Source organism: Zingiber officinale, chromosome 9B, assembly GCF_018446385.1.
Source record: "Zingiber officinale cultivar Zhangliang chromosome 9B, Zo_v1.1, whole genome shotgun sequence".
NCBI classification, from domain to species: Eukaryota; Viridiplantae; Streptophyta; class Magnoliopsida; order Zingiberales; family Zingiberaceae; genus Zingiber; species Zingiber officinale.
In genome coordinates, this window is record NC_056003.1 from 53,259,595 (window position 1) to 53,331,683 (window position 72,089).

Consider the following 72,089-nt stretch of genomic DNA (forward strand, 5'->3'; position numbering starts at 1 on the left):
TAAGGAATATGAGTGTATTTTTGTATTATTAGGTCATTAAACAAAGTGTGTGATTCAAGTCCATGCTGCTTCATTAGTATAGTGATGATATGTTGCCAGATATTGGGATGAATCTCTATGCATGGTCTATGCTTCCTCTAAATGAAATTATTCTGAGATAGAAAGAACAAAGAAAAGGTAAGTTGTAAGTCTAGTATTAATATTGGGAGTGTAAATTTTGAAAATGCGTCGAATTGGAAAACATTTGCAACTAAACCATAAGATAAGGGACATTATTTTGTAAATAGGTATTGTGATTTCTGTGTGTTCGACAAGAATGGGAAATTGCAGAATGTATTCTTATCCAAGTAAGAGTATGAATATACAATATTGTTGCTTGTCACCTTTCCTGACAGAATGTGGTTTTCTTTTCTTTTACATGGTCAGGAACAAGGATGCGAGAGCATTGACAATGTGTTCTCATGCTTGGTAGGGGTTGGAATTAGAAAGCTGCATTTGATTGGAGATGGGTTGACATCAAACATGTTAAACATATGATTCAATGTTACAACTTTCTATATTTCTCATTGCTAACATCTAATAGAATTACAAAAGACCAACCTACTTGATCAAACCTAATATACTGTGAAGTTGCTTATTTTATCACAGATTCTATATTAGTAAGACACGGTTAGAGTTAGCTATTGATATTATGTATTAATTATGTTTGTGTTGTAATGTTGTGGGTGTAGTTTAGCTTGTAGGAATAGTGATTTTAGTTTATTAGATCATGGAGTTTTTGTGGAAATTGACATTGAGTAATTTTGCTCTGTTATTTTGTAATTTAGTTGATGGGTGCATGAATTAATTGTTCTATTTCTGATTACAGATACTGGCATATCTTTTGATTTCCTCATCATCCTCGGCCACTGCTCGAACTGATGACTGGGTGTCCAACTGGGGAAGTGATGCATTTCCTAATATTGCTACTGGTTCTGTCGCCGTATCATTCCTGGCTTTCCTTGTGTTTGCTCTCAGCGCCCTAATTTCTGCCCATAAACTCTTTAGCCGGAACCTCTGATCTACTTTGGCAACGAAGAAGGATTCGTGTGTCTTTCCTTTTTCACTTCTATAGTTATGAAGGATTGGATAATGGCAGTGAGGGCTTGATGTTGGAAGTATTACAAGCATCCTTGTTGTTGTTGTTTCAGCTTCCTGCTATGTAAAGAAACAATGCTTAGTTAACGAGTTGATCATTTGGTTTTCGATTGATGGTATTGTATAGATATAAGCAATAGCTGAGAGCTGTTTGCAACTTGAGACCATGCTTTAACTTGTGAATATATCGTCCAAAGAGAATCTGTTCACAGATGAGAAAATAGGTGGATTGTTTTAGCTATTTAGCCCATCACTTATTTCTAATTGTTCACTTATTTTAATCGAACTAACCTTAATTATCAAAATAATGTCAAAAAATTCTATAATATTCCTATAAAGACTCATCTAATATCATCTTGGTTCAAATAATTCACAGTTCTTATTCATTCGGAGTTAGATCTCTCATTTCAAAATCACATTTGCCTATGCCTCTTTACTCTTTGAGAGGTTGAAAATAAAAATTTCGAGTTGCATCTCTCATTTCAAAATCACATTTGCCTATGCCTCTTTACTCTTTGAGAGGTTGAAAATAAAAATTTTCATTCAGTCCGAGTTACATCTCTCATTTCAAAATCACATTCTCCTATGCCTCTCTGCTCTTTGAGAGGTTGAAAATAAAAATTGAGAAAAGATTTTCGTGTGGATCTTTTTTTTACCATTGATAATTAATAACTACTTAAAGATATATTAGGATATAATGAAAGATTGTAGTGGTGGAGTTGGACAATTTGATTCCTCTAACTATAAGATTGAAATGGTTGGATTGGCTCATCCTCTAGGCCTTTGGTATGGTAGTAAGAGGTAGGGTATATTTTTAAGTAATTAATTTTCAATTCTCACGTAGGGCACAATTATGATGATTGAACTATTAGTAGGGATGATCATGGATCGGGTTGGTTCGGTTATTGCGGTAAAAATTATCCGACCCTACTAGATCAGATAATGTAATATCAGGACCTACATCCGGCCCTATATCCGGCAGTTCTTATGTATCAGATATCCAACGGATTGTCAGTTATTTGGATATCCGATCATATATCCAATAAAATATAAAATATAAATATAAGTACAATAAAAAAATAAAATATTTTAAAATGATAATAGACATTACTCATTATACGTTATAGCAGCTAATCAAAAATAGCTACGATAACATGTAGCAGCTTATCGACAGTAGCTGCTACAACGTATAGCAGCTTATCAATAGTAGTTGCTATAAGTAGGGGTGATCGCGGATCGGGTTGGTTCGGTTATTGGTATAAAAAATTATCCGGCCATACTAGATCAGATAATGCAATATCAGAACCCTACATTCAACCCTATATCAGGCGGATTATTTTTTTTTCGGTTCGGTTCAAGTCGATATAAACGGATTGGTCGATTTGACGGGTTATCTGCTCACCCCTAACTATTAGTAATGTTGGGTTTCTATATCAGGAGTCACTATATTTATTGAATTTATTTGGTTAGTCAAATGTGGGATCTAGCTCTCCATCTTGAAATTAGTCTGCTCTTAAGAACAAGATACTCAGTTATAAAAAATATATTAGATCCTTTTAGATCCCAAGTATATATTTATATTTGTGTTTATACTAATTGAACAAAAACCATCCAACACATGAGTCTAACCTGATTAGAGTTAATACTCAAGTTGGCTCATAATAAAAATTTAAATGAGATAAATATTCTGAAGGTTGATTTTTTAAAAAAATCAATACCAATACTTTTTTAATCCTAGTATTTAATTCTTACTATTCGACTAATTCTAGAGATAAATGGTTCAACCCCCATATCAACCACTAGATAAATTCAGGAAACATAAATGAGTCATGGCATGGCGACCTAACATCACTAGTAATTCGAGCACTACAAGCGTGTGATATGTCTTGTGAAAAAATTGGACCTTCATTGCATTGTTATCTCACCCTATCACTTACCATCACACCATATACCGGGAGCTATCAATACCAACCTTTACTTTCTCAATCATATTGAACAAGTGGCGGTGACAAGAATCAAAGTTGGCAACAAAGACTCGTACCTATAATGATCGGGGTGCCATTAGGTAGTTCTAACCATAGTCGTAAGTGCCATAACTAATTTTGAAACCATTTCAACGCCATCCCTAAAGAAGATTGTGAAGAAAGGATCAAGTGCAAGACTTGTTAAAAAAAACAAAAAAAAAAACTTGTAAAAATTCTAGCAGAATGAAAGGACGGATAGATATAATGATCGGCTCTAACCCAGCCCCGCTTAAGATCCTTAATTGTTCTTCTTTAATAGTCTAATTAAAGAAGTATAATTACATATATATATATATATATATATATATATATATATATATATATATTTTATTATACCCACTACAAGAAACCCCTTTCACACTCAAGTCCAATCCACCTCTAATTTATCCATTCTTGCGCAACTGCTTTACTCACCATATAAAATCTCATGCCATTTATATCGATTAACTCTATCAACTTTAAATATTCCATGAGATATTAGAATATTTTTAACTTTTGGTATTTGAAGTAATTGTCGTAATCATATACATTTAATAGACTTGTCAAGAAACACAGGTAACTTATCAAGAAAAGAATAATTAGTTTCCATATTAGAAATGCTATTTCTACTCGTTGCTCATTTTTACGGAACACATAATAAAGTTTTTCATATATTTGATATTGCATCTAATAATAATAAATTAATAATGATGCTATATTAAATAACTTAAAATAAAATTTTAATTATTATACTAGATCAATTTTTAAGTGTGCCAGAATTATATTTCTAATTTATTCGATAGGCGAAATGAAACTCAACCTATCTCACCTATCTCTTCTCATGTTAAAAATAGTTTTACAATTTAAACACCTGTTAACAATTTATATGGAAGATAGTTTAGCAAACCCAATAGAAGATCATGATTAATTATATATCAAGAACATATGTAATCTTTTAAATTTATTTATTCTGGAATAAATAGATTTTCTACTTTATGTACTTGAACTTCACCTTGATGATTATTTTTTATATAATTTAATACAAAGGACTGTGTTAAGATAAAATATTCTTTATGATTTATTTATTTATATTTTATCATGAGATTGATAATATTAAAATACTTGAGATGAGTTTATGTTTGCTCCAATTCTTTATACAACCTATGAGGTATTTAAAAATTATAGATATAATAACTTATTAGAGTTATGTAAAAAGAATCTAAAAATATTATTATTTTTAATGTTGTTTGTGTAATCATTGATATAGATCTTAGAATTAAATATTATGTTTTTAATATTATAATTGAATAATATAAAGTTTTAAAATTAAAATTTTATAATTTTAAAGAATAAAATATATTCCAGGGTATGGGATTGAAGAATTAAAAGAAATTCAAGACCAAAAATATTGGGCCAAAGTCAAAAGCACTTGTTTTTTATTAGAATCATAAAAAAAGTACTCCCTTTTCATTTAGAATCAAAACAAGGTCCATTTTACCTTCCACGATTTTTTCCTCTCGAAACGATCTTTATTTTTAGTGCTACAATAAAAGCTATAGTAACTATGTAATTATAATAGCTACGATGTCATAACTATATATGATAATAAAAAGGGGTCTATTAAGTACAAGTTAAAGATAGAGAGAACAGATAATATAGAGATCAAAGTTAAGACGGTCAACGCCGGAGAATCAACGGACTCGTCAAAGGTGGGTCAAGCGGAGGTCTACTGTAGTTGTCGATCGAGCTTGAAGTGTTCGATCAGCAAATAGCTTCGTCGAGTAGAACGCCCGTACAACCAAAAGCACTACAATAAAAACATCAGATGCTCATCACAAAGTGGAGGAATGCTAAGGCGACCAGAGCACTGGTCCGGTCGGGCAAAAACAATCAACTGAGCTAAGGGATTATGGAGAAGATCGACTGAGGTCGACCGGGTGGGGATCCCGGTAGAGCGGCTCCCCCGCTCAGCTAAACAGTGAGACTTCTTTTATATCTCTTAATATCCCTTTTAGAGATAATGTCGCTAACAACGAGGCATGATCAACAGGCGAATCGTACGACAAAAACTTCTATTGTCTCATCAAGGATTTACATGTCATGTTAAGGTATGACGTTAGAGACACTTTCTTGACAGGTCCTTTCATAGGACGGTAAGGGAAGCGTGCTCATGCCTTGAGGCGTGTGCACGTCGCCCAACTGGGGTGCTATATAAAGGGGGGTCCATGCACCGACGGAAGTACGTGTTATTCACTGTTCACACCTGTGTTTACTGTTGCTTCGCTTTCTTCCATTTTTCCGATGATTGACTTGAGCATCGGAGGGTCAATGCCAGGGACCCCTTCCTTGACCCAACATTAATGTTTCTTGTGTTGCAAAGCAGAGCGAGGTCTACACGCAGTCAACCCAAAAGGCACATCCCCAGCCAGCATTCTTCATGATTTTCGGACAGGATCATATTGGCGTCGTTTGTTGGAACGTAGCTTGCATCCGAGATGTGGAGATGGAGGATGATGGATGACTCATGACAATGACACTGATGAAGGAGGAATTAGATATGCTGATACAAGCCCAAATAGTAAAAATGATGGAGCAACAACAGCAACAAGCGCTAGCCGAGCGCTGGTTACATGAGCCCGTGACATCAGCAACGGGGCAGCAAGCCGGATATAGAGATCGAGCGGAACATGTATCCGTACTGGGGAAGAATAAGAAGTCGGCCAATACATATGGGGGCACGCCCAATGCACCTATCCCCTTTCATCGCATGTTGTTCCAGACTCCGTCAGATGAACAGTGTCGAGCGGACAGGGAACATGGATCCTCCTCAAACGACCTGCCCATTCGGGATGCACGGAAAGTGAAAGCACTAAGAAATGATGATTCACCCGAACGGATCAATCAATAGTTCTCTCAGGGGATCCTGGACGACCCCCCTACCTCGACATTACACCCCATTGATAATCGGGGAATACAATAGAGTGAGTGATCCGGATGACCATCTGTCCAAGTTTGATAACGTGGCTATACTCCATCAATACACCGACGGAGTGATGTGCCGAGTTTTCCTCACCACTCTTTCAGGATCAGCGCAACTCTGGTTTAGACCCCTGCCAATTAGATCAATTCACAGCTTCAAAGATTTCCAAGCGGCATGCTTGTACCACTTTGCCAGCAGTAGCCGCTACCAGAAAATAAGTGTCAATCTATTCGTGTTGAAGAAGGGGCCCAAGGAGGCACTGAGAGCCTACATCAAGTGGTTCAACCAGGTGGCCATGTATATTCCATCAGTCTCCTCAGAGATATTGGTAAATGTCTTCTCTGAGGTGCTTACCGAAGGAGAATTCTTCGCTCCCTCATCCAAAAGTCACCAAAAGACTTCGACCACTTGCTCAGGCGTGTCATCGAATACATAAACATGGAAGCCCAAGCTGCATGAAGGAAGGAAGTGCCTGCTGAGCATACTGCTCCCCCAAAATGGCGGTCGACCACCAATCATCAACCACCGAAAGGCCCCCGATCAGGAGTAGCATAGCTGCACGGGAGCCAAGAACACATGTCGTGCAACATTTGTTAGATTTTGAGGGATGTCCTAAGGCAATCTCCTTACGATTTTTACTAAATATAGATTCATTATTTGAGTACATATTATATGTTTGATTGTTTTAGACTCATTTACTGAATGCCCGCAATATAATTCATAGCATGAGAGAAATTGTGATTGGATCACAACTAGTGATTGTCTCTACATGTGAAATTATGAATGTATTGGAATTTCCCTAGTCATCGAATTGATGCATTCAGATATCATCAATTTTGTAAGACTAGCACGGATTATACTCCCTGGTTTGCCAAGTAGCTGTTTTCTCACTGGCTAGAGACATTGAGATATCGTAAGTCAAACGTGGATGCTAGTTATGGTAACTAGTTCATTGGAGTGACTCGCTGTAAGATTTCATATGGTTATCTATATATATGGATATATTTGTGAAGCTCTTACTGTAGTTTGAGTGTAAGTTTCCTTCGACTTGAGGTATACAGGTCATCTTAATTATGGAGACTTATACTTTGACATCTTAAACAAGCACCTCATTGAGGTGTGGACCCTGGATGATTGGGTATAAGTCGAAATGCCCGAAGATATTTGGATAGCCCACAGAGGATTCACCGCTCCTTGTGAGGAGACATATACCCTATAGTCACTTATTAGGATTATTACTCAAAGTCTTTGGTAAAAACATCACATGTTAAGACTGCGTGACTCTTAAACACTTGTATGAGTAATTTAAATTCGTAGAACAAGGAAGTATTATTTGGGCTAGGTGTGACGTAGTTAGTCTAGTGGGGACAGACACATAGACCATGTCCTGGACTAAGTGAGTATAAGACGAATGAAAGGAACAAGACATGACTCACTGTAGTTGTTGAAGGGTTTAGAATTAGTTCTAAGATCAACTATGATTTTTCGGCTAATTGGAGATCATGATGTACTACTATGTGCTACTCATGATCGTCTATAATTAAGTAGTTAATGTTGGACCCCGTGGTAGTTTTGATGTGATCAACCAAGTTGGTTAGGTCTTGCATTTTGTCTGAACCCTGTGTCTGAGTGTGCAGGAACTTAGGAGCGAAGGAAGTCGAGCGGAAGATGCAGCTAGCGAGAAGGACGGCACGGGAAGGGAGCCGACGGGCTTGGTGCGTCTGAAGGACGAGAGAGCTGCGGAAGAGTACTCCGGTGGAGCGAGAAGAACGTGCGCGGCGTTCGAGGGACGAGAAGCTGGACGGAAGTCTGCTCGAGGAGAAGGCCAGGAACTGGGTTCGGGTGAGCCCTATTCCGGATGGCCGCAATCACCCAAGGAGCCGAACCGGAGCAAGTCAATTGGAAGTTGACTTGTCAACGGTTCGGTCGACCGAACCTATTGATCGGTCGACCGAACCCTTCCTTAACCGAAGCCAACCGCAGCAGACACGTTGAATGCCACGTCAGAAGCTGACCGTTGGTGAAGCTTATCGGTCAACTGAACCTCCTGATCGGTCGACCGAACCGAAGTTAATCTAGAGACTTAGTCGAGCAAGATGATCGGGCCAACTCAGTTGGAAGACCGTTGGCCGATCGGTCAACCGAACATAAGGATCGGTCGACTGAACAAAAGCTCATCCTCAGAGACTGCACCTGGACAGAAGACTGGGCAGGTACACCAGGTTCGGTCGACCGAACCTGGGGATCGGTCGACCAATCCCTCTCGAGTCAAACCTGATCCCGAAGGTTCAGGTTAACTGATAAGCTCTAGAACCTCTATATAAAGGGGGTCTCGGGTAGCTATTCTGGAAAAAGAATACGAACGAAATTCAACTCTTGTACTATCTAGTTAAGCAATAGTTCTGTACTCTTCAAAGTGTAAAAGGCTTCTCCGCCTTTAGAGAAGGAGTTTCTTACTGAGCCTTTCATCGCCCTGGATTAACAACCCTCTTGGTTGTAACCAGGTTGAAATAGTTGAGTCTTCCTTTTCTGTTCATACTTTAGTTTTGTTTAATCTTGTAGCTATTGCATCTATTTGAGTTTAAATTGGTTGAGGAGGGTTTAGTTTTTACTTGCAGGCAATTCACCCCCCTCTTGCCAGTCCCCGCTGCACCAACAGTTAATTATGGACAGCCAAGATAAATCAAGAACCTATTGGGTCACATGTACTAACGAGTTCCTAAAAGACGTAAAACAAGTTAAAGAATAAAATTTTTAGATCAAGAGATAAATATCTGGTTGGAACATGCATAAGATAAATATAGAAATATTTGTCATAATATAAGCATGGATGAGTTACATCTCTTATGGTAGAGTTGAACCATATTTGGTTTAATCATGAATTAGTCATGAACTAACTTTGTTTAGTTGCAAACTAAACCAAGGGGTTAATGGGCTAATTTTTAGTTAAGAGATAATGGGTTGGATTTGGATTTTCTAATCCAACTCATTAAAGAGGATTATATATAGATATAATTGGGAGAGAATTAGATAACAAGTTTCATTATTTGGTTGATTAGTTTTTATAAACCCAATCCTCCTCTCCCTCTCCTCTTTCTCCAGTCGCCAACAAGAGGGTGCTCCCTCTTGTTGTCGTGACCACCGCAAGGAAGAATTTCTTCCTTGTGTGCTTCCTTCTTCTTCCTCTTGATTTTTCTTCTTTGCTTGTGGCTAGTAACTTCAGAAGAAGAGACTTGTATTCAAGGAGTTATTTTGAGGAGCTCGGCATGGATACGAATAGAGACAAGGTTCGACAACATCGCTATGGTTGATGTCCTTCTCGTTATAGGTCATCCGTAAGGTATACTTAGCGTAAATTTACTTCCCGTAAAATTTTAATTATGCGATCATGTTTGGCATATTGTATCCTTGTATGCGTGTAATGTGTGTGATGTAATAATTAGGAATTATTATTGTTTTATTTTCTATTGCGCATGTTTACGAAACGTGTTCTAGCACGCACCTGCATCGAACATATCCTAATAGCATGTAGTGGCAGGTCGACCCAAAGCTGAAAAAGGCAAGACTTGGACACCGTTGTTTTACTCGTTCCATCAATTGGCGACGCATAACACTCGGGATTGCTACGACTTGAGGCATATTTCCAGCTAACCGACTCCTTCGGGATATCGTCATGGCTCGCCAACTCCCGATCGACGACATCGACGTCGACCGGAAAGGTGAAGAGAAGAAGAGAGATTGGTGAGCGAACAACGCCATTGTCAACCTCAACAGAGAAATAACATAAGTCCTGCTCAAGCTTCAGCTGAGTGGAATAGACCCTCAGCTCGGGAGGAGGGAAACCGAAGCAACGCCGCTTGGGGTGAAATTGGAATGATCGTCGATGGGCTAACTGACGGTGATTCCAACCGAGCAAGGAAGTCACATGTCCGACGATTGGAGATACATACTGTAGCATGCAGCAAAGAGAAGGCCGAGGGACCAGAGATCAATTTCAGCCCTCGAGACCTATAGGGAGTGGAGATCCCTCACGATGATGCTTTGATCATCTGGGCGGTAATAGTTAACTATAGTATTCACCGAACTTTTATTGATATAGGTAGCTCGGTGAATATAATCTTTAAATAGACATTCGACTAGCTACAAATCGATCGGAGCAAGTTACAGCCCATGACAACCCCACTATATGGCTTCACAAGCAATGAAGTGTTGTCAATTGGTCAGGTTTGGTTGGTCATATCGCTCAGAGAGGAGCCTCTGAAGAGGACTAGGACCACAAATTTCGTCATGGTAGATGCGTCATCTGCCTACAATGTTATATTAGGCCGACCGACCCTTAATGAGTTCCGAACTTTGGCATCCACTTTCTGGCAGAAGATCAAGTTTCCAATAGACAATGAGATGGGCAAAGTTAAAGACGACCAATTGGTTGCTCGGCGATGCTACGTCAAGATGGTCAAATCCGAGGCAAGGGCCGCTCGGAAGATCTCGCGTTTGGAAGTGAACACCATCATGGAAGAACCTCCCACGTTGGTCTATAAGGAAAAGTAGGAGGTTCAGATCCATCACAGCCGATCGGAAGCCATTATATTTGTCGCTGCCAACCTGATAGATGAGAAGAAGGTAGAGCTAGTCGTTTGCCTTAGGCGAAACCATGATGTGTTTGCTTGGTTGACACACAAGCTCTTGGGTATCTCGCCAAACGTAGCTCAACACGAGCTTCACATCCGACCGGACTCTCGGCCGGTGAAACAGAGGAAGAGAGACTTCAGCTTAGAGTAAATCAGATTATTCGAGCGGAGATAGAAAAGTTACTAGAAGCTGGACACACCCGTGAGGTACAATTTTCGAGCTGGTTGGCCAACGTCGTGTTAGCCTCCAAGCTGGGCAACAAGTGGTGAGTCTGTATCGGCTTTCACGATCTAAACAAGGTCTACTCGAAGGACTTCTATCCCTTGCCCCGGATAGACCAAATGGTAGACTCCATGACGGGTTGCAAGCTGATCTACATTCTCGAAGCATACCAAAGTTATCACTAAGTGCCGCTCACCCAAGAAGATCAAGAGAAGGTCAGCTTCATCACGACTGATGGGACTTACTGCTACAATGTCATGTCATTCAGACTGAAGAACGCCGACACCACTTATCAAAGATTGATGAACAAGGTATTCTGACGATGGATCGGCCGTAACATAGAGATATATGTTGATAACATCTTGATAAAATCTCTCCGAATAGCTGACCTCTGTGCAGATATCGAAGAAATCTACCGAACTTTGAGAGCATATGGAATCAAGCTGAATTCAAGCAAGTACCTATTCAGAGCGAGGAGTGGCCACTTCCTGGGCTATATCATCACCAAACGGAGGATCGAGATGAATTCGAGTAAGGTGAAGGTATTGCAGGACATGCCCCCGCCCTGTAACTTGAAGGAAACCCAACGGCTGACCGGACGGATTACCGCATTATCAAGATTCATCTAGAAATCATCTGACCGGAGTCACCCGTTCTTCAAGGTACTACGTCGTGTGATAAAATTTTAGTGGGACGTGGAGTGTGATAAGGCACTAGAGGAGCTTAAGGAGTACCTCACCTCCCTACTTGTATTAGCAAAACCTAACGTCGGCGTGCCACTCTGGATTTATTTTTCATTCACAGACTATGTGGTTGGGTCGATGTTGGTGCAGCAGAATGGCTCTAAGCAATAGCTAGTATATTTTCTAAGTCATATATTAAAAGATGCAGAATTCCGCTACACTAGTCTTAAAAAATTAGCGTACGCGCTAGTACTCGCCACTCGGAGACTTCATCCGTATTTTCTCTCACATCCGATCATGTGATAACCAACAATGAACTGGAAAGAGTTCTCCTTAACCCAGAAACATTTGGACGGTTGATCAAAGGGACCACCAAGTTGAGCAAGTTTGACATATAATACCAACCGCGGATGGCGATCAAGGCTTAGGACTTAGCTAATTTTGTCACCGAGGTCCAGAATGCCGAGCCCAACGCAGCCTGGAAGATATATGTAGATGATTCATCCACTTGGCAAGGTAGAGGGATCAACGTCCTCTTGATATCGTCGTGGGAGGACAAGATGCAATTGTCCGTACAGTTAGGTTATCGGGCTGCAAATAATAAGGTCGAGTATAAGACCCTGATAGCCGGCTCACAGCTAGCTCGTCATGTAAGAGCCATAAGAATCCTCATCCACTCGGATTCTTAGTTAGTGATGTAGTAGCTATTGGGCACGTTCAAAATAAGTAATACTTGGCTCAAGCTATACGTCGAATCTTTTGAGAAATTAAAGGCAAGTTTCCAAGAAGTGGTTATACAAAAGATTCCTCGGTCGGATAACCAGGTCGCTAACGAGCTGGCCAAGTCAGCTAGTTTGTTATCGTGAATCATCATTGATAAGCCGATCGAACAAGTCTCACTGGTGGTACACATCGATAGGACGACTGGAATAGACTTCCCGAGCGACTGGAGGACGCCACTGATAGAGTTCCTCCGATTGGGCGTCACACAAGCCGATCAGGAGGAAACTCATTTATTGAAAAAGAAGGTCAGACGATTTACTCTGATTGGTGACCAGCTATATAAAAGAGCTTTCTCAAGGTCGCTACTCAAGTGCATCGAATTAGAGGACATTAAGTACATTTTATAGGAGGTTCATCAAGACTCCTGCGGTAGTCATCTGGGCGGTAGATCACTAGCCCAAAAGATCTTGTTGGCGGACTACTTCTGGCCCACATTGCAAGATGACGCAGCTCGGATGATGGCCACTTGCTTGTCATGTCAGAGGTATCATAACAACCCACACTATCCCACCGAAGAGATGAAAGCATCCACGGTGTTGTGTTTATTCGACTAGTGGGGCATGGACATCGTTGGATCATTTCCCATGGCGATTGATCAGTGAAGATTTCTACTCGTCATAGTAGATCATTTTTCAAAGTGGGTGGAGGCCGAGCCTCTAGTCAAGATAACCGAGCATATGGTTATCAAATTTATATAGAAAAATATCTTGCATCGGTTTAGCATCTCTCTTTGATTCGTCTTGGATAACAGAAGACAATTCGTAGGGCAGAGGCTTAAGAAGTGGTGTGAAGGCTATGTCATTGCACAGGTTTTTACCTCAGTGGCTTACCCCTAGAATAACGGCCAGGTGGAAGTCACTAACAGGGAAATCCTCATAGGATTATGGGCTTGACTCGACCACACTAAAGGCAGCTGGGCCGATGAACTTCCCAGTGTTTTGTGGGCCCATCGCACCATACAAAGGGAGGTGACTAACATAACCCTGCTCCATTTGATGTTCGGGGGTGAAACAGTGGTCCAATGGAAGTCAAAATAGAGTCCGACCTTGTGCAACTCTACGACGATGGAAATGTCGAACAGAGACTTATGGAGCTCGACTTGGTAGATGAAGTACGGGATAAGGCCGCTGTCCGGCTCATGGCGTACAACAACGTATGAAGCAAAACTACAACTGCAGGGTAATCTCGAGATCATTCTAGGTCGGTGACTTGGTATGGAAAAGAGTGAAGCTGATCGATGATATCACCAAATTAGAAGCCCCATGGGGAGGACCCTAGAAAGTCATCCAGAAGCTCTGCTCGGGAGCTTACTATCTATAAGATGAAGACGGAAGAAAGCTCGAGCGGCCCTAGAACGCAAACCACCTCCAGCCCTACAGGGCCGAGTGATAGGTGCATGGTTAAATTTAGATACACTTGTATAAACATACATCCTGTGATTACAGGAGAATAATAAATAAAAATCACAAGTGTCCCAGACTCTTATGTTGATCGACCAAGTTAAAAGTCGAGCAGCGACTATAAACCCTTGTCTACATCCTCAACAGTCGAGCGACGACTATAAACCCTTGTCTACGTAATCAAAAGTCGAGCGACAACTATAAACTCATGTCTATGCCCTCAACAGCTGAATGACGACTATAAATCCTTGAGTCTACGTCATCAAAAGTTGAGCAGCGACATAAATCTCTGTCTACGCAACCAAAAGTTGAGCGGCGACTATAAACCCTTGTCTACACAACCAAAAGTCGAGCGGGGACTATAGACCCTTGTCTACACCATCAAAAGTCGAGCGGCGACTATAAACCCTTTTGTACGCAATCAAAAGTCGAACGACGACTATCCCTTGTCTACATCCTCAACAGTCGAGTGACGACTATAAACTTTTGTTTACGCAATGAAAAGTCGAGTGACGACTATAAACCGTTGTCTATTCCCTCAACTGCTGACTGACGACTATAAACCCTTAAGTCTACATGATTAAAAATCAAGCGACGACTATAAACCCTTGTCTACACCCTCAACTGCTGAACGGTAGCTATAAACCCTTGAGTCTACGTCATCAAAAGTTGAGTGGTGACTATAAACCCTTGTCTACACCCTCAACAGTCAAGCGACGACTATAAACTCTTGAGTCAAAGAATATCAACAATCGAGCGGTGACTATAAACCCTTGTTTATGAATTTAACAGTCATGCAGCATATATAAAACCTGTTGAACATCATAAAAACACAAGTGGTGGACGCTCACAATCCGACCGAGGGTAACATATAAGGGTGAAAGAGCTTCGCATGAAAGCGTGTGAAGGGGAAGACGCTCAATCCGAACGAGTCAATCACCAATGCTTGTCATCTATAGCGATGCGTTGCTCGACCGCTGCTTGGGAGTTTCAAAATATGACACAAGTTAACAACGTTAAATAGAGCGCGATAAATTGCCCAAGCAGAGACACAATGAATCATACTCAGAAAACCTCAGGAAAGAAATTCTATACGCAGCCGAGCGGGAGGAAAATGACTCAGATAGACTTAAGCAATTATGGCGAGATACCCTATTAGCCGAATGAGAAAACATTCATTCATACGGCGAAATTTTTACAAAGACTCAAAAGGAAGGCAAAAGAATGACAAGGAAGTAGGAAAAAAGCTAATCCAGATCTAAACAGCTTCTTCAGGGAGCGAAGCCATGAGCTCGCCCTTTCGAACGGATTCAGTGAAAATGTCGACAGATAAGTGTTAGTATTAGCCATAGTACCAATTATGAGATGATTGTAAAGGGCTCCTTTTGTATCATATTTCATTATTAATAAAGACAAAGTTGGTTATTATATTTATTTCAATTCAGTGCTGAATGAATAAGTATAATAATGTTCTAGAGTAGGAGGTTCTAATCTATAACATATCAATTAGTTGAATTGATAGTGAGATATTATAGATATACATAGAACACTACTTTTAACTATTCCTAGTCAAACATTAATATACAAGGACAATATTAATGCGTTGAGACTAGCATGTAGGTTAACGGATGACTTAATCTTACAAGTCATGGACATGAGATATTAGGTTGACACATGAGTATATATTAGAGAATATATACTGAATGATCCGTCATGAGAATGTTTCATGGATCATTATATGAGTGCTATAAATATTCTCATGTGACTATTAGTATGAATAGTCCTTAAACCTGAAGTCACTACGACTCCCTACATAAGGAGTTGTATACTTTGGTATCGACAAACGTCACCCGTAAAATGTTGAATCATAAAGTCGATCACTGGGTATACAATAAGTTATATAGAGGGATGTGACTGATGTAGATGAGATATATTCCTTCCATATAATGGAAGTGATATCTGTGGGCCCCTTGACTAGTAGGACACAAGAATGCATGACCATGCTTAAATGAGTCAATATGCGATATTGAGCTTATTTGATTGAGTGTGTCTACTTAGAGATCAAGAAACACAAAGATTGATAAGAGGATGACACAGTCTATGCCTCATTAATTAATCTAGATATTAAGGATAGAAGGATTGAGTTATACAAGATAATAGTCACGAAAAGGTTAAGTCGGATCTCAACATTCTCGTAACTTGGATAACAATGATGCCTTGCTAGATACCACTCATTGCTTATGTATCTAAATATTGATTTGGATACATTACCAATGTTATGAGAATCTATTGGATCACACACAAAGAATAAGTCAATGGAGATAGATTCATATGATGAATCATTGAATTAAATCTAATTCAAATTAGACTCATTGAATTAGACTCAATTGGATCCAACTATTGGATTGAGTCCAATTTGAATTAGACTCATGGAGTCAATTGGATTGATGATTAATGAGTTGGACTCATTAAGTGATTTCATGAATTTGAATTCATGAAGAAAGAGGAGTGTACAACTTGAATTACTCATGCATTGGATGAAGAGTGAATAATTTGAATTGTTCATGCATTGGATGCATTGAATTCATTGGATGAAAATAAATATTAATATCAATTAAGGCAATTGACATTAAACATGAGGTAATTTCATGAATTTATAAAAAGGGATTTTTGGATTCATTTCATGATGAGTTTTTGGTGTTCTTGCTCTTCTTCCTCCTCCTCTCTTCCACTTGGCCGAAATTCCCAAGAAGGATTGCTAGCACAACCTTTAGTTGTTTCATTCTCCACTTTATGAGTTTATGAGACAAACTAGGTTTGTTCATGTGGATACTATAGAGGCGCGACCACTTAATCGTGCTAAGATCCGCATCTAAAGAAATGTTATATTGTCGAGATTGTGAAGGACACGCAACAAAGGTATAACTCCCTCTCATGTAAATCTTAGTATATGGTTTCCTTTCGCATGGATCTTCTGGAGGAATTAGATGTTTTCCTTACACTAAGTGGTCGTCGTCCTTCAGTTGTTGGACGGTGCTTGCTATGCCCAAGCCAAATAGCGATAGAATCCGATCGGAGAAGAGTTGGTTGAAGCCCTCCGAACGAAGGTATTTGGCCTGGAAGTCCTCAATCCGGGTGGGCTCATCCTCCTTATATTTGGCTAGTTGGACCTTGGACTCCTCCAGCTTAGCTTGCAGAGACTTTAGCTCGGCTTCTTGATTGGCGATTTTCTACTACTTCGCCGATCGGGCCAATTGCTCTTAGGCCAGAGTTGTCTCTGTCTCCTTAAGTTTCTTGTCCAAAGCCCGAGCCTCCAAGTTTTTCTTCTCTCGGTCCTCTATTGCACGAAGTTTGTGGGTGTCGGTTGATCAAACCTTGGAGTCAAAATCCTTGGCTTACTTGTGGAGCCGCTCGAGCTGTTGGGCTTGCTCTTGGCTCTTGTTATTCTCTGCTGACAAAGCCCGCTCGGATCCCACCAGATGTTCGAAAGTCTTCTCTAGATCCTCCTTTAGCCGAGCAACTTCAGTGGAGAGTGCTTCAGCGGCAGCTCGGGATGCGCTTGCTCCGCCAGTCGACGACCGCAACAACTTGCTGTCATGCTCGAGGAACACCAGTCTTTGGCACAATACCAAGCTCTCCACCCAGTTCTGCACAGGGTATAAGTCAGAGCGACCTCTAACAAGAGGATAACTATATTTAGAAAATGTACCATGGTGGATTTCTATGTAAAATTGTCAGCTAACTCTTCGGGTGGGATTGTCAATGCCCTACACTGAGTGTCCACCCAAGTTTGAGCCAAGGGGCCTTGAATGTGGATCGTGTGCTTAGGCGCCCGGGGTCTGTCGTCCTTGAGGGAGTGCCAGGTGTCAGTGGATAGGCGGATCAGAGCAGAGATGTGTCGTCGACCGACCAGATCATGGGGCTTTGAAGTTGTTTGGCCTCGGGAGTTGGACTTTGAGAGACGGATATAGGAGACTGGGTCTCTAGAGTCTAGACTGACAGGTGGGGAAAGAAGGATACTAGCTGTGCAAAAAGGGGGCTGGTCGGAAGTTCCAAAATTGATGGTGTCTGATTGGATGATGGGGCGTTGGTAAAATGGTCGTCCTCTCAGGAACGGCAGAAGACGAGCTCTTGCCCCATTTGGAAGGAGGTCGGGTGGTAGGCACTACCATCGGCGCAAGTGTCGAGGTGCTCGAGCGGGAAGTCCCCTTTGAGCGGAGTCTTTTCCTCCGTTGTCTGTGAATCAGCGACTCGCTCGAACCTGCTGAGTCGGTCAGCTGCGACTCAGAAGGTACGACCACTAAGACCATGGTGGACTGCTCAGACAGAAGCTCGCCAGTGGTAGTGACTGCACTACTCCCGGCCGCTCGGCTCGGCTCGCCTCACCAATTTGATCCGCCGAGCTGTCGACTGGCGTAAGCCCACGGTTTTCTACGGCAACACCCCGAGTGTTGATCTCGGCGGTAGAGAGCTTTCTCTTGCTGCTCGACAAGGACTTTAACATGACTTCAGCTGCAAAAACGAAAGTGAAATCAGTTAGACTATAAGGCGATAGAGGAAGAAATAGTTTACTTAATGAGCCAAGCAGCCTTGAGCGAAGGGTACTCAATCCAAAGACATATAGAATGTCTTCATGTAGCAGCTTGTGTATGTGATATTTCTGACCGGCTAGATGAGCGGCCGCCTTTAGGTAGGTCGGCTCCCAGTGATACTTGCGCAGAGCGGGAGGCCTCATCAGTTCCATCTGCCAGCCGATCGGGAATGATGGTTGCTCGGGAAGGTGAACAAAAAAGTAATGCTCCTTCCAGTGTTTGTTGGAAAAAGGCATCTTGTCAAAGAACACCGAGCCCACTCGGGCCTATAACAAAAGGGTCCCCGCCTCGGAAAGTCTGGGGTAATAAAAATAATGGAGGACACGAGGGATGAGCGGGATGCCATAAAAATGGAATAAGATTACTATCCCACATAGAAGCCTAAAGGAGTTCGACACTAATTGGGATAAGGGAATATGGAAGTATCTACAAATAACACAGAAGAAGGGGTGGATCGGGAAGCGTATACCTGCCAAAAATTGGTCCTTAAAAATAGTTAGACAATCATCCGGCTGTGTATGTGGTCGGGCATGGGCTGTGGGGATGATTATTTGATGGTCATCAGGGATATGGTAAGATATTTACATTTGCAATATCTCATTGTCGTTAAAGTCAGACTCGATGGATGTATACCATAGTCTATTGACTAGTGGGGGAGGAGGAGAAGTGATGGCCATGGATAAAAGCAAGAAAAAGAACCAGAAGGTCGACAAAAATCAAGAAATAGATGGAGGGGGAGAAAGAGCTTACTGTGGAATATCAATGGCGAAAAATGATGAAGGAGGATGACGAAGAGCTTGCACGATGGAAAAGAGAAGCTGTGTAGGAGAAACACGACGACGAAGAGGGTTTATAAACCTGGGAGAAGGCCGCTCTGGGCCATCCGATCAAGGGTTACGCAAAACAAGGCCGAGATCTGATAGTTAAACTCAAAGCAGTGCTTGTCAAATCAGCAACGGATATACGCCTGTCACATCAAGCATGCAGCAGCAGAGATCGGGACACGTGACGACCAACAACGGGGAAATATTAATGGGTTTTAATTAAAAGGCATGGGTGGCATGCTCAACCATAATGGCCAGAGATTTGCACAGTTTCCCAGAAATTGAGAGGGCGTCAACTACCACTACCAGGTGCTCGTCTGAGAAAGTGATGAGATGTGAAAACTTGCTAAGTGTCGCTGCTAACCACCTCGATCAACACAAAGCTTTGACCAAGAAATAGTTGATCGACATAGGGCTCTACCCCCAATTCAGCAAGAAGCAGCCGAGAGGCGACCCTAAACCTATGTTAGTGAGTGATGCCCGAGAAGTGTATCTAAGCCCAAAATGTCTGATCGGCCATGAAGGCCACTAAAGACATTACTTGTCCAGTCAGTCGGACTTATAGCCTCTTTCAACTAGACTTGAGGGAAGACTTGTGATGTGGTGATAAAAGGGGGCCCACCAAGTGCAGGTTAAAGACAGAGATAGCAGCTAACGTGGAGGTTAAAGTTAAGGCGGTCAACGTCAGAGAACCAACGGGCTCGCCAAAGGTGGCCCGAGCGGAGGTCTACTACAGTTGTCGATCGGGCTTGAAGTGTCCGATCGACAAGTAGCTTGGCCGAGCAGAATGCCTGTACAGCCAAGAGCATTACGACAAGAACTGTTAGTATTAGCCCTAGTACCAATTATGAGATGATTGACAATAGCACTTTTTGTATCATATTTTACTTATAATAAAAAGTAAAGTTGGTTATTATATTTACTTAAGTTCAATGTTAAATGAATAAGTATAATAATGTCCTAGGGTAGTAGGTTCTATTTTACAACATATCAATTAGTTGAATTGATAGTGGGATATTGTGGATATATAAAATACTACTCTTAACTATTCCTAGTCAAGTATTAATATACAAAGATAATATTAATGTGTTGAGACTAACATATAGGTCAACGGATGACTTAATCTCACAAGTCATGGATATGAGATATCAGGTTGACACATGAGTATATATTAGAGAATGTGTATTGAATGATCCTCCATGAGAATGTTTTATGGATCGTTATATGAGTGTCATAAACATTCTCATGTGACTATTAGTATGAATAGTCCTTAGACCTGAAGTCACTATGATTCCCTATATAAGGAGTTGTATATTTTGGTATCGATAAACATCACCTATAACAGGGTAGACCATAAAGTTGATCATTGGTATATAATAAGTTATGCGGAGGGATGTGAATGATGTAGATAAGATCAATCCCTTCCATATGACGGAAGCGATATCTGTGGACCCCCCTTGATTAGTAGGGCATAAGAATGCATGACCATGTTTAAATGAGTCAATATGCTATATTAAGCTTATTTGATTGAGTGTGTCTACTTAGAGATTAAGAAACACAAAGATTGATAAGAGAATGACACGGTGTATGTCTCATTTATCAATCTAGATATCAAGGATAGAAAGATTGAGACATACAAGTTAATAGACACAGAAAGGTTAAGTCGGATCTCGACATCTCGCGAATTGGGTAGCATAATGTCTTGCTAGATGCCACTCATTACTTATGTATCTAAAATAGTTTTAGAGACATTGCCAACGTTACGAGAACCTATTGGGTTATACACAAAGAACAAGTCAATGAAGATGGATTCATATGATGGATCATTGGATTAAGTCTAATTCAAATTGGACTCATTGAGTTAGACTCAATTGGATCCAACTATTGGATTGAGTCCAATTCGAATTAGACTCATTGAGTTAATTAGATTGATGATTAATAAGTTAGACTCATTAAGTGATTTGATGAATTTGAATTCATGAAGAAAGAGGAGTGTACAATTTGAATTGCTCATGCATTGGATGAAGACAAATATTAATGTCAATTAAGGCAATTGACATTAAGGCTATTTTTCATGAATGAGTACAAAAGGGGTTTTTGATTCATTTTCATGAAGTGGATGTGTTCTTACTCTTATTCCTCCTCCTCTCTTCACTTGGCCTAAACCTCTAAAGGGTTGCTAGCACAACCTTTGGTTGTTTCTTTTCTCCACTTCTTGAGTTTGTGAGACGGACGAGGAAGACTTGTTCGTATGGATACCGAAAGAAGTGCGAATATTTGATCGCACTGAGATCCTAGCTGCCGGGAGTTCGTGTGTTATGCAACAAAGATTACTCTCTTTTAACAAAACTTAGTATATGGTTTCCTCCGCATGAATCTTCTAGAAAGGAACTTATTTTTTCCCTATGCTTTTCGGCATATTTAGCACTATAGTTCCTTACAAGAACATCATGTTGGTGCAGGGAGCACCAGACGATCAAACCTAAATTTTAATTATGGCAAAAGATCCAAAGTTATGGTAACTTGTTATCTAACAAGTGTGATTAAGCTTGTAGGAAAGTCCTAAGTATTCTTAGGCAAAAGTCCTAGTGGATTCTAGGCAGGTGAAAAACCCTAGAGGGAGGTAACCCTAGCTTCTAGTCTTGGCGGGTCAAACACTTCAGGTGAAATCTTAAAGTTAGGGACTCTAGGTGAAAATCCTAGTGGTCGCAGACCAGGTGGAAGTCTGGACGGGTCGTGGAACAGACGTTCAACATGAAGACCTGATGTCTCAGACGCTGAGTAAAAGTCCAGATGGTATGGCAAAAGGTAAACTCTCCTAAGAGCAGTAGGTGAGGACACGTTCTCTGAAGAGGGAACAGTAGGCGTCGATTCGACCTAGAGTTTTAGCGAAACTCAAAGTTAGAACCGAACAGTCGGAGACTGTCAAATTCATATTCTATATACTGTTTATTGCCTAAACTAACTTTATATTGCAGAAAATAAAGAGGATGAAAAAAGTTGGTCCGGGCGCCCGGGATACCTGGCCGGGAGCTTTCGCCACGGGTAAGGCGCCTAGGCAGGTAGGTGCCTTCACGGTCCAGGTGCCCGAAGCTGGTCCGAGCGCCTGGAACGCCAAAATTTCATCTCTTCACCACGTTGGAGCACGCTGATTGGACAACCCTATGTCACGGTCCAAGTGCTCGGAAGGGATCCAGCCGCCCAAAACAGCCTATAAAAGCAGCATTCGACCATCACCTAAAACACATCATTTTGAACGACTTTCACTCTTGTGCGCTGCTTAGATAAAGTCTCTACGATGGCCAAAAGCTCCGACGATGACTATACTGAAGATTTCATCCTACAAAGTCGTCGGTATTCATTGGTTTTCTAATTACTTGTAATTATTTAAAAGTGTACTTGTATTCTTTGTGATTGATTAAGTAATTTCCCAACGAAAGCACTCTCACATGTGAGCCTAGGAGAAGGAGTCGTCACGGGCTCCGAACCAAGTAAATCTTAGCGTGTTAGCATTGCTCTTTGATGTGCGTAAATATTATGATGGTTTATGTATGTTTCTACGCACATTCAATTGCTTTATACATTTATATTCTTTGTATGATCGCCTCTTTTATCATGTACTCATCATATATACTCTTTTGTATGGATATCTGCTCGTTGTTTGGTTTTGTGTTGACAGGGACAACTTTTGGAGCGAAAACAACGTTTGTCAATGCATCGGAGGGAGCTAGAGAACACAGCCGTGCAAACCTTGCACGGCCGTGTGGCCACACAGAAGAGGAGAAGTGCACGGTCGTGCAACCCTTGCACGACCGTGCGGCCAACCTAAAGGCGGATCAGAACACGGTCGTGCGACCCTGCACGGTCGTGCCCCCCATGACCGAGACAAAGCAGCACACGGTTGTGCAACCCTGCATGGTTGTGTCCCTAGAAGCTGAGTCCCAGCATCACACGACTGTGCCAATTGGCACGGTCGTGTAGTGTATCCAGAGCCAAGAAATGGCATGGTCGTGCCATCCTTGCACGGTCGTGCCACCGTACCGCACCCTAGCCTATAAAAGGGGGTTTAACATCTTTTTCCGGGGGAGAGCCGGGAAGCGAGCCATCAAGAGGAGAATCACTCTGGTGTCATGTCACGCCGTCCAAGACATCGATCCAGCGACCTTTCATCACCACATCAACTCCAGAAGCAAAGGATTGGATCCGAAGATCACTCATCGTCGTGGATAAGCATACTTCTTCTTTCTCTCTTTGTTTTTGAGGATTGTATGTTTAGATTTACTATGTCTTCGGGTTTTTCTCCGGCGTCTATAGAGTAGAGTCCTTGTTCTAGGATGAGGGAGTAATTGTGGATTGGATTTGATGTAAGACTCATGTTACGCTTATATTCATTGGATGATTTCGCTTGCTTTGTTTCGACTACTCGATCTCTTTGTCGTGTTGATTGGTTGTGTAAGAATTGCCAACCTCGTAGAGGGAATGCCTTAGATCGTACACCCAAGGGGCCCTAGTGACAGGGGTAACCCATTCATGGGCATCTAGGATATTCCCTTGAAAGGAGAGGCGACTCCTCCATAAGGGAGTAAGAGACCAAACTAAGCTTCTTAATTCTATCCTTGATAACATCAATAAGAGTCGTGTCCTTATGATCTACCGAGGCACCCTAGTGATAGGGGTTAACCGTAACAGGATTTCAAAGGGATCGTCTTTGTTTGGTGCTCAAGGATAGTTGCTTTAGCTTCCGGCAAATGCATGCTGATGGACAATGAGTATAGGATAGTATAAGACACATCAATACCACCACAATGAAATCGAACTCCTAGAACTCTTCATTAACCAGGTTGATTTCTTCTCGTTGCTAGTTCTCATTCCCCTCTTTCTAATATCTTTTCTTAGATTACTTACAACCATCGATAATGTAGGTAATCCTAAGTGTGCCATCACTAGTGCTTATAACCAGTCCTTGTGGGTTCGACAATCTTTTATATTACTGATGACGAATCCGTGCAATTGCAGAATCATAACAAGTTTTTGGCGTCGCTGTCGGGAACTGCGTCTATAACATTGGTGATAGTCATACTAGATTAGACTAGACTTTGTTTTCTTTTTCTTTATCTTTCATTTAGTTTGCATTTAGAGATAAATAATTTTACTCTTGTTTTTCTTTACTTTCTACATTTTTTATTAAAAACACCAAAAATAATATTATTTTATTTTTTCTTCTTTACTATAGTTCATATTTTATTTTTGCATGCGAAGAGCTAATTTTTCAGGAAAGCTCTTACCATTTGATCCGGAGATTGATAGGACTTTCCTGAGGAGAAGAAACCTGCAGAAGACATTTCAAGCAGCACAAGAATCTTCAGAGATGGCTGATAAATTGTTGAAGGATTATGCAGCACCTTATGCACGAGGGGTTCGGTCTAGCATCACTCGACCGCCAATCGAAGCTAACAACTTTGAAATCAAGCATGTAGTAATTCACATGGTTCAGCAGAATCAATTCGGAGGAGGACCGCATGATGATCCAAACCACCACTTGGAGCTTTTCTACGAGATCTGCGACACCATGAAAGTGAACGGAGTCCCTCCAGAATTAGTAAGGTTATTGCTCTTCGAATTCTCCCTGAAAGAAAGAGCTAAGCAATGACTAAATTCACTTCCAGCGAATAACATTACATCCTGAGAGCAGTGTGAGCAGAAATTCCTGGACAAATTCTATCCACCAAGCAAAACTGCTCATGTAAGGAATCTGATTGCAAGCTTCAAGTAGGTAGACTTAGAATCATTATTTGAAGCCTAAGATAGATTCAAAAGTATACTGAGACAGTGCCCCCATCATGGCCTTGAGAAATGACTGGTTCTACACACCTTCTACAATAGAATCAATTATCACACGAAGGTATCCCTCGATTCTGCAGCAGGAGGAGCACTGATGAACAAGAGCCTTGATGAAGCCGAAGAGATCATAGAGAATGTGACATAGAATCATCATAAGTGGGCATCAGAAAGATCTGGTGGTTCTTTCTCAGGGAACCCAATAAAAGCGTCAGGGAAATTCGACGTAGATGCAATAACTCTCATGTCTGCAAAGCTGGACGCTCTGACCAAGAAGCTTGAGGCCATGGGGAACAACAACAACATGGTCAATGCGATAGTTTGTGTTTGTGAAACTTGCGGAAGTATGGATTATGCTCAAGATACTTGCCCCTTAGGGCCAATACAAGTACAGATAAACCTACTTGAGCAGTGTGATGCAATAATCAGCTACAACCAAAGCCAAAATAATCCGTACTCTAATACATACAATCCAGGTTGGAGGAATCACCCAAACTTCTCATACCGGAACAATCAGGATCAAGGGCCAGCAAAACAAAGCTATCAACCTGGACAATAGAGCTACTCATCTGGGCAACAAAACTACTCATCTGGACAACAAACTTTTCAACAGCAACCTTCACAATTGTCCAGAATTGAAAAGATGCTTGAAGAAGCTCTCTCAGAGCAAAAGGAGATGAAGAGTGAGATCAAGCTGTTAACTCAAAGAATAGAAAATTCTGAGAAGCATCAAAAGATGCAAGACAGCTAGATAGCCCAGATAGCTCAATCCATCTCAAGAGCACAGGGAACATTTCCAGGGAAGCCAGATATAAATCCAGTGGAACATTACAACCGCATTGAGCTGAGGAGCAGACGTACTATGGGAGACCCCCAAATCATTACTCAGAAGGAACCTGATTCAGAGGAGGAGCCCTCTCCCCTAATGCCCAATTAGACTTAAAACAAGGATGGAGAGGAGGCTACTAAAAAGGTTGGAGAAACTCTTCAAGTTCCCCCACAGAGTCAGACAATTCCTTTCCCTCGGAAGTTGATAACCTACCAGAAGGATGAAGAGTTCAACCGATTCCTGAAGAAGATCAATGAGATTTGCATAGAAGTGCCACTGATAGATGCACTGCACAAATGCTGAAGTTCGTAAAGTTCTTAAAGAGTATTTTATCTAACAGGAGGCAGAAGAGCGACTTCGAGACTGTAGCATTAACAGAGAATTGCAGCGCTCTCCTTATGGCAAATTCTCCACCAAAGCTTCAGGATCTAGGAAGTTTCTCCATACCGTGCAAAATTGGTTCTGAACTCATACCGAGAGCTTTCTACGACTTGGGGGCCAGCATTAGCTTGCTTCCGTACTCTTTATGTAAGAACCTGGGCCTCCAGAACATTAAACTGATCACTGTAGCACTGCAATTAGCTGACCATTCATGCAGATACCTAATGGGAATAGTGGAAGATGTGCTAGTAGAAGTGGGTGGATGTATTGTTCTCACAGATTTCATTATCTTGGACATGGATGAAGACCCCAAGATACCGATCATTCTTGGAAGACCATTCTTTGCCACAGTTGGAGCCATTATTGATGTAAAAGTCACAGGTTATCCTTGGAGATTGGAAAAGAAAAGATTGAGTTTGATTTATTTGATTCCTCTATCTGCAATCCCTCTTCTCAAGGCAATTCTAGCAAGATCAACATACACAAAGTCGAGGAGTGCAGTTTCCATGAGAGTTCCCCTCCAGCGAGTAATAAGAAATACATTTGTCCTACACGAGCGAAACTGAAGGCGCAGACTGGAGCATTAATCCTAGGAGGAGAGTCATGCTTCCACGGATTTAGTCCACATTAACTGAAATGGGGTCGAGCTAAAGACCTAAAACAAGCGCTTCTTGGGAGGCAACCCAAGGTTTTTTTTTTCTTTTTCGTTGTAGTTCGTTGTTCTAGTTTTGGTGAGTTTAGTCGAGCATTTCTTTTATTATTTCTTTATTTTTGGATATTCATTTTCAGGATGTATAGAGCCTCCACGAGCTGGTTGTGAACATTTCATGGGCGTGGAGGCGTCAGAGGAACCGAAAGAGCGAAAGGTGAGTCACTGTGAGCTTAAAGGAGTCGACCGTGTGATCCCACACGGTCGTACGAAGCCAACAGGAGGATGAAGGCCACAGGTCGTGTGACCTTGCACGGACGTGTGGCCTATGCAGAGAGGACACAGGCCGTGCCACACGGCACGGTCGTGTGAGACTGCCAGAGAAGGAGATGACTTGAGCCGTGCCAATTGGCACGACCGTGAGACTTGTCCAGAGAAGAGGAAGGGTTGGGCCGTGCTAATTGGCACGACCGTGCGACCTTGGCCGAAGGGAGAATAGAGGAGGTCGTGCCAATCGGCATGGTCGTGCAGAGCCCCACCTAACTCGGCCATGTCTATAAGACACGGTTGTGCCCCTGGCCGTGTACGTCGCCCATTTCTCTAAAAACTCTATTTCCATCTTCTTCTCTCCCAAAAGCCTTCTCCTCCCTACTACACATCATCAAACCCTAATTTCCCATCTCTAGAGCTCATTTTTGCTTAGATCTACCTCTAGATCTGATACTTCTTCAGGCCACAAATCTAAAAAGAGAGGAGAAACTTCCTTATTTTTCCTTCCTCCTCCTCCTCTTCCACCCTCAAGACCCATTTCCACAAGAAACTCCTCAAAACCTTGCACTATGTCGCAAATCTTGAAGAGACTTTGTCGAAGAAGCGGTGGATCTAGTGAAGGAGATGCACCGGGAGGCGACAAAGGCAAAGGGAAGACTTCTACTTCAAAATGCAAAGGAAAAGGGTGGCACGCGATGAAGGTAACGAAAACGAGTTCAATATTATTTTTAGAAATCATGAACAAAAAGCTAGATATGATATCCTTGTCGCTAGGAAAATTACATTCACTAAATATATGGATCCCATTACTATGGACATGCTAGGAATTAGGGATGATATAGATTGGATGATAAGATCTTTAGATTGGAATGATATTATGTATGCTCATGCACCGACTTACCCTCGCCTAGTCCTTGAATTTTTGAGCTCGATTGATGTTTTGATAAGCTCTTCTGAGGATGACTACGCAGGGGTCATAACTTTTAGGATGATGAATAAAGAAGTTCGGTGGACTTTTAGTGATTTCAATAACTGTTTTATTTTACCCATTGGTGGTGCCCGAGGATTTGATGATGAAATAAGATGGAATGAATTTTGGACGTTGATAATCGGATCAAAAGACCCTTATGAACCCTCTAGAGCCAAGGCATCTCACATGCAAAACCTGACTTTTAGATACCTTCACTGAGTGATGAGCAAAACAATCTTTGGTCGAGGAGAGAGTTATGGGGTGGTTAGAAAGATAGAACTCTATTCTCTTTGAGCGATATTGAATAAAGTTGATTTTGATTCCAGATTTCATTTTTTGCAAACTTTGTTGAGGGAAGCTAAGGCATCTTCGGGGATGATAGTGTTTGGTGGATTGATCACCCAAGTAGCATTTAATCTGGGTCGTGCGCTTGATGGATTAGAGGTGATTCATGGTAATGACAAGATCGATATCGATTCTTGTCTTGCTATGAAGATGATTTGTCGGGATGAGAATGAGTTTGCTTTTCCTAGGACCAATGGTTTTCCATTACCCCTTCCTTGCCCCAAGCGTACTTCAGTTCGGTACCCCACGAATTGGGTGATTACTGATTTACACCCGAGACTGTATCCTTCATTGTAGAAGACACCGAGTATGACCAAGAGCCCTCGTCATCAGGATTCTTGCAGCCTTCCGGACATCCGAAACCTCCTAGGCACTCTTTTGCATATGGCACGGGATCCTCTAGGTTTGATTTTTCTGATTTCCGTGCCTTTTTAGACTCCTTTCATGAGAAGCATAATACCCAACAACGATTGTTGGAGTGTCGCTTCAAGTTATCTAACGATCAGTTTAGGGAGGTACAGGATCATTTTCAGTCCACTAGGGACTTCTATAGTCAGGGGATAGGGTTTGTTCAGGACTATGACGTTGATCAGGAAAGAATGAGAAATTTTATGGGTGATATGGATATCACTAGACAACAAGTAGATGCCCTATATCAATATCATCAACACTTGGTCATCTTCCTGGTATGCCTAGATTTCCCCCTGACACACATCGGAGACCCCCTTTTCCCCCACCCCCGCCACCGTATTGATTTCATCGGGACAATGAAAAATCTAAGTTTGGGGGGTGTTGTGTCCGTCTGCATAACCTGAGTCGAGTTTTCGAGTTTTCTTTTCTTTTTGCATTTCCTTTCTGCTTTGTATATTTTTATTTTTAGTCTGTTTTGTTTATCTGCATTTTTCTAGTTTCATATTTTTATTTACACTTTGCTTTGTTTATTCACATTTCTAATTTTTGAGAACATCAAACCTTTTACTTTTTCTACTACTTGTCCGATAGCAAAATGACTAACATTTTTCTTAGTTTATGAGTCTTTAAGATAGTGTTAGTATGTTTGGTGTATCTCCTTTCTCTATCTCTAGTAGCATGAAATAAGCTAAGTATTGTACGGAGTTTGGTATAAGTTTTGGCCTAACCTTAAGGATCTTATTCACACTACACCTAAGTACTTAAACTTGAATAGTAGAAATATTTTTGGAATAGTTATGATTTATCCAAATTGTCTAGTACTTGTGTTCCCATGGAGATTTCTTATTTACATTTTGGTTACTGGATGACCTCGGATCATGGAAGCTCATTTGGAAAAATCTAAATCCCAACATATGCATCCCGCATGTGTGATTAGTGCTACACAACACCAAAAAAAAAAAATAATAATAAGGGATAAAAAAATAGTTGTTGTGAGTGGGAACTAACAATTCACCCCTTTAAGACCGAGTTAGATTACTGGAGAAATGAATGTTATGTTTCTCTTGATTCCGAGAAGTATCCTTTGAGACCCTGTGTAACTTAAGAAAAATGAACCAAGTGTGTGGCAGGTAAGTGTTTATCACCGAGAACATTAGGAACTTAATTGTATGACGACTTAACTAGGACAAAAAATTGAAACTTGAAGAGTTTGAGCTACTGATTGCACCGAGTACAAAGAACTTATGCTTAGGCCATACTTAGCTCTGTCATGCTTGTCAATGAAATTAGTTGATAGAGTTAGGCAAATGCACTAAGGATTATGAAACTCTGTCATGCGCTCATGAACATAGTTCGTAGCGTTTTGCTTGAGGACAAGCAAAGGTTCAAGTCTGAGAGTGTGATGTGCGTAAATATTATGATGGTTTATGTATGTTTCTACGCACATTCACTTGCTTTATAGGTACATATTCTTTGTATGATCACCTCTTTTATCATGTACTCATCATATATACTCTTTTGTACGGATATCTACTCATTGTTTGATTTTGTGTTGACAAGGACAACTTTCGGAGCGAAAACAGTGTTTGTCGACGCACAGGAGCGAGCCAGAGAACACGGCCGTGCAAACCTTGCACGACCGTGTGGCCACATAGAAGAGGAGAAGTACACGGCCGTGCGACCCTTGCACAGCCGTGCGACCAACCCAGAGGCGGATCAGAACATGGCCGTGCAACCCTGCACGGTCGTGCCCCCCATGACTGAGACCAAGCAGCACACGACCGTGCAACCCTGCACGGTCGTGTCCCCAGAAGTCGAGTCCCAGCATCACATGGCCGTGCCAATTGGCACGGCCGTGCAATGCATCTAGAGCCAAGAAATGGCACGATCGTGCCATCCTTGCATGCCCATGCCGCCGCACCACACCCTAGCCTATAAAAGGGGGTTTAACGTCTTTTTCTGGGGGGGAGCCGGGAAGCGAGCCGTCAAGAGGAGAATCACTCTAGCGTCATTCTACGCCGTCCAGGACATCGATCCAGCGACCTTTCATCATAACATCAACTCCAGAAGTAAAGGATTGAATCCGAAGATCACTTATCGTCATGGATAAGCATACTTCTTCTTTCTCTCTTTGTTTTTGATGATTGTATGCTTAGATTCACTATGTCTTCGAGTTTTTCTCCTGCGTCTATGGAGTAGAGTCCTTGTTCTATGATGAGGGAGTAATTGTGGATTGGATTTGATGTAAGACTCATGTTACGCTTATTTTCATTGGATGATTTCGCTTGCTTTGTTTCGACTACTCGATCTCTTTGTCGTGTTGATTGATTATGTAGGAATTATCAACCTCGTAGAGGAAATGCCTTAGATCATACACATGAGGGGTCCTAGTGACAGGGGTAACCCGTTCACGGATATCTAGGATATTCCCTTGAAAGAAGAGGCGACTCCTCCACAAGGAAGTAAGAGACCAAACTAAGCTTCTTAATTCTATCCTTGATAACATCAATAAGAGTCGTGTTCTTGTGATCTACTGAGGTGCCCTAGTGACAGGGGTTAACCGTAATAGGATTTCATAGGGATCGTCTTTGTTTGGTGCTCAAGGATAGTTGCTTTAGCTTCCTACAAATGCATGCTGATGAACAATGAGTATAGGATAGTATAAGACACATCAATACCACCACAATGAAACCGAACTCCTAGAACTCTTCATTAACCAGGTTGATTTCTTCACGTTGCTAGTTCTCATTCCCCGCTTTTTAATATCTTTTCTTAGATTACTTACAACTATCGATAGTGTAGCTAATCCTAAGTGTTCCATCACTAGTGCTTATAACCAGTCCTTGTGGGTTCGACAATCTTTTATATTACTGATGACGAATCCGTGCACTTGTGGAATCATAACACTCTTTATTTTTGTATTTATTTTGCTGCTTACTTTTAGTTGTTTTTAAATAAACGTGAAAGCCACGAGCGCTATTCAACCCCCCCCCCCCCCCCCCATCTAGCGCATCGATCCTACACATCAGATGCTCATCACGATGCGGAGGAACACTAAGGTGACTAGAGCGCTGGTCCGGTCGAGCGGAAATAATCAACTGAGCTAAGGGATTATGGAGAAGATCGGTTGAGGTCAACTAGGCGGGGATCCCCGGTCTAGCGGCTCCCTTACTCGGCCAAACAGTGGGCCCCCTTTTATATCTCTTAATATCCCTTTGGGAGATAATGCCACTGACAACGAGTTATGGTCAACAGGTGGATCGTACGACGGAATCTTCTACTGTCTCATCAGGAATTTGCATGCCCTGTTAAGGTATGACGTCAGAGACACTTTCCTGACAGGTCCTTTCATGGGACAATTAGGAAAGCATTCCCGCACCTTGAGGCGAGTGTACGTCGCCCAACTGGGGTGCTGTATAAAGGGGGTCTATGCACCGACGGAGGTATGTGTTATTCGCTATTCACGCCTGTGCCTACTATTGCTTCATTTTCTTCTATTTTTCCGGTGATTGACTTGAGCGTCGGAGGGCTAATGTCGGGGATCCCTTCCCTGCCACGGTATTGATGTTTCTTGTATTACAGAGCGGAGCGAGATCTACACATAGTCAACCTAGAAGCCACATCCCCAGCCAGCCTTCTTAACGATTTTCATACCAGATCAGCTACTATAATTATATATCAACTACGATCATAACTACTATAATTATAACAACTATATTACATAGTTATATTGGATCGAGATGCATATGAGAGGTGGAGGGGATGAATCATGTGGTTTTAAAAAACTTTTTCTTTTCTTTTAAAATTAAAGTAAGTAATTGTAGCAAAAATAAAAATAGAAACATAAAAGGATAAGAACACAATTGGTTTTACTTAGTTTAGAGTCTTTGGCGACTCCTACAATAAGACCCAGGTCCCGTGGACCTATCGATGGATAATCCACTAATAACTTTTTCTAGAACCGCTAGAAGAAGGGACCGAGTACAAAAAAAGAATAGGACAAAGTGTAACATGCTACACTTTTCCTTTTTGCAATAATTAAGTACAATACTGAAACTCGTTACCCAACACTTTCGAATATGATCGGATCACGCTCGGTGTTGGACGACTTCTCATTGGTAGTCAGATACAGTACCATTGTAGCGGAGCAACAGCAGGAAGCCAGAACAGTCGAAACTTCAAATGGATGCATAGAAACTTGTAAGAGAGTTGATGTTGAAGGCTTGGTTAAGCATCACTTTTATAGAGTGTGGAAGACACCTTCCATAGCATTAAAAGCGTCTCCAATGTGTAAAATTTAATCCCAAATAGCTCGCTCCTTATTGTCGATAAAATCTGATTTTATCCATTGGAAGACTCCTTTCATAGCACGGAAGACGTCTTCCATGAACAATGCCGAAGGCGTCTTCCGTTGCATGGAAGGCGCCTCAAGTACTATTCACTCGAGGCGATTTTTGCTCCTTTTGTTCTACAAAAAGTGTTAGTCCAACAAAAATATTTAACTTGCAAAACAAGATTAGGACAATAATAATATGATTAATTTATGACTTGGACTCTATTCTCCAGACTAGGATCTAGTCAGGGTTTCATTTTAGGTTTTCGAAATGGACCTAAATTGGACTGACACCTACTGTCCTTTCAACCGGGATGTATCCTCACTTAATCACTCTCCTCCAGTGACTTATCTTCACTTACTAAGTGTGGAGTTACTTTCTCGATGTCCAATCTAACCCACCAGGTCTTCCTACCAGAATCGCACATCCGAACTTCGCCAACCAGGAATCGAACATCCTGATTTCTTACCGGAATCACACATCCTGACTTCCTTATGCTAAAATCCCATATTTGGACTTCGCCAATCAGGAATCACACATCCCAACTGGACTTCCTGCTTGGTGTCAAGTCCTATTGACTCGTCAAGTTAGTCAACCCTGCACACTTGATAACGAGGTTAGATCAACAATAAATCTAACTTTAATCTATTTATCATTTATCAAAACTCAAGTTTAATTATTGATGCCAAATGCACCAATAAATTATAATAACTATGATTCCATAGTATCATAATATAATATTGATTAGTGTTGACCATAAATAAATTGTCTATATTATAGCTGCTATAACATAATATTAATATTAACCATAAATAAAATGCCCACATTATAACACTTATGAACCATAGTTATTACAATATAATGTTATTAGTATTGATCATAATTGAAGTGCTACTATAACATAATATTGATCAAAGATGTAGTGTTATATTATAATAACTATGAACTATATCTACTACAATGCAATATCTTTCTATTTAATTAAAAATCTAGATATTTTAATAATTAATTTGGGTGAAACTCAGAATTAAATTATGTTAATATTTTTTACACTAAAAATAATTTTAAGATTTATTAAAATTTTCTCTAGTTATTTTTTATATAAAAATATACATTACTATGATTCTCTTTATTTCCATATTTTAAGATTGAAAAGAATTTACAGTAAATTTTGTTGGCCAGAATCTGGCCAGCTAGAAATTTGTATCCCCCAATTATAATACATGCATGTGCATGCATGTAATTAATATACACATCTGATATTACTAAAATGCCTCTATATATATATATACATATATACATTTTAACTGGCCAAATTCTGACAATTTAACACTACCCAAAAAATTATTCTACTCGATTTCAAGTGGGCTAAAAAAATACTCAAAAAATAATGTAAACAGATATTTTTAAATGTGTCAGTCCATTATGTGCTAATAGGTAAACGGAGAAAAGATATTCAATTCATTCTTTTTCTCGTCGGCACCTCCAAGTAAACAGACATAAATCCATCCCACTTCGTCGGCTCGATGGCTTACGAGATGCCACGGTTTCATCATCCGCCAGCCACTGGCAGGCGCCAGTGCCTGAAGTCGGCCACACAGATCCCCTTTCTCCTCCTCCTCCTCCTCCTCCTCCTCCATGTCTGCCTTCCTCGCCGCCACGTTACCTGCCTCTTCCGTGGGGGATTTCTCCAAGTTTAGTGCCTTCGACAGGAGCATTCGTCCGAACGGTCGGTCACGCTTCCGCTTTCAGTGCGATTTTTCTCGGATTCTCGGAGTTTGACTCCTTATTTCAGGAAACAAATGCGGACTGTCTAGAAGAGCTTTCGTTTCTGGAGGAATCGCCTTCTCAGTTTGCTGTTCCTTTCTGACTGCGGATACTGTTCAAGGTTCGCTCTCTCTTCCTATTTTTTAACATTGGTCTAGACAATCCATAAGTTTCTTGTTTGTTAAATTGACCATAAATAATTTATATAAAACAATCCGCAAATAAAGATGAAAACTTGTCCAACAACATCCATATCAAAGACCTTGGAAATTGATTAGCCCCATGAGATACTGAAAGATGTTACCTTCTTGGATTTGATCAGAGCTTTTGGCGATGCTAATAGTCATGGTCTTAGCATTTTGCTTGCCTTTGCTTTCAGCTTTCAACAATCTTTCTTAACATGCACTTGTTTCTTGTAGTAGTAGCACTTGATTGTCAAGTTTCGCATAATGTTGTGCCCTCTTGTGAATAAACCGTTAGCTTGATTCTTTCCATATTGTGATTTCCAATTTTGTTCTTTTGACAACAAAGCTGGAGAGACAACATCCAAATCTATGGTCTCTTTCCCGTAGGTTTGTGCAGGAATTATAAGAGGTAAGCAAAGATCTTGATAACAACAATGCTTTGTCTCCATCTTCAATTTTGGCATTAATATTGAGAAGCTAGCTTAATAATTTTTTATTGTTATTCAATGCTAATAAACAGAAGTAGCTTCCTTCATCACCAAGGTGTACAATTTTCTCTTTAAATAGAACCTGTTGTTAGTTTGTCCAAAGTTAAGCAGCAGACTTCTCCTTAGCAACATTATAAAGAACTTAATCAGCAAGGCAGGAGGGGATCAAAATATTCAGATTTGCATCTTTTGGATTTTTTTTTAATTAGTTATCCGTTAATTAAGTTTAGTTTGTTTTTTTTCCTTAATTATATTTAATTTTGTCCTAAATCTTAAGGAACTAAGTATTGTTAGGTAATTTATCCTAAATCTTAGGAAATAAGTTTAGTTGTTTATTTTTTTCATTTAGATTTTTTTGAGAGTTTTAAGAGCTATATAAACCTATGTTTAGATGATATTTAGGACAAATTATTTTGATATTGAATCAATTAGTTTCGCTTAAGCCACGTGACTGCTACATCGCTTTTATTCAAGGTTCTAAAATTCGCTAGGCGCTAGTCGGGCGGCAGACCAGTGCCTAGCGCCTAGGCGGGGACTAGGCGCCGCTAGGCGGATTCCTCGGTATCCCTTGTTTTATGTGGACTATGGACAATGTTATATGTAAATCTAAATGTTGTCTTAAATAATTTCATAGCAATGAAAATCTAACTATGTATGCTGAAATAAATACATACTTTCCAATACCAAAAAATGGACATGCAGTAAGTTATCATAATCATATAGTAAATAGTAGAACATTGGAAAATAGTAGCAATAGTTCAATTCAAAATTACAATGCATTGTGAACTAGTAACCACTAAGCAAAATATAATTGGTAAATAACATAAATCATGTCTTAACAAAATGAATTCAAAATTACACAACTAATAATATCTCATAGACTCATATTTATTCTGCTTCTTCTTCTCCATAATTTTCAATAACTTGTTCTTCATCGGACACAAACTCAATATCATTATTGTGATCCTTGTCTTCTTCTTCGGATTCAAAATCATCTTCATGGAGTTCTCTCACTCTGGAGCTTCTTCGGGGTTGTAGATTTTCATCTGCTCCACTTGCTTCATCAACCATTTGCCAAGTGAGCCCGGAACCTAGTTCAACTTCATCATCTTCCCCACCATCCACAATCCAACCTTGTGCATTTGAAGCATCTTTTGCAAGAAGGACATCAACATTTCTTTCTTTTTCTCTTTTTTGTTTGTTCAACAATCTAGCATTAAACTGGACAAATACTAGATTGTTCAACCTGTTGGCATCCAACCTATTTCTTTTCTTTGTGTGAATCTAAAAAAACAGAGAAAGTAAATACTATAGTTAGTACCTGAATATACAGTATAGACATTAAAAATTATAACTAATTTAATTAAAGAGTAGACTGAAAGTTTAAAACTTACTCCTTCAAATGTACTCCAATTTCTTTCACACTCAGATGAACTTGTAGTTAATGAAAGTATCCTCAATGCCACCCTTAGCAAGTTAGGTGTGTGAGCACCGTATGTACTCCACCATGCACATGGATCAAATGTATCATCATTTTTTTCACATGCTTTTACTGCCAATGTTTTTCCAAATAACCCAGTCTTATTTCTATATTTTGAAAATTCCTTGTTAATAATTGTATCTTGTAAATCTAACTCATTGGCATGCAAAGTGTCCATGCATTCAAAAATCCCCATCGCGACCTCCTCATAAAGAGCAATCGAACTATCTTTGTAGTAAAAATAAGGATTCAGCAAAAAACGGTGGTACGTAATGATGTATCAAGTCTATCCTTCATTTTGACTCAATAATGACTATGATAGGCTGATAATTTGATTCCACGTTATTCAGAGCCACCTTGATATCTTCTTTAGCTTGAAGAAGCTCCCCATATAGAAACCCCATCGATGGCTTTCTATCTCCATCTACCAATCGAAGAATTCTTACCAAAGGAGCAAATATTTTCAAACAAAGCGTTACACCATTCCAAAAACTCATGCTCATCACTGTAGAGTAAGCCAATTTTCCTTTGTTTGTTTTTGACCATTTACATTTCTCCCGCATATCACTTGTAAACATGGCCCTTAAACTAGCTTTTTTTTCAATCAAACTTTGCAATGTGAGGAAATTTGATGCAAACCTGGTAACTCCTGGTCGGACTATGTCTCTCTTCTTCGTGAAACTTCTCATCAATGATAAAGTCTTATGGTGAGCATAGATGAAAATGGTTGCATCGATCACTTATATCGTGGAAGTTTGCCAATACTTTCAAGCATAAGATTAATAGTGTGAGTTGCACATGAACTCCAAAAGATCCTGGGTCGTTTTTCTCTCATCAATTTAGCTGCAGCCATATTGTTGGTGGCATTGTCTGTAACAATCTGAACAATATTCTGAGCTCCTACTTGTTCAACACACTTGTCAACATACTCAAAAATAAGTTCAGTTGTATGTGCCTCTTCTGAAGATTCCTTAGACTCTAAAAATGTAGTACCCTCCTTGCAATTAACACACAAATTTAAGATGCTTCTTCTTTTTCTATCACTCCATGCATCTGTCATGATCGAGCATCCATTCTTTGCCCATTCTTCTTCATGTTTCTTCAGCAATTGTTTTGTTCTTTCAACTTCGGCTTTCAATAGTGGCTCCCTAAGTTGATATTGAGTTGGAGGCTTGAATCCTGGTCCAAATTGACCCACTGCCTCCATTAGTTGCTTAAAGCTATCATTATCAACAGCATTGAATGAGATTCCATTTTCATAAACCCATCTCCCAACATATTGTTGAACTTGTTGAGTTCTCTCTTTGAAAAGAGCCTCATTTATATTTTTTTGCCGAAGCACTTTACTTCCACTAGAGCCTGCATTTTCTGGAGCAATTGCCGATGCATATCTATCCATGGGGCCAAGTGGAAGAGGTTTTTTAACTCCATCCATCCCTTCAATTTCAAGACCTTCTTCTTCATCTACGGAAATAGCCACCTCTGCTCTACAACTTTGTTCTTCCATTATTTTGTTCTTCTTTCTGTTCCTCCCTTCTAAAATAGCCTGTTTGCACTTATTTTTGTCTTCTTCAGATGCTTTTCGACAACCCGATACATTTCCAGGTATATTTCTAATGTGCTCCTTTATCCTATACACTCCTCCTGACATTGCTTTTCCACATAACTTACATTTAATTTTGTCGAGGTTCTTAGGATCAATCAATATTCCAAACTCCCATCCGATGTCATTTGATTTTCTTCTAAGAATTCCAGATTCGGGTTGAGTGACAGATGCTGTCGAAGATGGATTGCTTGCCATTGATAACAGATAATCTGAAGGAAAAAAAAAATCATATATAACAAGACATAATATGATAATAAAATTTAATTATACTATACCATACAAATATACAATACAAAATAATGAAAATATGAAATATAACATTAAGTCATTAACAAGTCTGAGAATATTTTTTTATATATCTTAATCTAATTAATAAAATTTATTAGATATTTGTTTAAATAAATTTAATTTTAAATATATTTTATTTTTTATATTATTAAATCTGTTATATACTTATATATAAATTAATAATATTTATTAGAATTTTTAAAATTTTAAATTAATTTTCATATTTTTAAAACTGATTTATATAAATTAATAATATTTATTAGAATTTTAAAAATTTTAATATAATTTTAATAATTAATATTTATAAATCCGATTAATATACATTTATAATATATAAAATTTCTAAATATGATTTATATAAATTAATAATATTTATTAAAAATTTTAAAATTTTAATATAATTTTAATATGTATAAATCCGATTAATATAAATTTATAATATATAAAATTTATAATTTATAAATAATTAAATATGATTTATTAATTTATTAATATGTATTATATGTTTTTTAATTTTAAATATTTTTATATTTTTAAATCTGATAAAGTGATAAATGGTTATTAGAATTTTATATATAATTTTATATATTTAAATTTGTTTTATATAAATTAATAATATTTATTATAAAAAAGATAAATTTTAAATATATTTATTTGGGATCTTAATTTTATTAGGGTTTATGAACTCAACCTTATTATTAAAATTATCCCCGTTAGGAGTTAGAAATTGTTTTAATTTATTAAATCTAAAAAAAAAAAAAAAAAAGCTAAAACCGCGTCTCTTTCGCGACTCGCGCGACGGCGCGGACGGCGGACGACACGGGCTACCACCGGCGGCTCGCGGGAGGGCTCCGGCGCTGCCGGAAGCTTCGCCGGACGAGTTCGATGCGTCCGGCGAAGTCCGGCGTTGCTTCCAGCGGCGCCGGTAGCGTCGCGCGGAAAGCTTTTGGCACAGCCAGAAGCATCGCGACTTAGAGCAACGCCGGACTTCGCCGGACGCGTCCGGCGCTTCCGGCGAAGCTTCCGGCAGCGTCTGACACCTGCGATGCATCCGGTGTTGCCGCTACGAAGATTTGAGAAACAAAAAACTGGCGATGAAACAAAAATGAACGGAAAGTCGGAAACAAAAACTTACCAGAAGCAACGCGATCAGGGAGCGATCAGGGTTCAGGGAAGACGAACAGCCGGGGCGATGAAACAAACGAACGCCTACAAACGCCTGGCAAATACCTACAAATCGGATTTATAATGCCTTAAAAAGCTTGGCCCGCCGAGCCCGCCGAACCCGCCGAAGCCCGCGGAGGACCGCCGAGGACCGCCTAGGCGGCCCAGCCGCCTAGGGCTTCCGCCTCGCTGGTTTCCGGCGCGGCATCCTGCCGCACAGCGCCTAGGCGGCCGCCTAGGGCGCAATTTCGAACACTGCTTTTATTCTTTTCTTCCCGCTCTTGTTTTCTGGAGAAGGTTTTTAAACCTAGCTTAGCTACTTCTTATTTCGTTATGTCTCTCTCGTTTTCTCGTTAATTACTCTGAAACTTCACACCCCAAAATAATCTATATTCTGCTTGGCATCAGTTGGTATCAGAGTTCATTAAGATCCAATGGACGGTCATTGTGGACGTGGTTGCAACAGGTAGGTTCTTAATGAGAAAGCCCAGCACCATGATGGTAACATCTAGGATGTAATGATGATTGAGGATTTACAGAAGCAAGTTGTAGAATTTACCCAATATTTGACAACACGAGATTTTGAAGATCGTCAGATCTTTGATCGTAACTCCGAGTCTACTTTTGAGAATCTATATCACCATCGAACTACGTACTGGAAACACTGTGGTAAAGAGGAACGATATGGGGACTTTGGTTTCTGAGTTGATCTTTTTATTTTTTTGTCACATTACAAGCGGAAGGCTTCATTAATTGGATCAACGAAGTAGAGAGGATTTTCGAGTACAAGGAAGTACTTATCACGTCAAAGTAAAATTGGTCATTATCAAGTTTATAGGCCGAGCTTCAGCATGCTGGGTGCAACTTCGGCGATCACGAGAGAGACAAGGTAAATCCAAAATCACCGATTGGAAAAAATTAAAAAAACTATTGAGACCCCACTTTCTTCCATATGGCTACGCGTAAACGTTATTTCAATGACTCCATATATTGAGGCAAGGGGCTAGAACCGTCGATGACTATATGGAGAAATTCTACCAGCTTATTACTAGGAACGATTTATCTGAGATCGAGGAGCAGATGACAGCGAGATATTTAGGGGGATTACGACAACCCTTACAAGATTCTCTGAGCTTCCACTCACTCTGGACTATTTCATAGGCTTATCAGCGAGTCTTGATGGTTGAAAAATAGTTAAAACGAAGACCAACAAATAGGAACGATCAAAACAATCGAGTTGTTCACCCTCACGAATTGCGCCCTTCCCAACAGCCAGTGTTGTAATTGATGGCAGGCGATGGCGGGGTGGTCAGTGACTGCCTACCGCCTACGCAGTGCCTAGGCGGTTGAATATTTTTTACTTTTTTTATACATAATATTATAAATAATCATTATTCTTTATAATATTTCCTTTTAATCAAATATATTAATTAAAACTTAAATATTTAATCTTAATATTTAAAAATAAAAAATAAAAAAATAATTATATATATAATTAATAAGATAATTTTATTAGGTTTTAATTAAGTCTATTTAAATTATCTCAATTATAGTTATGATTAAAATTGTTAATATAAAGTAATTTAATTAAACCCTAACTTACAACTTACTCGCGTACTTTGTTTGAGCAAGGAGTTTGACTCATTGTCGGGACTACGCGATGAGTTCGGACTCGTCATTGGGTTGAGCAACGTGTCAAGACCTATCGTTGGGCCCGAGCGACGCTTCCGGGCCGTCGCCAAGCTCGGGTGACGCGTCCGGGCTTGCACGACGCATTTGGACATGTCGCAGGGCCTAGACGCCACGTTCGGGCTCGCGCGATGCATCCGAACTCATCGTCGGGCCTAAGCCATGCATTTGGACATGTTGAGGCGGCGAAACGACAACAGCTGCGACTCCAAGCGTGGCGGTGGTGGAAGAAGGCAAGTTACCACCTAAAGCACTGTCTCAGCCTAAGGCGGTGCGGCCCGCCTCCCGCCTAAGCGGTGCCTAGGCGGCCGCCTCGATAGCCATTCAGAACACTGCCAACAACCACCACAAGGTAATCCTAAGACCTCTATCAAGTGTTTTCAATATGGTGAACGGGGGCATCGAGCTTCAAATTGTAAAAGATCCCTAAATCATAAAAACAAAACCGGTTGAGGAAGACATGGAGGATGAACCCGAATAGATTGATGAGCTGATTTACAACGACGATATCGATTACGAGATTCTTTATAGAGATGGTCATGAGACTCTTGTCGTATGCAAGAGCCTATTGACCCAAGGAAGAATCGGAAGATGAATGGCTGAGAACTAGCATCTTTCACACAACTTGCACAGTTACAGGCAAAGTTTGCAAGATGATTATTGATAGTGGAAGCTATGAAAATATTGTATTTGAAGAAGCTGTGCAAAAGCTATAGTTGAAGACAGATCATCATCCAAAACCCTATAAGTTGTCATGACTGAGCAAAGGGAGCGAGTAATGCCTTTTAACTTTTTCTATTAGCAACAAATATTACAATCGAGCATGATGTGATGTTGTGCCAATGAACGCATGCCATATATTGTTGGGACAACCTTGGCAATATGATCGTAACGTTACCATGATGGACGAAAGAACACCTACACCCTTTGCATCAAAGGGAGAAACATCGTATTGTCCAGATTTTTGAACAAGATGAAGCACGGAGACATGGTCTATGTTTTGCTTCCTTATGAAAGCAATGTAATAGACCTAGACTTGGATCTAGCAGCAACTCCTATCCGACTTTGATGATTTGATGGCCAAAGACCTTCCTCCCAGACTTGCCCCTATGAGAGACATTCAACACCAAATTGACCTCGTTCCGAGTCAAGCTTACCTAACCGACCAGCATACCGTCTTAGCCTTAACGATGCCAAAGAACTACAAGGACAAGTTGTGGAGCTATTGAGACGAGGCTATATTCGTAAGAGTATAAGCCCTTATGCAGTCCCTCCCCTACTCGTGCCAAAGAAAGATGATTCGTGGCGTATGTGTGTTGATAGCTGAGCCATCAACAAAATCATAGTGAAGTATAGATTTTCGATTCCTCGCTTAGATGACATGTTGGATCAACTTTTCGGTTCTAAGATCTGCTCCCAGATTGATCTTAGGAGTGGATATCATCAGATTCGAATCAAGCCTGGAGATGAATGGAAGACCCCCTTCAAGACACAACATGGGTTGTATGAGTGGATAGTTATGCCTTTTGGATTGTCCAATGACATTGGTGGTGTTCTAAGTCAAACGGGACACCCTATTGCCTTCTTCAGCGAGAAACTATCTGGTGCCAAGAAAAATTACTCTACCTATGACCTGGAATTCTACGCTATTGTGCAATCCTTGACGCATTGGCGTCATTATCTCGTGCAAAAGGAATTTATCTTGTTCACTGATCATGAGGCTTTGAAGTACATCAATGGCCACACAAGTTGAGTAGTCGATACGCCAAGTGAGTAAACTACTTACAGGAGTTCACCTTCATGCTGAAGCATCAATCCGGGAGTCTCAATCGTGTCGCAAATGCTCTAAGCCGTCGTTCTTCCTTGCTTACTACCATAAGCATTAGGGTTACCGACTTTGGATCTTTCTCAGATATGAATGTTGTTGATCCCTCCTTCAACAAGATATTTCAGGAGATAACTAATGAGCTTTTTAACAATTTTATTTTGCACAATAATTATCTATTTTGTGGACTACGATTATGCATTCCAGACTGTTCTTTAAAGAAACACATTATCAGTGAGTTGCATAATGAATGACACTTCGGCCAAGATAAGACATTAGCTCTTATCTCTTCCAATTTCTATTGGCCCAAGCTAACTAGTGACGTAGCTCATTTCGTGGACCGTTGCTTTGTCTGTCAACAATCTAAGGGAACCCTCACCAATGCTAGTTTGTATACTCCCTTACCAATTCCTGAAGCCCCGTGCGAGGTTAGCATGAATTTTGTATTGGGTTTACCCCGCACTCAACGGACTGCAGATTCTATTCTAGTTGTGGTGGACCGATTCTCCAAGTTGACTCACTTTGTGGCGTGTAGAAAAACTATAGATGTTGTTCAGATTGCCACCCTCTTCTTTAAAGAGATTGTGTGTTTACACGATATTCCTCAAACTATTACTTTAGATCATGATACTAAATTTGTCGGTCAATTTTGGAAGACTTTATGGGGAAATCTAGGGACGACGCTAAACTTCAGCAGCACCTATCACCCTCAGACCGATGGTCAGACCGAGATAGTGAACCGAAGCTTGGGAAATCTTCTGAGATGTCTCATAGGAACCAAACCGATGCAATGGGATTTGGTTTTTATCTCAAGCAGAATTCGCATATAACAGATCAAAGAATAGGACCAATTTGAGTTCTTTCGAAGTTGTTTATTGATGAAATCCATTCGGGGTACTGGATTTAGTCCCTATTTCGCGTCCAAGACAAGCTAACCCCATGGCTGAAGAGATGACCGAGCATCTTCGGGTCATTCATGAGCAGGTTAAGCAGGTTATTCAGGAAAGCAACACCGAGTACAAGATCAGGGTAGATTGACATTGACATCAGGTTCTTTTTGACGTTGGTGATATGATTTGGGTTGTTTTAACTCGTGACTGTTTCCCTGTTGGTGAATACAACAAGCTCAAAGATCGACAGATTGGACCTTGCGAGATATTAGAAAAGATTAATGACAATTCTTACAGGTTGCGACTTCCTAGTCATTTAAAAACTTTTGATGTTTTTAATATAAAACATCTAAGTCATTGTGCTATGGAGCCGGATACACCCACCCTAAACTCGAGGACAAGTTCTCTTCAACCTCGGGCGACTGATGCAAGAGGGGATCCAAAGTATTCAGATTTGCATCTTTTGGGTTTTTTTAAATTAGTTATCCGTTAATTAAGTTTAGTTTGTTTTTTTTCCGTAATTATATTTAATTTTGTCCTAAATCTTAGGGAACTAAGTCTTATTAGTTAATTTATCCTAAATCTTAAGGAATAAGTCTAGTGAGTTATTTTTTCCGTTTAGATTTTTTAAGGGTTTTGAGAGCTATATAAACCTATGCTTAGATGATATTTAAGACAAATTATTTTGATATCAAATCAATTGGTTTCGCTTAAGCCACGTTATAGCTATATCTCTTTTATTCTTCTATTTCCACTCTTGTTTTCTCGAGAAAGTTTTTAAACCTAGCTTGGACTACTACTTATTTCGTTATCTCTCTTGTTTTCTCATTAATTTCTCTAAAATTTCATGCCTCAGAATGATCTATATTCTGCTCAGCATCAATAGGGTTAGGGAAGAAAGTAATAACAAAAGCACACAAAGAGACACAGCACATTATTTACTCTCAAGATGAGAGCTGCATCCATGGGGTAATGATACTACACTAGTCACGAGGTGTACAACCAAGAGTACAAGATCAGATTCTAAACTTTGTACTCATACCTCCAAGGCTCTCATTGTATAACCCCTTCACAATGTTCACTACATAATAATTCAAGGTGCTCTACCACAACCATTTATATAGCCATGTAAGAGTCATATAAAGCCCCCGGGGCTTGGCACATATGGTAAGCGCATGATATTCTGTTCGGATTGGGTAGGGGTTGAATCCCAGGGATCTCATACAGACACCTCGTTAATGTGGCAGTTTCATTTTTTTTTTATGTAAGAGTCACATAAAAGGTTAAATCACTTAATGCGATTACACCATCCAAGAAGCCATCAGTGCCTACATTTCCGTTAGATGCATATATCCAAGACACCATGACTAATTCTAAGAAGTCTCGACGAAATCAAAGCACCATATCAAGAACCAATATAGAAACAATGAAGAGTCTCATTATTCCCATTATGTGAAAGGTACTTGTATTACAGGTTTACCAAGTTAATTATATGCACTGAAATCTTATAAATTGTACTTCTTTAACATATAGAGTTTGTTGTTATCACAAATCTTATGAGTCTCTGGTATATTACTAAGGATTTCATTATATTTTAGACAGTATTTGTCATGCCTATGAAGTTCATCCTTCATCTTATATTGGACATATTGAAATTTTCGAATTATAACATAGGCTGTTTTGGCCATTAAAAAACAAATCAATGTATGTTTTTGTATTCCAGGAATAGATAGATTACCATTTAGGGCAGAGGGCTATAACTTTTGGACATGGAAGGGACGCAAGATCCATTATGTAGAACAAGGAACAGGACAACCTGTCGTCCTCATTCATGGATTTGGTGCTTCAGCCTTTCATTGGAGGTAATTGTTTTCAAGCCATCCATCTTTGCACTACCAACCAACTAATTGCAATGAGATCTCACTTTAATGTCATATTATTAGTGCTATGAAATCTTGTTTCTATATATAATGCAGCTATATGACATTAACATTCAAATTTCTCATTGTATACTTGATGAAATTTTATAATTGTAATAAACTAATAATCAGAATTAACATTAATGCGCAAGTTGCATACTAAAATGAAAAATTATCTTTCTTTTTTTGTCATTCCACGAATCTTAAATGTCATGCTACAAAACGTTTGTTTGGTGATAGAACATAGTGAAGTGGCTTGCCATTAATATTTGAATAATTTCTTTCAACTTCTAATCTAATTCAACAGTCAGAGAATATACTGTATTTAAATCCACCATACTATTTGCACTCAGTCTGGGAATCAAGGTGATTTGCTGGTTTCTTGAATATTATTGCATTAAATTTGTGGATTAATTTACAGCTTTTGTTGACATTTTTATACCTTTTAGGGAATATTCTATTGCTTCTTTTTATGTTTGATCCTGTTAGTTATTGATTCCAACAATTGCAGATATAATATACCAGAGTTAGCAAAAAGATACAAGGTTTATGCCCTGGATTTGCTAGGCTTTGGATGGAGTGAGAAGGCTATTATTGACTACGATGCAACAATTTGGAGGGACCAAGTGTCTGATTTTTTAAAAGAAATTGTGAAAGAACCTGCAATCTTAGTTGGAAATAGGTAATGCAATTAAGAATACTAAGGATTTATATTTTGTTTTAAGTTTTGACTGCATTTTGCAATAAAAAAGTTATTAGGGTAAGGCACTAGGTAGTCCCTTTATTTCTGTTTATCATTCAATGTACAGCTATAACTTTCTAGTGATAAATGATATTTATGCACGAGTACTTAGAACTATAGGATAAACTATTCACCATGTTCTGAAGATTAGGAAGATGCGACTCTTAAGATGGGATAAAACTAATCTTCTAAATATTAGAAAGATTCAGGTTACCTAAGCTACTGTGGATATATTAAGGAAATTTAAAGGAATCAGCTGCAAGAGCAGATGGAGGTGGTATAGATAGTTGATACAAATCTCGAGACTTATGTCTAACATTAATCTAATCTCTGTCCCTGTCTGTGAATTTTAAATAGAAATCAATCTACCAATAAATGCCATTGGGCATTTTAAAGATTTGGTAAGTTTATTGACATATAATGAATTCCAGAGGAATTAATAAACAAAAATAGACAAAAGGATAAAGCAATAGAAACTTGTCCAATGCCTTTTGTGAATGTGAAAGAACCATTGGCAGATATGATATTGAGTGGTGAACTAAGTGAGTAGAGAATAAGTAGATATTATCAGACGTGTTCAGAGGTTCCCAACCAGTGACTTAAGTAGAATGCTCAGTGGTATGTATTATAAACACAGTAGAAGTACCTTCATGAGTAGAAGTACCACTGTAAAATTACTGGCATAAACAAGATAGCCAGGGAGTTGCAGATATCTTGTATTTTCCATTAATTTTACAGTGGGGGGGGGGGGGGGGGGGGGGGGCATTGGGGCTTATTCTGATGACCAGAGTGACCTTCATAGCATTGTTGACATCCATGATGCTTCTACAACTATGTGATTCACTGGATGACAACTGAACCGCCATGGTTGGTGGAGGAAGAATGTATCTTTTCAAGTTTCTCATCATGAACGGCCTAATTTAGATATTATAAGGAATCAGGGAACATCAGCTTTGACAAACTTTTGGACAACCAACGTGTATACTATCTCGTCCAGAACCCTTTGCATCTCATTAGCATTGACCTCATCAATTCTCTTGTATAAAACAATATAATTCCATGAAGGAGCAAGTTCCCGGTTCATCTCAGTGTTATGATCAGTCTGGAGTTGATCAAGTTGTCGATTGTCAGCAGCAGGTAAGAGATGAAGATGGCTGATGAGAATATGAGATAGAAATTAGCCAACCAACTACTCGAGTTTGAGAGGAGCAATCCGCATTTGAATCCTTCACAGAGGAAGAATGATGGCCTAACAATACTCCTCTGTGCACCTAATTATCATTGCCATGCTTTGGCAGATGGAAAGAAAAACAGCCCTTGAGGCTGAGATCCGGCTTGGATTTGAAAGAGAGGAAGATGATCTCATGGTTGTAGGTCAAACTATTGAGGATCTAAGGAGATTGAAAGCCTGTTGCCTCTACCATCAATTGAAATTGATGTCAAATGATCTTCGACGACTGCTAGATTGGTTCAAAGGAGCAGTGCTTATGGCACGCAGTCAAATCTTGAGAGGGAGCAGTGCCTGGCAGGAATTGGGACGTCAGCAGGTGTACGATGTTCGATGCCCATGACAAAATAGGAATTGGGTATCATGACAATGAGAGGCTCTGATAGAAAAGTTATCAGGATTAGATATCCTAGGTCCTCCTCCTCTTTATCTATCTTTATTATTTGTCAATATAATATTGCAGATAAGTTGCTCGTCAGAACTATATGGTATGTACTATTAGGTCCTTAATGACACTAAAGTTAGTTGCTTTCTAAATGCGATCAACCTCATAGTTCTTATTCATAATTGCTAAAGTTACTGCTTATTGAACATTGTGTTGCAGTCTGGGAGGGTTTGCCGCTTTAATAACAGCTGCTGAATCAGCTCAGCTTGTTCGTGGAATTGTCTTGCTCAATTCTGCTGGTCAGTTTTCAAATGCAAATACTAAACAGTCCAAGGAAAATGGAAGTGAAACAGCCTTGCAGAAGTTGCTGGTCAACCCGGTGAAGGAAGCTCTGCAAAGAATATTCCTGGGTTTTTTGTTTTGGCAAGCAAAGCAACCTTCTCGCATCGAAAAAGTCCTGAAAAGTGTAAAGCATTTACAGTAACTTCTTGCTTACTAGCTCACGTTCTTGATACGAGAACCAAAGGTAATCCTTCTTTCTTCTACTGTCAATGCAGGTTTACATAAACACTTCCAATGTGGACAATTATCTGGTGGAATCAATCACCAGGCCGGCTGGGGACCCAAATGCAGGAGAAGTTTATTATAGGTATCCAAGTTATTTAATTCAATGGCAAACCGGAAACGTATCACTTTCATAGTCTTAAGAATCAAACTTTCACTGAGAACAATCTGGCGCTCCTTCAGGTTGATGACAAGATTTATGTCGAACCAAAGCAAGTACACACTGGACAGTGTTCTTAGCGAACTGTCTTGCCCGCTGCTGTTGATTTGGGGGGACTTAGATCCTTGGGTAGGACCTGCAAAAGCTGTGCGAATCAAGGATTTCTACCCAAATACGACCATTGTGAATTTGAAGGCGGGGCATTGCCCGCACGATGAGGTGCCTGAACTCGTGAACATTGCTCTTCTCGATTGGTTATCTTCGTTAGAGCCAGTAGCCGGCCCCCAAGCTTCGGCGTGAAGTTTAGTTTACTTTTGTTGGTCGCTGATTTTCTTTGCCATGTTATGTTTATATATAATGCCTCAGTTCTTGGGTGTTGATTCATGGACCCAAGCATAAGAGTAATTTACAAATACCCCCGAAGATTTACGAGCTTGTTCCAATGCCACGTGAATTGTTATGAATGTTTGAGTTACTATCAAAATATTCCGTTAATAGATGAGCAATTAATTGTTAATTTAGGAGGACAAAATAGATGTTTCACTCTCAAAAGAGAGTAGTTTGATAGTTGAATGGAAATGTTTGATACAACTTATCTTTCCAAAAATATGTTAAATTTTGAGGGGTATTTTGATGATACTTTGGCTAATGACTTGAGTACATGAGCACAGAGATGTTAATATGGATATGTGGAAAAAATAAAAAATGAAAATATTAAAAAGGAAGTTTGGATTGTATCTATTGTTAGAGTCGAAATGTAGCCGGGGGGGGTGGGGGGTGCGTTTGTCGTCGCTTGTTTCTTGGTGTTGATATGCAGCGGAAAATACAAGAAACATAGATACAATGCTAACGCGAAGGATTTACTTGGTATCCACCTCAAGAAGAGGTGACTAATCCAAGGATCGACACACGACACACACTCTCCACTATGAAAACACTCTTCTACGGTAACTACCGAAGGCGGAGAAGCCTGTACAGGACTGACCCACAAAGATACACAAGAAGAACAAACTACAAGCTGATAAAACAGTAAACCTTACAAGATTTACACGGTAGAAACCCTAGCTTGTCTTTCTTCTTGTTTGTTGTTGCCTCTTGAATCTTGGAAGTGCACCAACATTTGTTTCCAAGAACCTCTAAGAACTGGCTGTGAGCTGTGGAGAAAGCGCTGTGAAGATCTGAGATGAATCGGGTGTTGTCTGTATGAGCCTTACGAAGAAGAATGCTCGCAATGGCTTTATCCAGCGCCAACGGTCAGATCCCAATCGATTGGGAAGACTTTGGATCGATCGGTCGATCTATCCAGAGCGGCTCTCTGGAAATTCCTTGAATCGATTAACCGATCGATTTACTCAGAGGCACCCAATCAATTGAAATTCCTTGAATCGATTAACCGATCGATTTACTCAGAGGCACCCAATCGATCGGGAGATCGATTGGGAGAGCTTCTGTGCGACAAACTCGGCGTCCCAATCGATCCACTGATCGATTGGGAGGAGAGTTTGTCATGAGACAAACCCAATCGATCAACAGATCGATTGGGCATGAGCCAATCGATCGGTTGATCGATTATGCCCATGTGTGACTTGCCAAATCAAGTCCAAAGTCCGTAAAACTAACATTCGGTAAACCATGACCTGTTGGTACATCATGCCTAGTGTCTGGTCACCCTCGACCCGCTAGGACTTCCTCACCAAGTGTCTGATCAATCCCTTTGACCCACTTGGACTTTTCTCCTCGTGCCAAGTATCCATTCAACCCTTTGACCTACTTGGACTTCTTAATACTAGGTGTTTGGTCAACTTTGACCCACCTGGATTTCCACGTGCCTAGCTTCACTCACCAGGACTTCTCTTCTGCCTAGCTTCACTCACTAAGACTTCCCATCTATCTGGCTTCACTCACCAGGACTTTCACCTAGCTTCACTCACTAGGGTTTTCCAACTGCCTGGCTTCACTCACTAGGACTTCTCTTCTGCCTAGCTTTACTCACTAGGTCTTTCACATCTGCCTGGCTTCACTCACCAGGACTTTTACCTAGCCTCACTCATTAGGATTTTCATATTGCCTAGCTTCACTCACTAGGTCTTTCACCTGGCTTCACTCACTAGGATTTCCCAACTGCCTGCCTTCCCTCACCAGGACTTCTTCTCTGCCTAGCTTCACTCACTAGGTCTTTCACCTGGCTTCACTCGCCAGGATTTTCAACTGTCTGGGTTCACTCACCAGGATTTCCCAACTACCTGGCTTCCCTCACCAGGACTTCTCCTCTGCCTAGCTTCACTCGCTAGGTCTTTCACTTAGCTTCACTCACCAGGATTTTCCAACTACCTGGCTTCACTCACTAGGACTTATCAGTCAAGTATCCAGTCAGTCTTGACCTACTTGACTCTTCTTCACATCTACCAGAGGAGACTTGTACCAACAATCTCTTTAAATGAACAATTGTACCTGCAATCTTCATGATCAGTCTCCATGTATTGTTAATGTATTATCAAACATCGAAACTCAAACATCAAGACTCAAGTTTGAGCCTTCTCAAGCTTAGTCAACCAGGTCAACCTTGACCTAGGGAATATTGCACCAGCAATCTCCTCCTTTTTGATGTTTGATAATACCTTTAAGTTAAGCTAATCTCATAGCCTCAACTTCTTTCATGCCAAGGCATGAATGAGGGTTTCAATCATTCTCCCCCTTTCTTAGAGGGCAAACTCCCTCTTTAGGTAATGAAGGTCTAACTTAAACGCTACATTCTTCCCCTATTGGCACACATCAAGAGAACTCTCCCCCTGAAGAGTTACTCACCGTTGTTCACAACTTCACTCGTTGTTCACAACTTCACTCGTTGTTCACAACACCATAATGAAAGTCTCATACCTTTCATTATCTTCAACGCTCACCCTTGAGCGTTAACCAATCCAACAATGAAGGTCTCATACTCTTCACTAAATTAAATGCTCACCCTAGAGCATTATTCCACGTTATAATGCTCATCCTAGAGCATTATTCCACGTTATGATGCTCATCCTAGAGCATCCATAACCCTTCAATGAAGATATCTACTCTCCATTGTTTTTCAATGCTCAACCTTGAGCAATTGTCTTTCTAAACGAAGGTTTAACCACCTTCAATGGTGTCGGAAAATAAATTCCATGTCCTTAAAGAGTAACTCCCTCTAAAGATATACACGTAACTTCTGTCATTGCACCAACAATGACTTGGAATCCCTAAATCTTTAGGAACCCAAATTTAGAAGTTTTGAGGTTCAAAAATTCAATTATGAAGCCAAACCTCAACCTAAACTTTTACTTAGGCTTCCTTAACCAATCCAATCTTGTTTTCATCATGAAAACTCCCCCTATATGTATACAAATGTGTTTCAAGGGGTTAGAAATGGTTACCTAGACTCAACATGATCTAAAATACTGAAAATATGCTTACACAGCCAAATCCAGCACTTCAATCAATCAATGGATCGACTGAAGCAGTGTGGATCTATCGGTGGATCGATCCACTGCATTTCTGTTCGCGTAACCTGCCTTCTCAATCGATCACCCGATCGATTGAAGCACTTCAATCGATCGAGTGATCGATTGAATGCCTGATATCCTGAAATTTGATTTCTGCGAATTTTAGAAACTCCCCAAAAATTCTACAAAATTCTAAAAATCATGAAAATTCGCATAGACATTACTTAGGGTATACACTATCAAGGAAAAATAGTTTTCTATGAAAATACTTTATATTTTAAAAATTTGACACAAACTTAAAAACTTGTAGAAACTTTAATGTTTTCTTCAGGTTTGTGTCTAACTTTTCAATGATGATTTACTATCAAAATATAGTCTTCACCAAGGTTTTCCAAAAGCATTTTAAAATAATTTTCAAAACCAATATCCAACCATATACTTTGGGCTCAATGCACATGACTTGTACATTATCTTTCCCTATGATTGGAAAACACATAACTATGTGTTTTGATGAATCTAAAACTCAACTAGATGCACTAAATCAACATCTTGAGTTTCGTTCATCATCCTAACATCTCACTCTTATCTAATGTACACTAAAACACATACAAGTCACCTTATAGGTCTTTGTGAGATGTAAAGTTTGGTTTTGCCCTAAACTACGAATCATGCATATCTATCTAGGCATTTTGAGATTATAAACATCCACCTAAGATGTTACTTGTTAGTAAATGTCATTATCCTAAATTGCAAGGAGTTAAAAATAATGCATGATGCGTTATGACATACATCAAAACAAATAATTTTCAAAAGAAAATTTCCTAAACTACATGATGTATATATGACATGACATGGTATTTTGTGTTTTTCATAATAAAGCATGAATGCAAAAATGATGTCATGGTATGTGATGGACAAACAAGGCATGACAATTTAGCTTAAATAAAATACCTAGATTATCTATCTAAGTGTCCTTAAATCCTTAGCTAAACCTAAAAATAACCTAGATTACCCCTTATCTACTCATGAAAATGCCAAAAACCAAATTGACATTTCTTTAACCCATGATTAAATTTGTGTCAATTAAAATTAAGTATATTCTTCAATGTTTAGCACACTTTACTCTTTCAAAGAGTAATAAACACTTTAAATTAAGGCTTAGATTTGCCTTTAAATCCCTAAGAAAATACCAAAACCCCCAACTTGATATTTCTTAGTTTTTCCCAATTTGTGCCAATTTAAAGTAAAATAAAAAATTTCAGATTATGACACATTTTACTCTTTTAAAGAGTAAATGAAAATCTACTTCATTTTCAAAGGTTAATAATAGCCTTGAAAATACTCTCCGAGTGTCAACTTCATCAAAGTTGGTTTAACTACCCTTCCAATTAGAGTTGACACTCACTAACCCATCTAAGGGGTAAGAAAATGCTCCTAGAAACCCAAAACATATTTGTGCTCCTTGGATGTTCTAAGTACTCACTAGGGATAACTTCCCTAGATACCTTCCTAGTGACCTTGTTAGGCTTCTTAGAAGCCTTGGTCACCTTTTCTAGGTCAACTCTAGGGATAGCTGCCCTTATGACCTTCTTAGTGACTTTGTTAGACTTCTTAGAAGTCTTAGTCACTTTTATCGCTGCGAAGATACTCCTAGGAATAACTTCCCTTGTATCCTTGACTTGACCGCTAGACCTAGGGTTGGTTCCATAGCTATATGGAACCCTATGATAAGAAGACACATCCTTCTTGGTTTTAGGTTTGTATCCCAAACCCCTATGACCGTTGGATGACCCTTGTTATTTTCCTAGACCTAGTTTATGCTCATTTTGCCCTTTTAGGATATTTTCTATCTTTTTTAGGGTCTTTTTCATTTTATCAAGTCTTGACCTCAAGCCTTGATTGTCTCTCCATAAATCCCTAGATTTTGGTTTTCATTGTGCCCTTGAGCATTTTTATTTTTAGGCTTATACCTAAGGTTCTTAACGTTATTTCCTAAGTTGTTATCCATCTTCCTAACCTTAGGCGTGGTAGTTTTAGCATGAAAAGCTACATGTTTTTCTTTAATGCTATCATGTTTTCTATTTTTATGGTAAATAGCATTAAAATGAAATAAATTAGAGCTAGCATGTTTTTTACCATTATTTAAAGGGGTAGATTCAATAAATGATACCTTGGGTTTTACCTTGGAAGCTCCCCCTTGACTTGTGCTTCTTCCCTTAGCTTTGACCGCTTTCTTTCCCTTTGGACATTGGCTCCGATAATGTCCTTTTTGATTACACAAAAAGTACACAATTTGCTCCTTGCTCGTCTTAGTTGTGGGGGCGGTCTCCTTAGGCTTCTCCTTGCCCTTTGGTGCCACTTGACCCTTTTCCTTGGCCAATCTAGGTCACTTACTCTTGTAGTGCCCATGTTCCCTACACTCAAAACATATAATATGATTTTTATTTTTAATTGAAATATTTTTACCTTCACATGTAGGGATGACACTTGATCCTCCATTTAATGTCTCTTGATTTTTGGAGGATGCATCATCTTCTTCTTCACTTGACCCGGATATAGAAGCTTCTCCTTCTTCTTGATCCGATGTCACCAAAGGTTGTTCCCCCTCAATCCTAGAGGTGGAGGCTTCTTCATCTTCATCTTGTACATGAAACAAAGAGTATGCTTTCTCTTTGCCCTTTTCATTGAGTTCCTTTGAAGATGAGGCTTCTTGGACTTCCTCTTCGGAAATTGAGCATCTCTCAACTTCAGAGTCCTCTTGCTCTTGACCTTGATCCAATGAGTCGCCCTCTTTGGATTCTTCTTGATTTGGTACAGTGGAGGAGATCTCTTGAATCTTTGCCAATTTGCTCCAAAGCTCCTTGGCATCCTTGAATTCTCCAATTTGAGCTAAAATATTGCTTGGCAATAAATTGACCAATAGCTTGGTCACTTTGTCATTTGCCTCGCTCCTTTGAATTTGCTCTTGGCTCCATTTGCTCTTCTTGAGGATCTTGCCTTTTGAATTCTTTGGAGCTTCGAAGCCTTCCATTAGAGCAAACCATTGCTTTATATCCATCATAAGAAAATTTTTGATTCTTGATTTCCAAGAATCGAAGCTTGTCATTGTAAATGTTGGAGGCACCCTTGTGTCGAATCCGAGTCCATCTCGGAATTCCATCTTGAAGTTGAGCTCTTGATGAATTCTTTGATTTGATGAATTTTGCTCCAACTTCTTCATCCTCTAGCTTTGTTGCCCCTTTCGGCGATGATTTCGGTGAAGAGCGACCTCACTCTGATACCACTTGTTAAGGTCGAAATGTAGCTAGAGGGGGGGGGGGGGGGGGGGGAATAGCTCGTTGTGCGCTCATCGTTTTGTCGTCGCTTGTTTCTTGGTGATGATATGCAGCGGAAAATACAGGAAACACAAATATAACGCTAACACGAAGGATTTACTTGGTATCCACCTCAAGAAGAGGTGACTAATCCAAGGATCCACACAAGACACACACTCTCTACTATGAAAATACTCCTCTACGATAACTACCGAAGGCGGAGAAGCCTGTACAGGACTCGCACACAAAGATACACAAGAAGAATAAACTACAAGCTTATAAAACAATAAACCTTACAAGATTTACACGGTAGAAACCCTAGCTTACCTTTCTTCTTGCTTGTTGTTGCCTCTTGAACCTTAGATGTGCACCAACACTTGTTTCCAAGAGCCTCCAAGAACTGGCTGTGAGCTGTGGAGAAAGCACTGTGAAGATCTGAGATGAATCGGGTGCTGTCTGTATGAGCCTTACAAAGAAGAACGCTCGCAACAGTTTTATCCAGTGCCAACGGTCGGATCCCAATCGATTGGATTGCTCCCAATCGATTGGGGATGCTTTAGATCGATCGGTCGATCTATCTAGAGCGCCTCTGTGCTCTATGGAAATCCCTTGAATCGATTAACAGATCGATTCACTCAGAGGCTCCCAATCGATCAGGAGATCGATTGGGAGAGCTTTTGTGCGACAAACCCGACGTCCCAATCGATCCACTGATCGATTGGGAGGAGAGTTTGTCGCGGGACAAACCCAATCGATCGGTTGATCGATTATGCCCATGTGTGACTTGCCAAATCAAGTCCAAAGTCCGTAAAACCAATATCCGGTAAGCCATGACCTGTTGGTACATCATGCCTAGTGTCTGGTCACCCTCGACCCGCTAGGACTTCCTCACCAAGTGTCCGGTCAATCCCTTTGACCCACTTGGACTTTTCTCTTCGTGCTAAGTATCCATTCAACCCTTTGACCTACTTGGACTTTTCAATACCAGGTGTCTGGTCAATCTTGACCCACCTAGATTTCCACGTGCCTAGCTTCACTCACCAGGACTTCTCTTCTGCCTAGCTTCACTCACTAGGACGTCCCATCTACCTGGCTTCACTCACCAGGACTTTCACCTAACTTCACTCACTAGGGTTTTCCAACTGCCTGACTTCACTCACTAGGACTTCCCTTCTGCCTAGCTTTACTCACTAGGTCTTTCACATCTGCCTGGCTTCACTCACCAGGACTTTCACCTAGCTTCACTCACTAGGATTTTCATATTGTCTAGCTTCACTCACTAGGTCTTTCACCTGGCTTCACTCACCAGAATTTCCCAACTGTCTGGCTTCCCTCACCAGGACTTCTCCTCTACCTAACTTCACTCACTAGGTCTTTCACCTAGCTTCACTCACCAGGTTTTCAACTGTCTGGCTTCACTCACCAGGATTTCCCAACTGCCTGGCTTCCCTCACCAGGATTTCTCCTCTGCCTAGCTTCACTCACTAGGTCTTTCACCTGGCTTCACTCACCAGGATTTTTCAACTGTCTGGCTTCACTCACCAGGACTTATCAGTCAAGTATCCAGTCAGTCTTGACCTACTTGACTCTTCTTCACATCTAACTGACCAACCTTGACCAGAGGAGACTTGTACCAACAATCTCCCCAAATAAACGATTGCACCTGCAATCTCCATGTATTATCAGTCTCCGTGTATTGTCAATGTATTATCAAACATCGAAACCTAAACATCAAAATTCAAGCTTGAGCCTTCTCAAACTTAGTCAACCAGGTCAACCTTGACCTAGGAAATATTGCACCAACATCTATTAAGGAAAAATTCTAAGAGACATATTTACGATAATATAAATATGTATTTAGATGATCAATAATAGACATATTTAAAATAATATAAATATGTATTTAGATAATCAATAATTAGACGATATAAAATTATAACAAATATTCATATCTAAAAAGAAATGTCAGAGAAAAGACTTGATCAGTAATAATAAAATAAAAATAAAATTTATTTAAATATAAATAATGATTAGATGATAAAATTTAATGACGTAGTTAATATCATCTGAGATAAGAATTATTGTTGATGATATTTCTTTACATAATTGATTGGTTGGGTGTGGCTTAAAGAATTATCGACAACTTAAAAAATCAAATATTATCTATCATTCTCCAATACTAATATCTATTTAGTTTGCATTTGAAATGATATTTTCTCGCAAACAAAGATTACTTTAACCTATAGTTGCTTTGGGGAACATAATGGATACACATGAGAGGAAAGAGATAGGCGATACTAAAATTATGGGAAAACTAATATATTTTCATAAAGGCTCCTTTGAATGTATCATAATGTGAGGCTTATTAAGAGTACATCGGAGTACAATCAAATAAAAGAAGTTGAAATGATGATATATGATACGATGCATAAAGATAGAATTTGATAAGATCAGTCAGTTAAAAGTCAAGGGGATGTGGCAGTCAAGGATAGTCCAAGGTCAAGGGAACGTGATGGTCAGAAGTCAAAGGCACGTGGTAGGTAGTAATTAGGAGGGGAAAGGAGTTAGACCATATGACGTTATCGGCTGCATAATTTTCGATCGGGTACAAACAAGTCAAGGTCCCAAATCTGAGATATGAGATGTAGCCTGGAGTAATGTCTGGCCTGCCCCGGCTGGTCAGGGTTCCGTAGCCTGGTCCGCATAGCCAGGCCTGACACTTTCAGTAAGACAGCTCCCGGTCGGTCCTTTAGTGATCCAAGCGTGAAAGATAGGACTCTCGCCACAGCTCATCTCCCTTATCAAGACTCGAGCCAGATGCCACACTTGAACGGTTATCCCGAGCCGTTCGTAATTAAACCCGGGCGGGATAAGAAGCACTAGGCGACAACAATGTTAGGTAATTGTAACCTCCTATTAGGGAATAACTACCATACATCAGGGAATATTCCAATGGTTTGTTATCATTTGCGAATGGAGCCTTCTTGCAACTAATAAGAGGACACCACGTGTCCTCCGTCACCCGACAATCCCTGACACCTAACATTCTCTGATATCGGTCAGATTCCAAAGGTACGCATGGTCATATAAAAAGGGAGGTCCTCTCCCTTGAGCAGGTACGCGCATGCATACATTCACACTCGTCTTCTACAATTCTTTTTTCCTTCACACTATTCTTCTGGGGAAAAAGTATTTGACTTGAGCATCGGAGGACCTATGCCGGAGATTTTTTCCTTGGTTTCTGGTCTCTAACATTCTAGGTACTTGTCTGAGTGTGTGCATAGCTTAAATACCACCATTTTCATTACCATTGTCCTTCAGCTCCATGTGGGGGTCCGTCTTCCGGTGCACATACGTTAGGTATGTCCAAGTCGCCTCTCCGTCAACACTGACGCAATCTCAGCCAGCCTTCGTCTGACTCAGATTCTATACAGGATCAATTTGGCGCTGTCTGTGGAAATTTTCTTCACCTGTTTTGGAACATGATGATGGAGGATACCAGAAGAATCAATGTCACCATGACAGTAGGAGAGTATGAACTGTTCAAGGAGACCAAAAGGAAAACACACCACTGCTTCACACCCACACAAGATGCCCGTAGTTTCAAAGGACCAGACCCACGTTTCTGACAGGGGGTCTAAGAGGAAATAGCCCGAGGATTTCCCTTAAGCCTTCTATTGCGAGCCCTACCCGGACTATTATAACAAGGGTCCGGAGTATTATAATAAGAAAGAGCAACCGCAAGCCTTTATGGTCGAGAGTTCCCCGCCCAGAGATTCAAAGAAGGGGAAAGCCATAGTGCTCCGGAAAGAGCCGAAGGAGATGCTCGAAGAACAGGTGTCCTTCTCTCTAAGGGTACTCGAGAAAACGCTGCCGAAGGGATACAAACCCCCAGCTATTGGACAATATGATGGTAGCAAAGATCTAGAAGATCATCTCCAAAAATTTTGGAACGTTGCGTTGTTGCACCAGTATAGTGACACCATCAAGTGCTGAGTGTTCTTAAACACTCTGTCTAGCTCGGCACAAAAGTGGTTCGATGGATTGCCGAACGAGTCCATCATCTGCTTTCAAGACTTCAAGAATATTTTCCTGCGCCATTTTACCAGTAGAAGGAAGTATCAGAAGACAGACCACTATCTCTTCGCCCCTAAGCAAGGGTCTGCAGAACCCTTTAGGAGTTATATCAAACACTTTAACTAGGTTAGCCCAGGATGTACCGTCAGCTACCTTAGAGATCTTGATGAGCGCCTTCTCCCACGGTCTGGTGGAGGGGGAGTTCTTTCGAGCTCTCATCCGAGAGCTAGTAAAGAATTTTGATGAGATGTTGGGAAAGGTAGCCAACTACATCAATGTAGAAGAACCCCAGGCAGCTTGGCGGAAAGCATACAAGGTACCTGCTCTTGCCAATAAATAAGAGAAAAAGCCGTCCCAACCTCCAGCTCGACCCTTTCCCTGTTCTAGGGATGCCCGACCAGGATTTTCGCCAGGTTAGGATTCCAGGGCAGCGCAGCGGGTAGAAGTTGTCAAAGCCCCTAGACCCGGTCAGTGGGGGCCCCGTTATTGCACCTACCATAGGTACCATACCCATTCCATTGGAGATTGCATCCAGTTCGCCCGAGATTCTCAGAGGGTGGCTAAACTGGGCTTACCTCCGCCTGAGATCGCGCCCAAGCTTCAGAAGCTATTAGCTAACTCTCTTGCTGTCATAGGGCAATCAGGTAAACCCCTGCCCGAAAATGTAGGTTAGGAACCCAGCAGCGCGGTCGGGGCAAGGAGCCAATGGAATCCATTGAGGAGGAGAATAGTGGAAATGTCGCCATCCCAGAGATCGGCATGATCTCCGAGAGGCCCACTAATGGAGACTCCACTCGGGCCCAAAAGTCTCATGAGCGTCGCTTGGAGATACACGCGGTGGGGTGTAGCCGGAAACAAGTTGCTAGGCCCATAATCAGCTTTGGATCGCAAGACCTAGAGGGAGTGGACCTCCCCATGATGATGTCCTCATAATCAAAGTCGTCATCGCCAACAACCGCAAGGCTAGGGTTTTCATTGACACTGAAAGTTCTGTCAATGTGTTGTTCAAAAATGTGTTCGAGGGCATGCAGATAGATGCTAGTGAGCTCCAACCCGTAGCTACTTCCTTATATGAGTTCACCGACAATGAGGTGCGACCAATGGGTCAAATTAAGTTGACCATCTCTTTAGGTAGCAAACCATTGGAGACGACCCGGAGAAGCACTTTCATTGTAGTGGACTCGCCATCCTCCTACAACGTCATCCTAGGAAGACCCGCATTGCACGAGTTCCGAGCGACCATTAAAAGATAAAGTTTTCTGTGGGCGATCAGGTCGGGAAGTCAAGGGCGAGCAACTGGTTTCTTGTAGATGTTACGTCTACATGGTGAAGATGGAGGCCCACAAAGCTCAAAAAACCCACGATGGAAGGATCCATGTCATCCAAGAGGAGTCTCTGCCTATAGCAGAGGAACTCATCCCTTGGAAGGAGGTCCAGCTCTATCTAGAGTGTCTAGAGAGCATCACCCGCATATCAAGCGATCTTTCGATTGAGATCAAGACAGATCTGGTCAAATGTCTGACACACAATAGAGACGTTTTCACCTGGTCCCTCGATGAGCTATTGGGAGTCAAGCCTGAGGTAGCTGAGTACAAGCTACACCTCCTACCTAATTCCCGGTCGGTCAAGCAGAAGAAGTGAAACTTCTCGGCCGAACAAAATAAAATCATCCGAGCTGAAGTTGATCAGCTCTTGAAAGCAGGACATGTTAGAGAAGTACAATTTCCACCCTAGCTCTCTAACGTGGTCCTAGTGCCCAAATCTAACAATAAGTGGAGGGTCTGGATCGACTTACGGGACCTCAACCAAGCTAGTCCTAAGGACTGCTACCCGCTACCAAGGATCGACCAGATGATGAATTCCACCTCGGGCTGTGAGAGGATCTGCATGCTTGATGCTTATCAAGGATACCACAGATCCCTCTCGCCCAGGAAGATAAGGAGAAAGTTAGCTTCATCAAGACCGATGATACTTTCTGTTATACAGTTATGTCGTTCGGTCTACACAATGCAGGAGCTACTTATCAGCAGATGATGGATAAGATCTTCAAGGAGTAGATCGGGCAAAACATGGAAGTTTATGTAGACGACATCCTAATCAAGTCCACTGCAGCAATAAACCTTATCGCCAATGTGGAGGAAACCTGTGGTACGCTGCGACAGTATGGCTTAAAGTTAAACCCACTGAAGTGTTTGTTTGGAGGTTGAGGGGGAAAATTCCTAGGGTACCTCGTTACTGAGCTTAGAATTGAAGCTAACTCGGAGAAGGTTCAGGCCCTTTGAGACATGCAGGCGCCCAGGAATCTAAAAGAAACATAGAAGCTAGTGGGCAGGATTACGACACTCTCCAGGTTCATATCCCTATCCGTAGATCAGGTGCTCCCTTTCTTCAAAATACTCAGAAGGGTTGCTGTTACGCTCCGCAAGTGTACGGAAATGTCGCAAGTAATATAAAAGATTATCGTATCCACAGGGATGGGAATAAGCACTAGAAATGCCTCAATGCGAATTAGCTAAACAACTATCCAATTGTTTCAAATGCAAAGTGAAGGTAAACAAATCTAATATTAAAGATCAACAAACAAGAGTTTAGTGTTTTGGGTTATGATAAGGGGAGATTCTAGGAGTTTCGGTTTCTTTGTAAGATTTCTTGAATGTAAATGGTTCACCAATTCTTATCCCTCAATTGCCAAACACTTATAGAAAGTTGCCGGTTCTCTCTTGCAATAGATAACCGGCTAAGGACTGAGAAATGTATCTAAATATGATCAATTAGACGTGAACCTACATTGTCCTTACACAGAAGCGCACATATTACTATGCCTTCCTCGGATATCAACATAGAAGCCCACAACTTATTAATCTATCAAGATACAAGAAACTAATCACAAGATCCATCCTACTCTCTTGAATATTCTTATTTCCTCTTCAAGATTATCTCTCAAACGTCCTTACACGGGCTTGCACCTGTCACGTGGATCCCTCGGATGATCGAGTGAGAGTTTATCTTTACTAAGTCCACAAGAAATCCAAACAATCAATCAAGAATGAGAATTAAGCACAAATCACCATTAATCATTCAAGATCTAATTGATACAAGCAAGACAATGTCATTGAAACAAGAAATTGGCAAATCCATAAGAGATTACATCAATCCATCATACAAATACTCCCTTAATCCTAGAATACAAGATCTACTCCATGAATCGAGGAAGAATACCCGAAGAAATAAAGATTACAAGCATTTCTTAAATCCTCAATCAAAGAAACCAAGAAAAGGGGGAAAGAGAAAACTTATCTACGAAGAAGCCTCGTCTTCGGATCCAATCCTCACTCCGGAGTCGAAATCGTCAAGAACTCCCCTCGAATCGCCCAGAAATCCTCCCAAGAATGGGAGGATACCACCAAATCTTGCCTTCTCCCAAAGGGGAAGAGATCCCCTTTCAATTCATGAAGGAGGGTTTAAATAGAGGAGGAAATCGGGCGCCACACGGCCCCATGACACGGCCATGTCCAGTTCCTTCTCTGCCAAAGCTGCACGGCCGTGTGACTCACACGGCCAGGACCCTTATGTTCTCTGGAAATGCTACACGGCCGTGTGGTGCACACAACCACCACCTGCTTGGCCTCTGGAAACCTCACACGACCGTGTAGATCTACACGGCCATGTAAGGCATCTGCTCTAATTTCTTCAAATCAAGACACGGCCGTGTGAGATTCACACGACCATGTCCTCTTCCCTTCCTGTTAAAACTACACGGCCGTGTGTGGTACACGGCCTGATGCTCTCTCCCTTCAATTCCTTCCAAGCTTGTCCGAGGACGCATAATCTTCACCAATTTCGATTCCTATGTACAGAAAATGCACAAAAAGCAGATCTCCGAACCAAAAGAGTAAATATGCTAAAAGGAAAGCTGGAAGTATAAAATGCATAGATCAAGCATGCTCAAAGTATGTAAATGTGCGTAAAAACATGCATAAAAGAGTATATAATCTACGCACATCACACCCCCAGACTTAAACCTTTGCTTGTCCTCAAGCAAAATGCTGCAGTCTAAATTCATATGTTCTACAACACATTCATAAAACCTAGTGCACTTTCCTAACTCTATCAAAAAGTTTCATTAACAAGCGTGATCATGGAAACAAGTAAAGTATGGTTCAAGCATAAGAATCTTGTGCACAGTGTAAAAGTAACTCAACACCCTTCAAGTTTCAATCCATGTCCTAGTCAAGTCGTCATCAAATTTGAATTCCTAGTGTTTCCAGTGAAAGACAAGTAACCAATGATAGGCACTTACTCACCATTCACTTGGTTCATATTTCTCAACTAACCCAAGGTCTCAAAGGTGTGCTCAATCTCAAGGGAAGCTAAGCAGTCATTTCCCCAGTAACCTAACTCGGTCTCAAAGGGGTGACTTGCTAGATTCCACTCATGACAACTGTTTTTTATATCCCTTATTTTTTTTTATAAGTGTTTGCATTGTGCAAAACTTATTCACAAATGTACTTTTAGCACACATGTTGGGATATTTTGATTTTTCCAAATGAGCTTTAATGATTTGAGCCTCATCCAGTAACCAAAATGAAAGTTGAGAAATCACCATGGAAACCAAGTACTAAGCAAACAAGATGAATCATGACTATTTCAATGACATCAACTATTCAAGCATCAAGCACAAGTGTAGTGAAGATAAAATCCTTAAGGTTGAACCAAAACTAAAACTCATCACCATAAGATTCTTAGCTTATTAATGCTTCCCAAGATAGAAAAAAGAACTACACAAAGTTTACTACTAGCATCATTCGAACATCATGAATCAAGACAATAATCGTGCTAACATTTCACTTGAATCCAAGAAAGCATATAAGTGAAGATTTGATGTTCTCAATTTTTTTTTTTTGCCATGATTATTTCAAAAACAAGCAAAATAAAGCAACAAGCAATGAAAATATGAACCAACATGAAAAACTAAAAAAAACTAAAAACTGAAAACCAAACTAAACAGTACATGACACCCCCCAGACTTAAACTTTTCATCGTCCCGATGAAATCAATATGGTGGAGGAGGTGGAAAATCAGGGAAGAAAAATGCAAAATCTTTAACAAACCATTTAACTTCGTTTCTGAAAAAATTATGATACTCAAACAATTTATCAATATCATCCTGCAAAAATCTCATAAAACCTCTAAGATCTTCATGAAATTCCATTTTAGCCTTATAAGCATTCATCATTTTAGAAATCTTATCACACAATTCTCTCTCACTCTTAAAACAATCTTGTAGCTTTTTAAATAGTTCCTCCTCCATAAGCTTCTTATTCTCAAGAAATTCATTAGTTGAATCTAAATCACTATGAATATTCTTTAAAGCAGAATTAAGTTCTTGAAACATAAAACTATGAATCTCTTAGTTACCCTTAGAAACATTTCTTGGAGTAAAAGATGACAAAGCTCTAGATTGTTGCCTAGCTAACTTTAAACACCAATTCTCTTTATTATGAATTGTAGTAAAATCATGATTGGGCAATTTTAAAGGGAAACCATTTTTAATGAATAAACTAAATCCATGCTCTTCATGCTTAATCATTTTCATTGCTAAACATGAATTCAAATCCAATGTACAAGAACTCTCCACCACCTCTAATTCACTCAAATCACATCCTAATACTAAGAAAAATTGAGTAAGTAATCCCCCTAAAATAATAGGTGTGGTAGAATTCGATTTCCCTAATTTTGCCAAATGTTTAAGAAAGAAATAACTAGAATTAATTTGAACATTTTCGACCATTACCCACAAACAATACAAATCTATAAGTCTTACTGATCCCTCTTTGTCCTCCCTTCCAAATATAGTGTTTTTCATGAATAAGTAAGCATATTTAAAAATAGGATTGATAATTTGGAAAACTCTAGAATTATGAGGATCAAATAGCGGTTGTTCAGAAATTCGTCGCCAAAAATGTGAATTCTCAAATTGGGGCAAAATCACACACACATCATTCTTTGGCAATTCATAACAAGTATTAAAATCTCCCAACGTCCATTCATAACTTTCATTAAACAAATGAAATTTAAACTTCCCCCCACCTTGAACATTATCAACCTCTATTAAGCTTAAAAATTCAAAAACAATTCTAGGATAAGTAGGATATTTTATGTTCACTAAACCACTCCATCCTATCCTTTCAAATAACCAAACTAAATCATCCTTAAACCCCAAAGTTTCTAAAGTTTCAACATCAAGAAACCTAGTGCTTAAAAGAGGTCGTTTACATAAAGAAGAATATCTATACCGTTGCTCATCACTAGAGAAAACAATACCAAAGTCATTAGAAATACCTTTAAAGCAAACATTCCTCTCCTTTCTTGCAACCACCTTCTCCTTCCCTTTTCTTGTGGCCGAAATCTCCTCAATCACGTTTTCCATGGAAGAAAATCAAATCTCCTTAAGAAGAATGAGAAAGAAAAATTAGAAGAAGTAGTTTAAACCTTTAGAAATGGGAAAATAGGAAAGAGGAACGAGCGGCGGTACACGGCCGTGTGCCGCCCACACCCCGTGCCCTAATTCCCTAAAAAGATGTAGATCAGACCGTGTGATATCACACGGCCATATTCATTTCTCATCGCACGGCCGTGTCTGTGACACGGCCCCCTTCTCTTTCTTCTCTGGATTCCAGACACAAGCCGTGTCTGGGACATGGCCTAGACCTTTTTCTCCTCGGGATTCTTTACACGGCCGTGTTTGAGACACGGCCTAGACCTTTTTCTCCTCGGGAGATCCTACACGGCCGTGTCTGGATGACACGACCCAAGCACTTCCCTTGAATGTCATGGCTTAACCTGAAAACAAAATTAAAAACAAGTAAAAACCAACAAAATGAATTTATACTAGCTAAAAGAATTCAATCTGGAGGGCGAGGTTCAGAAAAATACAACCTTTGTACCTCTTCTATTTTCGTACCATGAATATATTTTTTCAAACGTTGACCATTTACCTTAATTATCCCAAAATCCTTGTTCCAAATATCTACAACTCCAAAAGGATAAACCTTCTTTACCTCATATGGACCCGTCCACCTTGACTTAAGCTTCCTAGGAAAAAGTTTTAATTTTGAATTGAACAACAAAACCAAATCTCCTACATTAAAGTCTTTACGAAGAATGTGCTGATCGTGCCATTTCTTCGTCCTTTCTTTGTAAGATTTAGCATGCTCATATGCATCCATCCTTAATTCATCAAGTTCGTTCAACTGAAGCTTCCTTTTCTCCCCTACTTCCTTTAAATCCATATTCAAATTTGCAATTGCCCAATAAGCCTTATGTTCTAGTTCAACTGGAAGATGGCAAGGCTTACCATAAACTAATCGAAATGGGGTCATCCCAATAGGAGTTTTATAAGCAGTTCGATATGCCCATAAAGCATCATCTAATTTCAATGCCCAATCCTTTCTTGAAGTGGATAAAGTCTTTTCCAATATGGACTTAATTTCCCGGTTAGATATCTCAGCTTGCCCATTAGTTTGAGGATGATAAGGTGTTGCTACTTTATGCTTCACTCCATATCTTCTAAGTAAGTTTTCAAACTGTTTCTCTATAAAATGTGATCCTCCATCACTAATGACTGCCTTTGGCACCCCAAATCTTGGAAAGATAATACTCCTAAATAATTTGATAACTGTTTTCGCATCGCATAGGAGATGCCACAACCTCTACCCATTTGGACACATAATCTACAGCAACCAGAATATACCTATTCCCATATGAAAGGGGAAAAGGTCCCATGAAATCAATTCCCCAACATCAAATAACTCAACCTCAAGAATGTAATTTAACATCGTTTCATTTCTTTTAGTTATATTCCCAGTTCTCTGACATTGATCACAAGACTGAACAAACAACTTAGCATCCCTGAATAAGGTTGGCCAATAAAATCCTGCTTGAAGAATTTTCGTAATCGTTTTTGAACTACCCAAATGTCCTCCATAGGACGAAGAATGGCAATGAAACAAGATATCTCTAACTTCTTCTTCAGGTATACATCTTCGATAAATCACATCATTGCACTTCTTATACAGGAGAGGTTCATCCCAAACATAATTCTTAACTTCTGAAAAAAACTTTTTCCTTTGTTGATGAGAAAAATCCGGAGGTAACACTCCACTAGCAAGGAAATTCACAAAATCTGTGTACTAAGGAGTTTTCACACTTGATAAAGCTAATAAGTGTTCATCCGGGAATATGTCATCAATAGGTAAATCAAAATCCACCTCATTTTCTGACTTTTGAGATATTCTAGACAAATGATCCGCTACTACATTTTCAGCTCCTTTCTTATCCCTAATCTCAAGGTTGAACTCTTGCAAAAGTAAAATTCACCTGATTAACCTAGGTTTAGCGTCTTTCTTTCCAAGTAGATACCGAATAGCTGCATGATCAGTATATACTATTACTCTTGATCCTACTAGATAGGATCTAAATTTATCAATAGCAAATACCACTGCCAATAATTCTTTTTCTGTAGTAGAATAGTTTACTTGGGCTGCATCAAGTGTTTTACTTGCATAATGGATCGCATGTAAAATCTTATTTCTTCGTTGTCCCAAAACTGCTCCTACAGCAAAATCACTAGCATCACACATTATTTCAAAAGGAAGATCCCAATCAGGTGCTTGAATGACTGGAGCTGTTGTAAGAGCACTCTTGATTTTATTGAAGGCTTCAATACATTCGCTATCAAAACAAAACTCAACATCTTTAATCAACAGATTAGTTAATGGCTTGGAAATCTTTGAAAAGTCCTTAATAAAACGTCTATAGAAACCAGCATGTCCTAAAAAACTCCTAACTCCTTTTACATTGATGGGTGGGGGTAATTTGTCTATTACTTCCACTTTTGCTTGATCTACCTCAATACCACGCTCTGAGATTTTATGCCCCAAAACTATTCCTTCCTTAACCATAAAATAACATTTTTCCCAGTTCAACACTAGGTTTGTATCTTCACACCTTTTTAGAACAGTAGAAAGATTTGACAAACAAGAATCAAAGTCATTTCCATAAACTGAGAAGTCATCCATGAAAACCTCCATAATTTTTTCTATTAAATCTGAAAAAATTGCCATCATGCATCTCTGAAAAGTGGCTGGAGCATTACAAAGCCCAAATGGCATCCGACGATAAGCAAAGGTACCATAAGGACAAGTAAAAGTAGTCTTCTCCTGGTCTTGAGGATGAATTGGAATTTGAAAAAATCCAGAATATCCGTCCAAGTAACAAAAGTAGGAATGTTTAGCTAATCTTTCAAGCATTTCATCAATAAATGGTAAAGGGAAATGATCCTTCCTTGTTTCTTTATTCAACTTCCGATAATCAATGCACATTCGCCACCCCGTCACTGTTCGTGTTGAAATTAGCTTATCTTCTTCATTCTTGATAACAGTCATTCCTCCTTTCTTTGGAACCACGTGGATTGGACTCACCCATTCACTATCCGAAATTGGGTAAATAATCCCTGCATCAAGAAGTTTAATCACTTCCTTCTTTACTACCTCTTTTAAATTTGGATTTAGTCTCCTTTGATGCTCAATTGAGTTCTTGTACCCCTCTTCAAGTAAAATTCTATGCATACAGAGAGATGGACTAATCCCTTTTATATCATCAATTGTATATCCAATGGCCTTTCTATGCAACCTTAACTCATCCAACAGTCTCTTTGTTTCAAACTCATTTAACTGAGCATTAATTATAACTGGATAAGTAGAATTCGGCCCAAGAAATTCATATTTAAGATTTGGTGGTAATGGTTTAAGTTCAAGTTGAGGTGGTACTATTTCTGGTAAAACAGGCTCTTGTTCTATCAACATAGTCTCCTCCTTAGCCAAGCTTTCTTCTAAAAACTCTTCATTATCTAAAGACATATCATCCTCCTTATGATCACCAAGACATACCCCCTTTTCTGTTGAAAATGCTTTTTCACCAAACATTTTTGATAATGATTCACAGCACCAAGGAAATAATGTTTGGAAATCATTTTCATTCAAGATAAGCCCTTTTTCAACATCATCCTTTTCTCTAATGATATCCATTGTTAAGAATGAGCTATCTTGCTCTGCCCAATCATTGGAATTTTGCGTAATTCTGCCAACTATCTCAAAAGTTTCTTCTAGATTTTTTTTTCAAAAATGATCCTCCAGATGCTAAATCCAGTTGATTCTTATTTGAGAAAGAAAGCCCAACATAGAACAAATGCATAATTAACCATTTCTCAATTCCATGATGTGGACATAACTGCAGAAGAGAAGAATATCTTTCCCAGGCTTGGTATAATTTTTCTCTATCCAATTGCTTAAAATTTAAAATTTGACTTCTCAAATAAGTAGTTTTCCTTGGAGGGAAATATTGGTCAAGGAATTTTTGCTCTAACTCATCCCATGTTTTGATACTTTGAGACTTTAGAGAATTATACCATCTTTTTGCAGCATCCTTCAGACTAAAAGGAAAAGCAAGCAGCTGAACAATATCAGATGAAACTTTTTCATATTTCAAAGTATAACAATATCTATAAAACTCCATCAAATGGGAATAAGGGTTCTCAATCTCCAATCCTCCAAACTGAGTTTTCTGAACCATGGAAACAAAAGATGGTTTGAGTATAAAATTTCTTGCTTGTATGTTAGGGTAAACAATTGCTCCCATTTGTTTTGTAGACTTCGGAGCTCCATAATCTCCTAGTGACTTGCACACCATGTTTAGATATTCTTGTTCTTCGATTTGCCTTTGCAGAATTCTTCTTTTATGGAAAGTTCTATCAATCTCAGGGTCAAAAGGAAAGAATTCCCCTGCAAAGTTAGATCTTCGCATACACAAGAACAAGATAGCAGATAGCAATTCGACACAAAAAGAAAAATAGAAGAATCAAAAATGCAGAATTGAATTTGTACAAAAAGAATTAACAAGAAGTAAAAGTTATACAAGAAAGTAAAAACAGAAATCTAATGATTAGTTACAACTATGCAATATGAAAGGAAAACAAATGTTATGTTTAGTCTAACTCATTTGATAATTCCTAATGTTATAGCGCAGTCCCCGGCAACGGCGCCAAAAACTTGTTACGCTCCACAAGTGTATGGAAATGTCGCAAGTAATATAAAAGATTATCGTATCCACAGGGACTGGAATAAGCACTAGAAATGCCTCAATGCGAATTAGCTAAACAACTATCCAATTGTTTCAAATGCAAAGTGAAGGTAAACAAATCTAATATTAAAGATCAACAAACAAGAGTTTAGTGTTTTGGGTTATGATAAGGGGAGATTCTAGGAGTTTCGGTTTCTTTGTAAGATTTCTTGAATGTAAATGGTTCACCAATTCTTATCCCTCAATTGCCAAACACTTGTAGAAAGTTGCCGGTTCTCTCTTGCAATAGATAACCGGCTAAGGACTGAGAAATATATCTAAATATGATCAATTAGACGTGAACCTACGTTGTCCTTACATAGAAGCGCACCTATTACTATGCCTTCCTCGGATATCAACATAGAAGCCCACAACTTATTAATCTAT

The 72,089-nt window shown here is 39.9% G+C and overlaps 2 protein-coding genes across 2 annotated transcripts in view; both read left to right on the forward strand.

Annotated features, from left to right (window-relative positions):
* LOC122025141 (CASP-like protein 4A1) overlaps window positions 1–1,249 on the forward strand; it is a 3,823-nt gene extending 2,574 nt beyond the window's left edge. The window contains exon 3 of the mRNA XM_042583906.1: window positions 869–1,249. Within this exon, the coding sequence (XP_042439840.1) occupies window positions 869–1,060 (192 nt within the window). The 3' untranslated portion in view covers window positions 1,061–1,249. The remainder of the gene's footprint in view (window positions 1–868) is intronic.
* Window positions 1,250–34,817: 33,568 nt separating this feature from the next.
* Window positions 34,818–50,180, forward strand: LOC122024204 (pheophytinase, chloroplastic-like). Its single transcript, XM_042582766.1, has 7 exons — window positions 34,818–35,012; window positions 35,079–35,171; window positions 46,389–46,527; window positions 47,096–47,266; window positions 49,159–49,405; window positions 49,497–49,588; window positions 49,687–50,180. The coding sequence occupies exons 1-7, from the start codon at window positions 34,922–34,924 to the stop codon at window positions 49,961–49,963; spliced, it is 1,110 nt and encodes a 369-aa protein (XP_042438700.1). The 5' UTR covers window positions 34,818–34,921; the 3' UTR covers window positions 49,964–50,180.
* The last annotated feature ends 21,909 nt before the right edge of the window (window positions 50,181–72,089 follow it).

Excerpts from the sequence above, each read along its gene's own strand:
- LOC122024204 (XM_042582766.1), top strand. The coding sequence starts at position 34,922 with ATGTCTGCCTTCCTCGCCGCCACGTTACCTGCCTCTTCCGTGGGGGAT. Across the intron at positions 47,267-49,158 it reads GCAATCTTAGTTGGAAATAG|TCTGGGAGGGTTTGCCGCTT; the intron begins GTAATGCAATTA and ends ATTGTGTTGCAG. Across the intron at positions 49,406-49,496 it reads TCGAAAAAGTCCTGAAAAGT|GTTTACATAAACACTTCCAA; the intron begins GTAAAGCATTTA and ends CTGTCAATGCAG.